This window comes from Acipenser ruthenus, chromosome 3 (assembly GCF_902713425.1).
Source record: "Acipenser ruthenus chromosome 3, fAciRut3.2 maternal haplotype, whole genome shotgun sequence".
Classification (NCBI taxonomy): domain Eukaryota; kingdom Metazoa; phylum Chordata; class Actinopteri; order Acipenseriformes; family Acipenseridae; genus Acipenser; species Acipenser ruthenus.
Genome location: NC_081191.1, coordinates 103,928,256 through 104,000,344, shown reverse-complemented (window position 1 = coordinate 104,000,344; position 72,089 = coordinate 103,928,256). Strand labels below are relative to the sequence as shown.

Genomic DNA, 72,089 nt, shown 5'->3' with positions numbered 1-72,089 from the left:
CCCTGTATAAAATGGGAAAACCCGATGGGGGCACGATGGACGAAATTGAAATGGTGGAAATGACAAATGACTGCTTCCTAACGCAAATAAAAATATTCAGCGGAAAAAGGCACTTTACAGAGCGTTTAAAAGGGACCAAAAACAAAGTACACAGAAAGAGTACTTGGAACTGCAAACGCCAGTCAAAAAGGAAGTTAGAAAGGCCAAGAGAGAGATAGAAATCAATATTGCTAAGGGGGCTAAAACCAATTCCAAAATATTTTTCCAATATTATAACAGCAAGAGAACATTCAAAGAGGAGGTTAAATGTCTAAGAGACACGAATGGCAAAATCATAGACGAAGAAAAAAAAGCAAATATATAAAATGATTACTTTTCACAAAGGAGGATACGGACAACATGCCCCTCATGTCGACCTGTTCCTATCCAGTTTTAAATAACTTTAGCATAACAGAGGCAGAAGTGTTAAAGGGACTAGGAGCTCTTAAAATAAATCCCCTGGGCCGGATGAGATCCTCCCAATAGTACTCAAAGAAATGAAAGAAGTTATTTACAAACCGCTAACCAAGATCATGCAACATGATCTCTTGACACAGGGGTTGTACCGACAGACTGGAGAATTGCAAATGTAATACCGAGCCACAAAAAGGGAGACAAAACCGAACCAGGTAACTACAGACCAATAAGCCTGACTTCTATTATATGTAAACTTATGGAAACTATAATAAGGTCCAAAATGGGAAATTACCTATATGGTAACAGTATCCTGGGAGACAGTCAGCATGGTTTTAGGAAAGGGAGACCATGTCTAACTAACCTGCTTGATTTTTTTGAGGATGCAACATCGACAATGGATAGTTGCAAAGCATAGGACATGGTTTATTTAGATTTCCAGAAAGCTTTTGACAAAGTCCTGCATAAAAGATTAATTCTCAAACTGAATGTAGTAGGGATTCAAGGAAATGCCTGCACATGGATTAGGGAGTGGTTAACATGTAGAAAACAGAAAGTACTGATTAGAGGATAAACCTCAAAATGGAGCGAGGTAACCAGTGGTGTACCACAGGGATCAGTATTAGGTCCTCTGCTATTCCTAATCTACATTAATGATTTAGATTCTGGAATAGTAAGAAAACTTGTTAAATCTGCAGATGACACAACAATAGGAGGAGTGGCAAACTCTGTTGCAGCAGCAAAGGTCATTCAAAATTATCTATACAGCATTCAGAACTGGGCAGACACATGGCAAATGACATTTAATAGAGAAAAGTGTAAGGTACTGCACACAGGCAATAAAAATGTGCATTACAAATATCATATGGGAGATACTGAAATTGAAGAAGGAATCTATGAAAGAGACTTAGGAGTTTATGTTGACTCAGAATTGTCTTCATCTAGACAATGTGGGGAAGCTATAAAAAAAGGCCAACAAGATGCTTGGATATATTGTGAGAAGTGTTATAATTTCAATCAAGGGAAGTAATGTTAAAACTTTACAATGCATTAATAAGACCTCATCTAGAATATTGTGTTCAGTTCTTGTCACCTCGTTACAAAAAGGATATTGCTGCTTTAGAAAGAGTGCAAAGAAGTGCGACCAGAATTATCCTGGGTTCGTTTGTTCCTTCCTTCCTTCCTTCCTTCCTTCCTTCCTTCCTTGTCCAAAATGTCCACGGTCCAGTTCCAATGTGTTCCCCCATGCGTTTTCCTTCCTTTTCTTTTGGTTCCAGTTATATAGGGGAACTAATCAAGAGGTGCTGATGACTTGCACCTTTTGGGTACATAATACACATACATGTAACCCATTATTGGGGTCTCCCTTTGGGTATAAAAATCAATAAAACACACAGTGTAAAAAAATACAATAAATAGTGCAACTAAACCAGTATACAATACAACCACCAGTTAATAAAACAATTAAAACTTTGGTCATTTGTGACATAATCACTGTGTATCCTTCTTCTAAGGAGGATTTTTTCAACTTTATCTGTCTTTACTTTTGTTGTAGTTTACAAGTTTTGTCTTGTAAACTACTGTAGCAAATCTACTTTTACGCTGTAAGTAACCCTAGAGCACCCTGTTAATGATTTGCATGAGAAAGAGTTTTTCTCTTCTCTTGCTTGAATTCTTTCAATTTGCCCTGGCAATCACCACCAGATGCTGTGGTGTACATAAAGTCTGACCCCCACAAACACATCATTATTGTGACCTTCTATTGAATGTGGAGGTTCAGCCCTTTTATTCTACAGGGCCATCCAAGCATTCACAAACAGATTGGTTGAAGCAGAAAAACATCTTAGCTTTTCGGAGGCATGCTTTTGAAAACATTCACAGGCTGAGGGAAAACAGTAGCTTTATACCAGTGACATCTGCTACTGTTTGCCGAGCACTGTCTGATAGAACCTTTCATGTCATAAAACCCTATCCCCCTGTTTGAAGTTTTTTTTGTTGTTCTGTATTGAATATACTCTATTGCCTTCAGATTCAGGGCTTTCATAAGCAGAATGTCATTTCTTATAGTATTCAGGGTTTATTGCTTGAACCAACTAATTGCTGCTGGCTAGTTTGTATGTTGGAGGGGCAGGGTGTTTTGTCACATAGCATATGTTCCCCAAAGAAGAGGTGAGATTTAGAATGTAATTAATTATATATATATATGTATATATATATATATATATATATATATATATTAGTCCCAGCAACAGACAGATCTATGAAATCTATTTATTTTGTTTTGAACTTTTCAAGGTAGATTAATATACCACTGAAGTTTATACTAAAGCTGCAGTCATTTTCTACATTTCCTTTTTCAGGGGTTCCACATTAAAAAACAAATCCTATCAGCTTTCTGTATTTTGTTTTATTGTTAATGTATATTACCAATGTGTTAATATCCAGACTTGTTGCACTATTTGATCTCCATTTAGTCAAACTATATTGTAAGCACCCTTTTGTAAAATTAAAACTTAATGTATATCACTTCTGAGACTGCAGCTTGGCCTATTCACCAAGGGTTTACTGCTGTGGTCAGCTGGTGCTGAACCAAGTCTAATAAATATTAAAAGTAGCCCTGGATCACCCTGTTCATGATTATTAGAGTAGAAAAACGTCTAATACAGAAGTGTCTTCTGTATTTGAACTTCTTCTGACTAAAAAGACACTTTGTATAAATGATTGTCTAATCGTATAACGTACGTTTAGTTTTACTGAATATACTGTATTATCAACAATAATGTAAGTGACAGGTGGCCAGGAGAGTATTCTATATAACTTTATGTAATTCCACATGTCACTGTCATGTCATCAATGGCCTCAAGCATGGAGGGGAGAAATCCTCAAGAGAATCAGGTCTAAAAGGATGCCCTCTCTCACGGAAAACTAATGTATTAGAAAATGATTCAGTATCATCAGCATATACACAGTAGATGCGCACTGGAACTTCACCACATCATATGTGAATTAAATTTAAAATCAATCTGTGCAAGTTCCAGCTTTTTCATTTGCTGTATTGAAAGCTTAGTTCACATCTATTGAAAAGCAAATACTAAACAAAGACATAATTGGTCCAACTTAATTTTATTATCCACCAAAACCAGCAAATCAATACTTTGCACAGACAAAAACAACCAGTCTTGTACCTGCAACTGCCTAGTCATCCAATCACAGCCTGTCAGCCAAACTGGAGCTCAGACATCTTTCAACAACAACAAACCGAGACACGAAATACCTGCAACTGCCTAGTCATCCAATCACAGCCTGTCAGCCAAACTGGAGCTCAGACATCTTTCAACAGCAACAAACCGAGACACGGAATACCTGCAACTGCCTAGTCATCCAATCACAGCCTGTCAGCCAAACTGGAGCTCCGCCTCTTTCAACAACGACAAACCGAGACACGGAATACCTGCAACTGCCTAGTCATCCAATCACAGCCTGTCAGCCAAACTGGAGCTCAGACATCTTTCAACAACAACAAACCGAGACACGGAATACCTGCAACTGCCTAGTCATCCAATCACAGCCTGTCAGCCAAACTGGAGCTCAGACATCTTTCAACAACAACAAATCGAAGCACGGACAGTTTAATAATATTCCTCTGTTCAGATATCTGGCACTGTCCAGGTAAACTATAAGCAGCTCTGACAAGTAAAAAAGTTTATTTATTAAAGGTATTTGTTTCTTTTCTCTAATTATGTATGTGATCCTTTACGAAAATGTTTGGAACTTTTCTCAGTGGAAGGGTACCAAATTAATTATTACATACGGTAAATGTAGGGTAGAAAGTGTTTTTTTAAAGAAAATAATGAGAAAAACTGTTTTCTAATTGCAATAGTGCCCGTCGATGAAGGCTCTACCGGGTGGTAGCTGACTTTCGTTAGAGCACTCGCCTTCTGCTCGGAACACATAACCAGTCGTGGTCAACTGCTATACAGTAGAGCCTTCATCGATGGGCACTACCGCTTAAGCAACATCCACCAATAATTAACATTATGCTATGATAAGGAACTTGATATTTATTTGGTTGGAGACCAGCTTAATGCAGGAATTGGAATCCAAGAACAGTACCATTAGTACTTAAATAACAGAAGATGACTGGGTAACGTTCTGCAAAAGGTTGCATAAATTAAGTAATGATTAGTAGAGTTTGCAGGTACAGTGATTTTGCAAATGTTATTCTGAGTTTCAAATATAGATTAAAAACAGATAAGTGTGTATCATTGGTTTGAGTAAACCTTGAGAATTTGAAGGAAAGTACAGATGCATTAGTGAGGCAGCAGGAGGCCGTCTGGGGCAAGAGTTCCTATCCTTCTTGATTAACATTTAACTTATCTATGAATTCAATAGTTTTACTTTAATTTTCAAAATCAGGTCATGTACATGTTGGCATATTCTTATAATGAAAACATTACTTTGTACTGGGTCCAATAGGTGCCATTATACATAGGATACATTTTATTATTAAAATCATATTCCCTGAACTGACTTGATATATTTAAAATAAAGCATTCAAGGATTTTGCTTACTGTATGTAAATCCACTTCATACATATCCCACTTATTGCAGCAGTCATACCAGAATTGAGGTGGTCTCTCACAGTTCAATAGAATTATGCATACATTCTGCACCAAACCGGCAAGTCAGTTTGACCATAATTTCTGTTGATGCAGATAAACAGTCATCTGCATGTGGTTGTTTGATTACCGACTGATGGACCCATTTAGCTGTCTTTTTGACATTGTTCAGCCTTATTAAATGTGATACATGCAGAGAGCTGTCTCCTTTAGGGACGGTACATTCAGAGACATTCAGTTTTTTTTTTTTTATAGCAGAAATGTTCAGAAGGTTTTTTTTTTTTCAGATGACATTGCTTTATAACGTATGACTTCAAGTGAACCCTCAAGTGTCGGGAGATTTATATGTGTTTACTTTCTAAAATGTTTGATAATAGACTTTTTAAAGGATTTAAAACAAGAAAATGAAGATAGGACATGAGAACATGATACTTACATTAGTGTTTATTGATGTGTGTTGTGTTAGTTGTGTGAACGCTATAAAAATCTACTTTTAAATACATGCTAAAGCTGTCATTCAGTGCGTTTACATGAGCATAAGAATTCCGATATCAAAAGTCATGTAAACACAGTTTTCGGAAAATGTATCGGAATATTCCGAGTCAGTTTTCAGAAAACAGCACCAAAAATTTCCGATTCAATTCCGAAAACGAACCAAATGTATATCATGTAAACGCACTTTTCAGAAAAATTATTCCGATAGTGTACTGCACACGTGCAAACTTTGACATAAAATAATAATAATCATCTGTATTCAGTCTGCATGCATCCATTTATCTAGTTAGGGATAAAGTAATACATTTGTTAAAGTCTGTATGTATTTGTTAATACTGAAGCAGCAAATGTTTTCCAGCTTTAAAATGACGTGAGAATTTAAAATAATGTCTGCAAAAGAAACTGGTAATATAGAACAGGATGAGCTGTTGGAAAGGCTGATTGCACATTGTGGGGAATCTGAATAGAGGTATAGGATAGTAATCTTTGAATTTTGAGACCTGACACTTCGATAAAGCACTATATTGGATTGGTCTCCGTTCTGTCGCAGAAATGTCCGGTCTGTTCAAATCGTACTTAGGCTACTACAGTACTTTGCATGCGAAAATATCCTGCGTTTTCCTGAAAACTTCAATCCATGTATACAGTTGAATTATAATTAGACTTTCTATCGTTAATCATGTAAACACAGAAAAGTGACGTTTTAAGAAAATCAGTTTTCTGATTCAGTTTTCCGAAAACATTAGTTTTACGAAAACGCATTGTCATGTAAACATACTGATTGTAAACTTGTTTTCGTAAAATAAGACTTATTTTGAAAACTTATGGAATGTTGGAGAGTGGCTCAGCCAATCAGGATGCAGGATTGCTGCTTTACCTCAATGCACCTTAATGCACAATCAAGGATGTTGAATTATGCAATTAAGAGATATCTCTGACAAAAGAAGAATTATCAACAAAATTGGTTGAGCATCTCATAGGGCTCCACCTTTCTCCTGCACGATAGCATTTATTTCAATCAAATTTTGAGCAGAAACACTTTATCTGCATATGGGTACTCCTCCTTTTTCAGGGAGAAACACTTAATTTGCATTTGCTGACATCCACTTTTTCAGGTGCGTGACAGGACTGCAATTAATACAGAAGTAAACCTGCCGCAGACCTTCAATAACCCCTTTGTTAATGCTGACTGGAAGTGTCTGAGTGCTCTACCTGTGATTTAATACAAGACATGATATCAAATCAGAGCTCAGTGGCTATTACTTCAGGGGGACATTAAAAACACTGTCTTTGTGCTTGTTGTCAGAAGATAATCTGTGTAATACAGGATGGAAGTATTGTATAACAATTAAGTGGCTCCATAATCATGATTGTATATGGTCCTCTCTCAATATACTGTAGCAAACAAAGCTGAAATAGGGCACCCAATGCAGGTAGATTTTAAGTGTCACACACAAGTCCTGGCAAAGCACATTCACTTACCTTGCTGCAACTGTACCAGCATTGATAGGAGCCTTGAAGTGAATGAAGTTTGTGATGAACAGGGGCCAAAGAAATATGTTTGCTCATATCAAATAATGGGAATATATGGCTGGATCTGTGTAAATATCATTGTGTATTGTTCAAATATGTGCCCTTAGCTCTTGTATGTACAGGTAACAAAAGGATATCATCTTTTTTTTTAATGGAAGGAAATGTTAATCTGAGAGCAGAATTTATTGTAGTTCTATTGACCCTGACAATAAATCTATCGAGATGTCAGCTCCCCATTTTTCAGAACAGCTTTTTCATGGAATATTGTGTTTTTGCTTGTCCAGATCAGGTACAGTATCAAGGGCCAGGTGTACACATGCTGTAGATTACTTATTTTAGTGCCATCATTTCAGCTGACCCACTTGCAGGTGAAGAGTTGTTTGATATTTAAGGTGTTTTTTTTTCATCAAAACTGTCGTGTGAAAAGAATTGTGCATGTTTTAATTTTGAAGATGACTCCCTTCTCACTTGCTTGCACACACAAGTTCTTTCAAAAGTAAATGCCAACAAATTCTCCATTACTGTACACAGTGGTAAACCACAGATATCTCATTTTAAAGGGATACTTGTCAGTATATCTAATCTAAATGTAAAACTTAACTACTTTTGAAATCATATTGTAACATGCCTGCAGGTGGAGGCTGAATGAATTCCATTGTCTACAAAACTAGAGTTGGCACATCAGCCTGTCCTTTTTTACTTTGACATGGGTTTACAACAAACTTCTAAGTGCCAACTGATATTGCAGAGACGTTCCCATTTTCTTTACCTAATCATGGCCATCCGGATTTACAGCAGATGTACTTATCATCGCTGCTTTATTTTTTTTATCTCCAAGGATGGTTAAAGGTAATTGTTTGTTAAAAGTTTCCATTAAGATTCCCTCATAGCTGTGGTAATGTATGGGGTAGAATAGCTGAAGGGAGATCTAAAGGCCCCCGTATCGCTAGGAGTGTATACCCCATGTACCACTGCAGGTGCAGTGGAGACAGAGGGACAGAAAACTACATCTCCCAGAAGACAATGGTTTAATGAGGCCACTTGGGTATAACAAATGAGTTATTTATACAGCTGGTTACAGTTAACTAATAAGGGTATAAAAGACCAGTTCAAACAGTCCTTGGTTGGTGGTGTTTCCATGGGGTGTGGTTGTAAACACTGCTGAAGGAAACCAAAGTGTATTGGTAGCTAAACTGGATATACAAAGGTAAAACTAAAAATAGCCTTTTGGTTTAAGAAAGACGGGAACAGGAATTAGCTCTTTCCTTTTATAGTCAGGGACTAAATGAGAGAAATCAGAGAGAGCTAGGTTTTTGTTTGAATTTTGTACTGTGTTCTTTTGTTTGCATTTAAAGGGCCAATCGCCATATTGCCGTGTTTTGGACTTTGCAAAAGTTGTGTGTGGGTGGGTGGGTGGGGGGGGTCACCATGACTGAGAGTGTGAACCTGTGTAGTGGGCTAAGCTCCCTCAGCCTGCTGTTGTCGGAAGCTGTTGATCTTGGCTTTATGTTGCTGTAACCAGTTATCAAAGGATGGACAACTGGACAACAAAAGAGGGCACGGACAACATGCCCCACATGTCGACCTGTTCCTATCCAGTTTTAAATAACTTTAGCATAACAGAGGCAGAAGTTTTAATGGGACTAGGAACTCTTAAAATAAACAAATCCCCTGGGCTGGATGAGATCCTCCCAATAGCACTCAAATAAATTAAAGAAGTTATTTACAAACTGCTAACCAAGATCATGCAACAGTCTCTTGACACAGGGGTTGTACCGACAGACTGGAAGATTGCAAATGTAATACCGATCCACAAAAAGGGAGACAAAACAGAACCAGGTAACTACAGACCAGTAAGCCTGACTTCTATTATATGTAAACTTATGGAAACTATAATAAGATCCAAAATGGAAAATTACCTATATGATAACAATATCCTGGGAGACAGTCAGCATGGTTTTAGGAAAGGGAGATCGTGTCTAACTAACCAGCTTGACTTTTTTGAGGATGCAACATTGAAAATGGATAACTGCAAAGCATACGACATGGTTTATTTAGATTTCCAGAAAGCTTTTGACAAAGTCCCGCATAAAAGATTAATTCTCAAACTGAACGCAGTAGGGATTCAAGGAAATGCATGCACATGGATTAGGGAGTGGTTAACATGTAGAAAACATAAAGTACTGATAAGAGGAGAAACCTCAAAATGGAGCGAGGTAACCAGTGGTGTACCACAGGGATCAGTATTAGGTCCTCTGCTATTCCTAATCTACATTAATGATTTAGATTCTGGTATAGTAAGCAAACTGTTAAATTTGCAGATGACACAAAAATAGGAGGAGTGGCAAACACTGTTGCAGCAGCAAAGGTCATTCAAAATTATCTAGACAGCATTCAAAACTGACCAAATGACATTTAATAGAGAAAAGTGTAAGGTACTGCACACAGGCAATAAAAATGTGCATTATAAATATCATATGGGAGATACTGAAATTGAAGAAGGAATCTATGAAAAAGACCTAGGAGTTTATGTTGACTCAGAATTGTCTTCATCTAGACAATGTGGGGAAGGTATAAAAAAGGCCAACAAGATGCTCACCTTGTTACAAAAAGGATATTGGTGCTCTAGAAAGAGTGCAAAGAAGAGCAACCAGAATTATCCCGGGTTTAAAAGGCATGTCGTATGCAGATAGTCTAAAATAATTGAATCTTTTCAGTCTTGAACAAAGAAGACTACGCGGTGACCAGATTCAAGCATTCAGAATCCTAAAAGGTATAGACAATGTCGACCCAGGGGACTTTTTTGACCTGAAAAAAGAAACAAGGACCAGGGGTCACAAATGGAGATTAGATAAAGGGGCATTCAGAACAGAAAACAGGAGGCACTCCCCAGTAATGTTGTTGAAGCCGACACCCTGGGATCCTTCAAGAAGCTGCTTGATGAGATTCTGGGATCAATAAGCTACTAACAACCAAACGAGCAAGTGGCAGGGTCTCCCAGAGTCTCTAGTCAGGTTGTAAAGCTGGTGGGTGCTGCCTAATAGAGCTGAATTTCCTTGAGCTACGTGCCTTGGGTTTCTTCTACACACCCAGTAGATGGCGTCTTGTCAAGATTGCTACAATACTTGAGGACTGTAAGATAAGTCTTTATTGATTTAGCAGCATGGAGAGTTTGACTTGTGCAATGCCATATTGTATAGATATCTGCCATGGCATGGTGTGGTTGACCTCCTTGCTTTTTAAGGGCCACATCCAGTGCAAAATGTATCTCAACAGCTGTCATAATTTATTGAAGAATATGTAAAAGGTCTACCTGGCAAATGCCTTGACAACTTTTTTGATTGTTCGTGGTGTTATTTCTGCTACATTTAATGTTTGTTCCTTTTAATTTTTTGGAGTAGTGTATTATTTTAGAACGACAATCAGACTGCATCTTCTGACTGGAATGTAACCTAATTCACGGTACATCTCTAATTCCAGGTAATGACAAATCCAATCGTGTAGACAGGATCTATACTAATTCAGGGGCCTGGCGTGACATTGGGAAAAGGGAGATGACTACTATACCATCTGGAAATTAAATTATATACCAAGCATCAAAAGAAACATCACTATTAGAACACATTTATTTTAAACAAAAAGGTATATAAATGATGGACATTGAAATGTTTTTGGTTTCTTTTTAACCACTCGATCATTCATCCTTGACCATGACACGCTTGAGTGACTATAACTGAAGCATATGCACTTAATCATCTAATTAGTGAGACAGTTTATTGGACACTGGATATGGGGTGATTTCAGCTGTTGAATTGCAAGCTTGAATAAAAGCAATAAAGAAAAACACTAATATGCCACGTCTGTCAAGAGAGTAGTGCCTTCAAGCAATCGGCATGTTGGAGGCTGGACTAGGGCAGCGTACTGTGGCTCGCCATCGGGAGCTCACAGACAGCAATTTCAAACCTGATGAGACGGTATAACCAACCACACTCTGTGATGTCAATTGTTAAGAAGGCTGTGTGGTCCAGTGGTTAAAGAAATGGGCTTGTAACCACGAGGTCCCCGGTTCAAATCCCACCTCAGCCACTAACTCATTGTGTGATCCTGAGCAAGTCACTTGTAATTGTAAGTAATTGTAAGTGACTCTGCAGCTGATGCATAGTTCACACACCCTAGTCTCTTCGAACATTTTTTGAAACTGTACTCTTTCTGTCGGGAGGTTTCACCTAAAGTACCCTTTTACAATTTTCGCTTAAACCACAGTTGCAATACAAAGCAGAATAATCTGATTAACACATTTGTTTTTTCCCGTTTTATTTAATATATAATTAAATTTTTCACAACAGTCTGGGACTGACATACTGCTGGTTTAGACAGAATATGAAACAGTAGACTTAATTCTTAACACTGAATTACATGTCTGGATAGACAGAATTAAGACACAGATTTAAGAATATCTTTGGAAACACTGGTATTTGCTTTCTATTCAGCAAAATAATTATAAATACAAAATAGTCTGCACTGTAAATGTTTATCACATTACCATTTGCTTCTCATCTCAGCATAACTGTGTGCCATTTAAAATGTTTACAATATCAAAAACATGAACCTCAAGATGAAACTATAATAACTAACATTGATAAAAAAAATGTATTAAAGCCACAAAGGGACTCTGTATAACTTTCTACAACTTTCTGCTTTGCACTTTGACTTTGTTTTCTTCCTTCACTTTTCTTTTGCAAGTAAGAAATGTATCCATTTCAAACACCGAAAACAAATTCAACCAGTCGCTATTGCTGTTATTAAAATGCAGCCATGCCTAATAAATAAAACAAAAACCTTTAAAGTATGATTATTGTGATTATTATTTATGTTTACTGGAGCATTTATACTCCTATAAAAATGCAGAAACATTGTGCTTCACTGATACAAGTTAAAACTGTAAAGTTCATGAGCACCACAGAGTGCTCTGCATAGGCACATTTGCCAGACGACTGCTTCACCCACCAATAATCAAAGTGGAAATCCACTCAATCGAAATGACACATGCATACAGGTGGAAAGTGCGGACGTGATAGATTCTGTGTTTTTTTTTGTTTTTTCTCATCTGTGGTTCACTTTGAGCTGCTTAACAAAAACAAAATAATGCTCAGTGGTTTAGAGATAATATATAATACCGTTAAAAAAAAATTCAAGATCATTATTTTTATTTTGTTGTGCATTTCTCAGTCATCCTGCGTACCCCCTATGACCCTTAGAAGTACCCCCAGGAGTACACGTACCCCCGGTTGAAAACCTCTGATCTATATGATTAACATATTTAAGTCTTTTACTTAAAAAAAAAAAAATTCTTCTGACAAGTTACCAGTATTTGATTCATTCCATTAAGCTATTTAATACATAAAACTGCATTGTCTACCACTTTGCTTATGTTTTCCTCTGCCTCTTTTCATCGGTCTTATAACAGGTCATAAATAGGAAAGCTCTCATATTTCCTTTGCAGTTTAGTGTGTTTAAATAATTATTCGATTCTACATTCCCCAGAACCCATCAAAGGGAAAATATGACAAAAATATGACAAATATGTTCGTGTTAAATAAAATGTAATCATTAAAAAAAATATATATACAGACGTGCTCAAATTTGTTGGTACCCTTACAGCTCATTGAAATAATGCTTCATTCCTCCTGAAAAGTGATGAAATTAAAAGCTATTTTATCATATATACTTGCATGCCTTTGGTAAGTCATAGAATAAAGCAAAGAAGCTGTGAAAAGAGATGAATTATTGCTTTTTCTACAAAGATATTCTAAAATGGCCTGGACACATTTGTTGGTACCCCTTAGAAAAGATAATAAATAATTGGATTATAGTGATATTTCAAACTAATTCGTTTTTTAATTAGTATCACACATGTCTCCAATCTTGTAATCAGTCATTCAGCCTATTTAAATGGATAAAAGTAGTCACTGTGCTGTTTGGTATCATTGTGTGCACCACGCTGAACATGGACCAGAGAAAGCAAAGGAGAGAGTTGTCTGAGGAGATCAGAAAGAAAATAATAGACAAGTATGGTAAAGGTAAAGGCTACAAGACCATCTTCAAGCAGCTTGATGTTCCTGTGACAACAGTTGCAAATGTTATTAAGAAGTTTAAGGTCCATGGAACTGTAGCCAACCTCCCTGGGAGCGGCCGCAAGAGGAAAATCGACCCCAGATTAAACAGAAGGATAGTGCGAATGGTAGAAAAAGAACCAAGGATAACTGCCAAAGAGATACAAGCTGAACTCCAAGGTGAACTCCAAGGTACATCAGTTTCTGATCGCACCATCCGTCGCTTTTTGAGCGAAAGTGGGCTCCATGGAAGAAGACCCAGGAAGACTCCACTTTTGACAGAAAAACATAAAAAAGCCAGACTGGAATTTGCTAAAATGCATATTGACGAGCCACAATCCTTCTGGGAGAATGTTCTTTGGACAGATGAGTCAAAACTGCAGCTTTTTGGCAAGTCACATCAGCTCTATGTTCACTGACGAAAAAATGAAGCTTTCAAAGAAAAGAACACCATACCTACAGTGAAACATGGAGGAGGCTCGGTTATGTTTTGGGGCTGCTTTGCTGCGCCTGGCACAGGGTGCCTTGAATCTGTGCAGGGCACAATAAAATCTCAAGACTATCAAAACATTCTGGAGCGAAACGTACTGCCCAGTGTCAGAAAGCTCTGTCTCAGTCGCAGGTCATGGGTCCTCCAACAGGATAATGACCCAAAACACACAGCTAAAAGCACCCAAGAATGGATAAGAACAAAACATTGGACTATTCTGAAGTGGCCTTCTATGAGTCCTGATCTAAATCCTATCGAACATCTATGGAAAGAGCTGAAACTTGCAGTCTGAAGAAGGCACCCATCAAACCTGAGACAGCTGGAGCAGTTTGCTCAGGAAGAGTGGGCCAAACTACCTGTTAACAGGTGCAGAAGTCTCATTGAGAGCTACAGAAAACGTTTGATTGCAGTGATTGCCTCTAAAGGTTGTGCAACAAAATATTCGGTTAGGGGTCCCATCATTTTTGTCCTTGCCATTTTCATTTGTTTTATTATTTACAATATTATGTTGAATAAAAAATCAAAAGCAAAGTCTGATTTCTATTAAATAAGGAATAAACAATGGTGGATGCCAATTACTTTTGTCAGTTTCAAGTTATTTCAGAGAAAATTGTGCATTCTTCGTTTTTTGTGGAAGGGTACCAACAAATTTGAGCACGTCTGTATATGGTACTACCCCAACTGTGACAAATAGATCTTAGCCAATTACTTAGTTAATTTTGGTTCTTCACAAATCATCATAGAAACTATAATTACCTTCTAGTCCCGATACTAAATTAGTATAATAAATATTAAGATAATTCATTTTAAATCAGTGTAATTATGTATTTACCAAGCACATGAAACATTTACATATCAGTTTCCTGTCAGTGTATATAGCCACTGCCTCCTTAAACAGAAATACATTGATAAATCAATTGCTGTAGAGCACAGGAAATTCATCTCTTTCATGTAACTTTAGAGATGGTCCTAAATTAATAATTTGTCCCTCCTAACTAATCTCAAAATGGATGGCATGCCCTATTCACTTGCAATTTGTTTTTCATAAGATGGACTGCCTCCTTGCTACCCCGACTTGTTTTCAATAAGTACTGTATTGTTCTCATGCGGAACAAAACATCTATTTGTACTTCTATGCCCAGGCTGTCTGCATCATAATGAAGGCCCTGAATAACCATCAGTAGCCTAATGTCATTTGGAACAAAGGTCCCTGTGTTTGTTCCTTCTTACTCAGAGATCCAGAAAAAGAGAGATTTAGGGGTGTGGAGGCATACCATATAGTCAGCTTTCAGAAACAACATTGTATTGCCTAACATTGGGGATCATTTCTCAGCTCCACGATCTTATGAACCTTTTGGTTTTTATTCCTGGTACCAAAGAGAACCTGTTCAGATTAAGGTAAGGAATTTATTCTTATTGGAAACCAATCATTCGATCATTTTCAAGGATTGTTAATTAGCTATGATTCCTTGTTGCCTAGTAAGATTCTTTTTATTTGATTTATGTTGAGTATTTTTTATGGTTATTATTTATTTACTTTTTATGTGTGCAAACATGTGGGCCTTTTCAAAGTAAGTACCTAATCAATATTGCCATCCACGACATTCAGGAGTTGGTATTACTATAAGAAAGGATAGCTACAAATGACATCCCACATGAGGTATCTCAGAATTAAATAGATCTGTCTATAAGGCTTTCAAACACTTAAAAGTAAGAACAAAAAATAAGCAGATTTTATTTTTAAGTAAAGGTAAATACAAAGAAAATCTTTTTTATTGGACTCAGACTACTTTGATATTCCATTTGATTATTTAGTTTCAAGGTGATAGTGCTAGATAATAAAGAGACACAAATAACAATAACATGTCAATGCCAAGTAGTAACAAAGACTAAGCACATTTTCTGCCAATGTACTAACCTTCATAGAGCATCAGCTGCTGATGCAACTCTATTGATTATCTTTGTACACACTGCTTAACCAAGGTTCAGCTAGAAACTACTGGAAAAACACAGCTCCAGTAAAGAGCCCACCCTGGAAATGGTCAGACATGCCCAATGAATGATGACATAGTAAGTTGTTCAATTATGTGTGTAATGTAATACTACACTGTACTGTACAAACCTGGGTAACCCATAGCTTCCACAGAATTCCGTTCAAATATGGAACATTTGTAGAGCAAACAAATAGAGATTTCATGGCATACAAGGTAGGCTGTTAAACATACATGCCATATGATATTAAATAATGTATTGCAAAGTATGTGTTAAAAAATACCTTAAGCAAAATGAAATGGGTTTACAAATAGACTAGAACCTAAAGCTGATATTCATAAGCTAATAGATGCTTCTAGAAAAAAAAAAAATATATATATATATATATATATATATATATATATATATATATATATATATATATATTGTGACCCAGAGACTCGCCACACAGGCTCACTTGGGTTCTTTTCCCTTCCCAGTCACGACTCAACACACAGAATTTGAAAGAATACGCGCTGATGCTCGCTTTTAATTATACTGGCATAAAATGAAACTAAACAAACACAATTTTCAGACAACACAAAAAGGCTTTTCACTTTACCTTTTTTTCATTACGGTTGAAAACACCATCAACCGAGCCCTCCACACAGCAGCCCTGAAAGGACTGGCTGCTCTCTTTATATACCCTGCACCTGGCTCTAATTTACAACAATAGCCAGGTGCAGGTCATAATTAACTAATGAAACAATTATGTTTTTGGCAGGGAGGATATTTACCCCCTCCCTGCCGTGTTACTGTTGGATCTTGGGATTTCTCGCTTTTCGAAAGATATATGTTAGTCATGGCGGAAAACTCAAAGAAGCGCAAACATCTCTTGATTTCTAAGAGTTTGTCTCATGATTTCTGCAGAGGTGTGGTTAGCAATACTGTAGGAGGAAAATAGATTAAACTTTTATCCTAACATCCTTACACTACCAGGCAATAGCCTCCATCTGTCATGTGATTGGTTCATCACATCACTGTCAGTCCTACCCCTTTTCAAAGGAACACCTTCCATCTTCACTCCTCACAACAAGAGAAAATGGGTGAACACCGATTCTGTGACTTAACAAATTAATTACAAGACATACTACAAAAGAAAGATGCTCACCAAACACTAAAATGGTGATGTAAACGATGTAAACAAATATGACGGGCGCATTTTCTGTTATTTATTGTGTTATTTATGTATTTAATTATGCTGTATCAGCTATATTTAAACAAAATATATAAAAGTCGTATTTACTATCCAACCTTGCCTCACATATTTTCTTGACTGATTCATATATTAAATATGTACTGCAGACTCAGCCATAGTGGAAAATTAAACTAATGTTACCTCCAGGGTGCATTATAACCCCCTGACAGTAACAACAGACTTCCCTCGGGTCAATAATTTTCCACTATAGCTCACCTCTCCAGTCCATATATATATATATATATATATATATATATATATATATATATATATATAGATAGATAGATAGATAGATAGATAGATATACATATATATATATATATATATATATATATATATATATATATATATTGTGAGATAGAGGGTTGTGAGAGACAGCAGGGAGGGGGTTAATACCTCCCTGCAAAAGAAGTGCACATTTTGTTTAATTGTTTTATTGTTTTGTTAATTTGTTTATTGATTAATTATCACCCGCACCGGGGTATTTAAGACGTGCAGATTGTCTGCACAGGGCTGCTGAATGGAAGGAGGCAGAAAGGAGTGCTCTGCTTCCTGGCAGTCCCGAGAAAAAGGTATAGTGCAAACCCGTGTGGTTAAGTTCGTGTGGAACAGGGAAACGGCTTAGCCGTCCTGTGGTAGTTAGGTTCCTGCGTGTGTAGTTAGTGCTCAGAAGAGCTAGGTGTTTATTTTGTGAACTTTGTTTTACTTTTGTGTTTATTAAAAATATAGCGCGACTGCGCTTAAAAACTCCATTTCTCGTGTGTTGGGTCGTATTTTTAAAGGGGCAACGAACCCGAGTGGGTGAGTCCGTTTACAATATATATATATATATATATAGATAGATAGATAGATAGATAGATGGTAAATAAATAAATAATTGCAGTTGCACTCATGCTATTTAGATTTGTAGCCAAGCTTCCTCTTTGCCATGGATTTTTCAGTCATTTAGATAATGGAATTTACTCCACAGGAAGAGCCCCCCTCTCATTTCACTCTTATTGACTTGAGTCACAAAAATGTGCATTATCACCAAAATATAGTATTGAAGGAGAAAAAGGAGTGCCCAAAAGTGGAAATGTTTCTCATAGTTTATTTAACTGAACTTCTCATGTCTTCAGAAGAATGTGAGCCTGTGGCAGTCTGGCTCGCAGTGGTGTGGTGGATGGCGTCACGGACCAGGAAGTAACTGACTCCAAACAGTGGATGGGCGGGTGAAGCTGAGTGCAGTAGCACTCAGCGTATTTATTAACAAACAAAATATTAAACAAACCAACAAAACACAAAACAAAAGGGCACGAGGGCCAAACGAATGAACAAACAAACAAGTAAGTGATGTGCTGGGTAATCCAGCACGTTTTAGCAATTGTTTTCCAAATGTGGCTTTCTCTCTCCTCTCTCCGCTCTCCCGTACTCTCCTCTACACTCTCAACCCCAAATGCAGAGAGCTGCAGGTTTATATACTCTGGCCGAGGGATTTAACTAGTTGGTAATTATCTTATTATCCCCCGGCCAGAGTCTGCACGCGTTTGGTAAGGATGCATGACTGTCAGCTATTTAAATAATCAGTAGCTGATCAGCCATGCATCCTCACGGGGTTTTTAAATAATAATAAAAGACGCGGCGCTTTTACCCGCGCCGCAAACAAAAATACAAATAATAATAAATAGGGGCGGGACACTCCGCCACACATGCCCCCCCTTGTGCGCAGCACACATGGCCCCAACGGCCACCTCCCCCCTCAGTCTTAAAGTCCCGGAAGAGGGGGAAGCAAGTTACTTCTGGGGGGTGGCCATGGTGGAATCTCTGGCACCCCCCCATTCTTCGTGGCCGGCAGCTCCCTCTTCCGGGGCTCCCGCCACACTCTATCCTGCCGCGAAAGTGCGGCTGGGGGAGCTGGTCTCCTGACCTCTCCCCCCTTCTTCATTTCTGGCAGTTCCCCTCCGTGGGGCTCCGACCACATGATCTCCAGCCGCGAAAGTGCGGCTGGGGGAGCTGGTCTCCTGACCTCCCCCCCTTTCTTCATTTCTGGCAGCTCCCTTTCATGGAGCTCCGGCCATCGTGTAGCGACCCCAGGCGAAGCAGGATCCCTGGCGACCCCAGGTGAAGCCGGACCCTCGACGACCCCAGGCGAAGCAGGATCCCTGGCGACCCCAGGCAAAGCAGGATCCCCGGCGACCCTAGGCGAAGCCGGACCCTCGACGACCCCAGGCGAAGCAGGATCCCTGGCGACCCCAGGCGACGGCAGCAGCAGCGGACCCTCGGAAGGCGACGGCAGCAGCGGCGGACCCTCGGAAGGCGACGGCAGCAGCGGCGGACCCTCGGAAGGCGACGGCAGCAGCGGCGGACCCTCGGAAGGCGACGGCAGCAGCGGCGGACCCTCGGAAGGCGACGGCAGCAGCGGCGGACCCTCGGAAGGCGACGGCAGCAGCGGCGGACCCTCGGAAGGCGACGGCAGCAGCGGCGGACCCTCGGAAGGCGACGGCAGCCGCAGCGGACCCTCGGGAGGCGAACTCGGGAGGGGAGCCCCTGGCCATGGAGGCGGCAGCGGGAGCTCCACTTCTCCCTCGTACCCTGTGTCCTGTAGAGAACAAAAGGCAGCCCCAGGCGATGCAGAACAGCCATCCCCAGGCCATGGCAATGGTGGGAGGGGAAAGCAGTCCTCCCACAGCGGCTGAGACGGAACCAGCAGGTATTTACCCTCTGCTGGTGGAGCTGGGAGTGGCAAGCAGTCCTCCCACGGCGGCTGAGGCGGAACCAGCAGGTATTCACCCTCTGCTGGTGGAGGTGGGAGGGGCAAGCAGTCCTCCCACGACGGTTGAGGCAGAACCAGCAGGCATTCACCCTCTGCTGGTGGAGGTGGGGGCAAGCAGTCCTCCCACGACGGTGGAGGCGGAACCAGCAGGCATTCACCCTCTGCTGGTGGAGGTGGGAGGGGCAAGCAGTCCTCCCACGACGGTGGATGTGGAACCAGCAGGCATTCACCCTCTGCTGGTGGAGGTGGCGGAGGCAGAGGCAGCTCTTGCTGCTCTGCTCCTGGTGATGGTGGAGACAGAAGCAGCTCCTGCTGCTCTGCTCCTGGTGGTGGTGGAGGCAGAGGCGATGGGGCGGATGCTGGCCACTCAGAGGGAGGCTGTGGCGGTTCTGGCTCCCTCTGCTGTGGCGGCTGGGCTGGTGTGTGCTGTGCTCCCTTCAGCAGCATAAATAGAGGCTGCTGGGGAACACCAGCATCCTGCCCTTCTCCCCCCCAGAAAAATTCAGGGGGTTGAGCCTGTAACTCCTCCCCTTCTGGCTCTTGGGACTGCAGCTTGGGTCCTAAGGCTGTGGAAGCGCAGACTTCCACCTCTTGGGCTATGGACGCACCGACTCCCCCCTCTTTGGGCTGTGGACGCACCGACTCCTCCCTCTTGGGCTGTGGACGCACCGACTCCTCCCTCTTGGGCTGTGGATGCACCGACTCCCCCCTCTTGGGCGTAGGACGTTCGGGCTCCTCCCACTCGGGCGTAGGACGTTCGGGCTCCTCCCACTCGGGCGTAGGACGTTCGGGCTCCTCCCACTCAGGCGTAGGACGTTCGGGCTCCTCCCACTCGGGCGTAGGACGTTCGGGCTCCTCCCACTCGGGCGTAGGACGTTCGGGCTCCTCCCACTCGGGCGTAGGACGTTTGGGCTCCTCCCCAGGCTGTGGAGGCGAAACCAGCAGGCATTCTCCCTCTGCTGGTGGAGACGGTAGCGATGGCTCCTCTCCCTCTGATGCTGGAGACGGTAGCGATGGCTCCTCTCCCTCTGATGCTGGAGATGGCAGCGATGGCTCCTCTCCCTCTGATGCTGGAGACGGTAGCGATGGCTCCTCTCCCTCTGATGCTGGAGACGGTAGCGATGGCTCCTCTCCCTCTGATGCTGGAGACGGCAGCGATGGCTCCTCTCCCTCTGGCGCTGGAGACGGCAGCGATGGCTCCTCTCCCTCTGACGCTGGAGACGGCAGCGATGGCTCCTCTCCCTCTGCTGGTGGAGACGGTAGCGATGGCTCCTCTCCCTTTTGTGCTGGAGATGGCAGCAGCAGGGTCTCTCCCATATCCGCAGCCAGGTAGTTGAACACCATGGCTGCGATGTCTGGGAGGGAAGCTGGGTGGTGTTGCTGTTCCCAGGCCTCCCAGCGCTCCCCATCTCTTGCCCACAGGAGGTTGATCACTGCAGGGAGGGCTTCCTCATAATCCCTCCCCGGCTCCACCAGCCAGTCACAGAGTGCATTCGTCCTCTTTGGAGGATGCAGGTCCTCCCTTACTGGACGCTCTGGCTCCTCTTTCTCCTGCCATGGAGGGGGTTGGTCGGGTGCTATGTGACCCACCTCCCCAACAGCGAAGCACCACTCCTCACCTTTCAAGCAGGTGGGGCAGACGTCCAGCATGGTTGAGCTACAGTGGGACCTGCGACCGGCCCCACGCTGCTGTAGCTGCTGCTTCCTCCGTCCGCTTCTTCCCATATTTATTTATTTTTTTTTTTTTTTTCTTCCCCAAAAAACACACAAAAAACACTTTGAAAAAAAAAAAAAAAAAAAAAAAAAAAAACGAGCTTTTCTTTCCTGGTCCGGCTATTGGAGGCGTTTGTTTTGTCCCACGCAGGACACCATATGTGGCAGTCTGGCTCGCAGTGGTGTGGTGGATGACGTCACGGACCAGGAAGTAACTGACTCCAAACAGTGGATGGGCGGGTGAAGCTGAGTGCAGTAGCACTCAGCGTATTTATTAACAAACAAAATATTAAACAAACCAACAAAACACAAAACAAAAGGGCACGAGGGCCAAACGAATGAACAAACAAACAAGTAAGTGATGTGCTGGGTAATCCAGCACGTTTTAGCAATTGTTTTCCAAATGTGGCTTTCTCTCTCCTCTCTCCGCTCTCCCGTACTCTCCTCTACACTCTCAACCCCAAATGCAGAGAGCTGCAGGTTTATATACTCTGGCCGAGGGATTTAACTAGTTGGTAATTATCTTATTATCCCCCGGCCAGAGTCTGCACGCGTTTGGTAAGGATGCATGACTGTCAGCTATTTAAATAATCAGTAGCTGATCAGCCATGCATCCTCACGGGGTTTTTAAATAATAATAAAAGACGCGGCGCTTTTACCCGCGCCGCAAACAAAAATACAAATAATAATAAATAGGGGCGGGACACTCCGCCACAGAGCCGTGATCCTGTTTCATTCCTGTATGCAATTAAACAATACAACTTTTATATTGTATATAGTTTGAGTGTTATACAATCGATCTGGTTAAATGTGGTTAAATAGAACTTGGGGAGACTAAGAAAAAAAAGACTACAATTATCTAAATAGCTTTTAAACCAATACAATTTCTTAATTATATGCTGAAATAGCTAACTGTCCTGTTGGCTTTTTTTTTTTAGTAGAAGAATAATTTTATGCATTAATTTGATTATTTGATTAACAATCATATTTTCAACAGGTGTTAATTGTGCAATTTACACGTTAGCTAATTTAAATTGTTAGCACTATAAATACCCTCTTCACTTATCTCTCAGTTGCGTTTTGATTTCATCGTACATGCACGCATCATGGTCTGCATTCTGGATTATTCCGTTTCGACGGATGATGATCTGTTTGCTGTTTCCCCGGAGCCGAGATCCACGCAACCAGTTCAACCAGCCCTTCCCGGGCCAACTCCACGACAACTTCGGTCGGCGGTATTACCACTCCAAACTTCTCTGCCCAGATGTCTGCTTCTCCTGTCTGCTGTAGCTCCCGCCTGGCCACTCATTCCTCCGCAACTCCTGAAATCAGAGACTGGACGATCTCCCGGCTCCAGCTTTATCTTCGTAGCAACAACATCCCATTCAAATCTACAGCACGTAAGGAGAATTTGTTTACTTTATTTCATCCTTCCCGTCGCAGCGCTATGACGTCAGCACTGATCGTTGCTTTACCCAGTGTTGCCAAGTCTCACGACAAAACAAGCCCAACCCATGTCAGTATGGGTGTTTTTACAAATTCCAACCCGCGACTCAAGAAGCTAGCCCAATTTCCGTGTACTATAAGCGGACTTGAAACACCTCGCCCGCACCGACTGCATCTCCACGAAGCGCGTCTACTACCGGAAAAATCCGAAAGCAGGACCATCGCACCTGTCAATCAAAGGCTCATTTAGCAGTTCCTGAGCATTCTGGCTCCAACTAACCTTTCAGGTTACCTCCCCTCACTGCAGGCGTCCAGCAGGCCCCTGCAATAACCTCTTTGGCCACTATGGGCGTCCAGCAGGCCCCCATAGTGCTCCCTTCACCTCCAACTATAACCTTTCTGGTTCCCTTCCCTCAATGCAGGCGTCCAGCAGGCCCCTGCAATAACCTCTTTGGCCACTATGGGCGTCCAGCAGGCCCCCATAGTGCTCCCTTCACCTCCAACTATAACCTTTCTGGTTCCATTCCCTCTGTGCAGGCGTCCAGCAGGCCCCTGCAATAACCTCTTTGGCCACTATGGGCGTCCAGCAGGCCCCCATAGTGCTCCCTTCACCTCCAACTATAACCTTTCTGGTTCCCTTCCCTCACTGCAGGCGTCCAGCAGGCCCCTGCAGTGACCTCTTTGGCCACTATGGGCATCCAGCAGGCCCTCATAGTGATCCTTTCTCTGTGAAATGCTTTTCTTTCTGCTCATCGGCAGTTTTGAGCATTTGTATCCAGAGATTGTTTTGCCAGATTTGTAATAACTTCATTGAAGGAACCTGTGCTATTCCGCCTGTAACTTCCTTCATTTCTGCTCACCGTAACTCCATCACACCCAGCAACAACAGTCCCTCACGAAGATTGCTCCCTGCAATATGCAAATCGACCACGCCATATTCTTAATCAAAATTGCTGGGAAACGCATGACTGGCTAAAGCCAATATATCAAACATATTTAAAATCATGCCCATTGAGCCTGTCCTCAGGGGATTGTATTTTTTATATTTCCACTTTTCTGTCCGGTCCCCCTCCTACGAAACGCAATCTTCTGTCCCTCCTAGGCCATTTAAACTACATGGGAGCATGGGAGGATTTGCAAACAAGAGGATGCCATTCAGCCCATCTTGCTCGTTTGGTTGTTAGTAGCTTATTGATCTCAGAGTATCATCAATAAGCTTCTTGAAGGATCCCAGGGTGTCGGCTTCAACATTACTAAGTTGGTTCCACACCCTCACAATTCTCTGTGTAAAAAAAAGTGCCTCCTATTTTCTGTTCTGAATGCCCCTTTGTCTAATTTCCATTTGTGACCCCTGGTCCTGGTTCAAAAAGTCTCCTGGGTTGACTTTGTCAATACCTTTTAGGATTTTGAATGCTTGAATCAGATCACCGCGTAGTCTTTGTTCAAGTCTGAATAGCTTCTTTTCTTTTGGCCTGTCTGCATACGACATGTCTTTTAAATCCGGGACAATTCTGGTCGCTGTTCTTTGCACTCTTTCTGGAGCACCAATATCCTTTTTTTTTAATGAAGTGTCCAGAACTGAACACAGTATTCTAGGTGAGGTCTTACTAATGCATTGTACATTTTTAACATTACTTCCCTTGATTTTAAATTCAAAACTTTTCACAATATATCCGAGCATCTTGTTGGCTTTTTTACAGCTTCCCCACATTGTCTAGGTGAAGACATATCTGAGTCAACATAAACTCCTAGGTTTTTTTCAAAGATTCCTTCAATTTCAGTATCTGCCATATGATATTTATAATGCACATTTTTCTTGCCTGTGTGCAGTACTTTACACTTCTCTATTAAATGTCATTTGCCATGTGCTTGCCCAGTTCTGAATGCTGTTTAGATCATTTTGAATGACCTTCGCTGCTGCGACAGTGTTTGCCACTCCTCCTATTTTTGTGTTGTGTGCAAATTTAACAAGTCTGCTTACTATGCCATAATCTAAATCATTATGTAGATTAGGAATAGCAGAGGACCTAATACTGATCCCTGTAGTACACCACTGGTTACCTCGCTCCATTTTGATGTCTCCTCTAATCAGTAATTACAGTTGGGAGCGGCTGCTCCCGCGTTCCCCACCCCCCATCACTGCAGGCCCCTGCAGTGACCTCGCTGGCCACTATGGGCGTCCAGCAGGCCCCCATAGTGCTCCCTTCACCTCCAACTATAACCTTTCTGGTTACCTCCCCTCACTGCAGGCGTCCAGCAGGCCCCTGCAGTGACCTCGCTGGCCACTATGGGCGTCCAGCAGGCCCCCATAGTGCTCCCTTCTCTGTCAAACGGTTTTCTACCAGCTGCGAGCTTCAACAGGGCCCCACAGCCCCCTTCTATTCCTTACCTCCGCGGTCTTCCAAATGTAACCTTTTAGGTTACCCTCCCTTCACTGCAGGCAGTCAGCAGGCCCCTGCAGTGACCTCCCATGGGCGTCCAGCACGACCCCATAGTGGTCTCTTCTCTGTGAGATGCTTTTCTTCTTTCAGCTTATCGACAGTTTATTCAAACACTTTCAAAACCGTTCCCATTTCTTTGAATATCAGTCAGGGCCGCAATACTGCATACTCTGGAGGCCTTCTGTTTTCTACATGTTAACTACTCCCTAATAAACGTGCATGCATTTCCTCGAATCCCTACTGCGTTCAGTTTGTGAAATTAATCTTTTATGTGGGACTTTGTCAAAAGCTTTCTGGAAATTTAAATAAACCATGTCATATGCTTTGCAATTTGTATGCAATATGGATAAATCCTCGAGGCAGAGCTTTTATCTCCTACCTTCTCTCTATTTGATCCTTTCTGTCGATTTCCCTCAATGATGTCATACTCATGGTATGGTTCCTTTTTTTTCGCAAGGAACTCCGCCTGTGGGAGCTCCTACTAAAAGAAAGGAATGGCAGTACTTTCTTTTACGACAACTGTCTCCTGCTGCACAAAGACATTCAACCGTTCAAAGATGCAGCTCCCTCTCTTGGCTTTGGAGGATACTACAAGGGAAAATTGGTTTTCTGCTCCATGGCCCAACGAATTCAGCATTATTCCTATAACCGATCACTCCTCGTCATTGCGCAAAATGTGTCCATTTGCTGTAGCCGCACTCCTTTTGGGGGTCTTCCTGGGCTCAAAATCCATTCTTCTCCACTCACATAATTCACCTACAGTCTAAATCTTTAACAAGATCGTTCATTCTCCCACCATATAATGAGAATATTCAGAAGGATTACCTGTTTATCTGTTACTCATCAGTTCATTTTCAGAGCTCAACACATTCTCAGGCACCTGAATATAATCGATTCTCTTTCTTGTTTCCAAACGCAGAGATTCAGAGCATTGGCTTCCGAAGACGACCTCCTGCAAACTCAGATTCCTCATTTTTCAGACCTGACATTCATGTGAGCCACCTGCTGCATTCCCTGATTTCTGCAGGCTCAAGAAACAACTCTTCTCAGCATCACTCCCCGCTCACTGCAAATGTACTGGTCATCCTGGAATTGCTTTAAAATTTCACTTTGCATTCAACATTCCTTTCCATCATTTTCAGTGCCCGTAGCGTCATCCTATTTTATGTCCCTTAAGAACAGAGCTATAAGATTTGAATTTCCGGCATCAAGTTTTTCTACAAACTCAACTCAATTTCAGTGTCCCAGCTCTACACTCTGCAACTCACAAATTTCACTAATCCTGAAAGGGCTTCAACAATCAGAATCTCTTTCTCCTCCTGCTTGCCTACCTATTGCCATCAACGTACTCTCTTGGTGCCTCTCATCTGCTCCAGCTACTCCTACCTGTTTTAGATAAAACCTTACAGCTCTTTCTCTTAGCCTTCTTGGGTTCCCATAGGTGCTGGGGGTCTACATCGCTCTCAAATTCAACCCCCAGATTCACCCCTTAATCTCTGACCTAGCAATCCCCTCATCTGATACCCTTTCCTTCCTGCTCAAAAGAAGTAAAACGGACCAGGAAGATTAGAGAAAGCTTTTCAATTTTGTTTATAAATTAAACTCCCATGTTGGCCCATATGACCCCTTTCTCTCTTGTCCATCTCCATCTTTCTCAGGGCGCATCACCCTCAGGCCCGCTGTTTATTAATGAAAACTGAACAATCGTCACCCAACATTTGTTCTTCTTTCACCTTTTCACCTGATTTATTTCCAGGTCCGGATTCGCAGCTGAGCAGTTTTCCGGTCCTTCCTTCAGAATCGTAGCAGCTTTTTCCCCACTGAGTTCCAGACTCTCTTATCAAACGGTTAGGTTGTTGATCCTCCAGTGCTTACCAAGTTTACATTATAACAAATATTATGGAGCCTAAAAATGCTTTTACAGAAATGTGCTCTTAAGTGTTAGTAGCCTGCCTGGAGGAAGGGCAATCGAATCAGCCATGGATTCCCAGAGGTTTATTTCCCAAAAATGGGTTTTGTTTTCCTCTCCTGCGTGCTGATGATCATTTGTTAAAGGTTGGCTAAACCTTCAAGTGGGCTATATTCAATTCTAATTGTGGCATTGAGACCGGCTTGTTCTTTTTGGGGGTCTCAGCCTCGTCCAGTTGGCCAGGCAGCGAACCCTCAAACCAAGTTAGGTTTGATGCCAAATGAATGTGTATATACAGCATACTTTTCTGTTAAATCGCATACTCCGCATTCTCTACAATAAATGTTTGTACTAAAACATTTTGTGATTGGTGTTTGTCCCAAACTACTGAAATGAAATTTATAATTAAAGTTCGGGAGGAGGGTCATACACCAATCTCCGCATCACCAAATTGAATCATTCAATTTACACGTTAGCTAATTTAAATTGTTAGCACTATAAATACCCTCTTCACTTATCTCTCAGTTGCGTTTTGATTTCATCGTAACCCACCACCTCCCCATCTCCACCTTTCTTAATAACAGTTTTTATGTTTTATCAAATGGGGGTCTCAGCCTCGTCCAGTTGGCCAGGCAGCGAATCCTCAAACCAAGTTAGGTTTGATGCCAAATGAATGTGTATATACAGCATACTTTTCTGTTAAATCGCATACTCCGCATTCTCTACAATAAATATTTGTACTAAAACATTTTGTGATTGGTGTTTGTCCCGAACTACTGAAAGTGGTGTTATTTTGTTAATTACATGCAGGATGACTTTACAAGGTAAAAATAATGATGCTGCTTGAAATAGTGGTTGTGTTGATTTATTTCAGTTGATCTGGAGTCAACATTATCCCAATCATAGCTGTGTTGTTCTGACCTAGTAAAGACTGATTTTCTCATTCTGTTATGCACGGACACCACAGAAGACTCTAGCTTTGAATCCACTGAAAAGCTCTGCTCACAAAAGGATAATTTGTGCCATCAGTTAAATTGACAGTTGAAAACAGGGCCTTTCAGCCCATATTTTCCCTTGTCTGTTTTATAAAACATGTAATTGCTGAGGACATGGAATCAGATGAACCAGTTAAATTCATTGACGGACACTGTGTGGTACAGCTGTAAGTAGCATTTATTTCCTTCACTGGGTTGCACTTGGCCTTTGTAAGCCAGTCATTACCCTACTAAGAGAGGTAGGAAATAGAGGAGAAAATGCATTAACTATTCGTTCTTAAAATCATTCTGTAGGACCACCAACACATCTTACATTCTTTAGGCATTTCATAACTTCAGCTACGAATAGATTGTATCAAGACAAAATTCAGACTTTAATAAATTCCGATCATTGCTTCACATTTTTTTCCCCTGGCAAACAGAAGGGTTACTTTGATTTTCTTTTTTCAGTCCGGAAAGGAAATAACTCGAGCTTATCACTGAAAAAAATACATGTGATATATGTAACTACAGTTCTAAAAACGAAATAAAAGACCCGTTTGTTATTATTTTTGTTAAGGAACTGTGCTTTTCTTTCAAGCAATATGTTTAATAAATTACAGGTTGTACAATAGAGTAACTGATCCATTTCTTTACTGTGTAAATTCTCTGTGAGTTGCAGCATCAGCTGTATACAGTCTAATGTGACTTTCCATCTCTGACATGCAGGTAGACTGTATTAGTAGATTCTGATACAAAACACGTTCCTCGTTTTCAAGCAAAAAAAGTGGTTCTCTTTATTTATAAACTTATGATTTTATGTAGCCTACACCTTATGCTAGAAAAAATGTGCATCAAATTTCTTTAAGTGTATACATGCGTTTGTTCAGTGCCAAAATCATATGCACACTTTTTTATTAACTACCTGTAGTATGCTAATTACATTTATGCATGTGAAAAATAAAAATATATATTTACATGTGTTTTACAGACCAGTGGCATACTGTTCCTGTACTGCACTTCAGACACTCAGCAAGCATTGCTGTCAACTAATTGTGCCACAAAGGTACTCTTGTGGTACCAATATTACAGTTTGATTCAGTTATTAAGAACGTGAAAGAGTACAGGTACTGTTTAAAATCTATGTACAGTATTAATATATCGGATTACAGGCAAATCAATTTGAAACAAAGCTAGGCGTGTATGATATAAGTGCCGTGAAGATCTGTACAAAATGAAGTCAGTTATTCTGTTCACCATGTAGCATGTGATTGGCAGAGACAGACAGATTGCCCTTCCTCTTGTTATAAATATTTTAATATTGCATAATGGCAACTTACTGCAGAAGTATAATATATACAATAGTAAAAAACTTTTTTTTTTTCTTGATAGCAGTATGCTTGTCATTTTAATAGAGGTTGCAATTCTGTATGGTAGTTGCATAAATCACAGGATTGAACGAGAATACAATCCATGCTTCTTTTTTCTGTGTTGATTTCCGGTTGCTGAGCAACAATTGCTATTTTTATTTTTGTTTTACTCTAAGGTGGGAGTAATACGTGAGAGGTGTTTGTGTTGGTCCCGCCCAGTCCTCCAAGATTCTGAGGCTGAGAATGTGTTTGCTTTGCAACAGCAGGGTGATGCTCTATGGCTTTCTGTTCAAACTGCATCCAAAAAGCACTGCAATGCATCAGAGTAAGGGAAAACTTGTATGCATGATGGTAAACTTTTTTTTTTTTTGTGAAACTATCAGACCTATAAATATTCCCTGTCACAATCGTAATAAAGGTTATTTCCAAACTTATAAATTAAGCATTTAGAATGTATTTCTCTGGCCATAGCTCTGGCCATAGCTCTTTCCCCTATTTTTTAACTAAAGGTCAAGTACAATCTTGACAAATGTACATAGAATCTAGACCAGAGGTGTCCAAAGTTGTCCCTCCCAGTCCAACCCTGTCCTAAATGGTTTAATTGAACCAATCAAACCTCCATCTAGACTCTGAAGTAGGCAATTACCGGTACATGATTTTACTTGTTAAACCTGGAGTGGAATGGCCTTCCGGAACCATGATTGTACACCCCTGATCTACAGCTAGAGGAATAAATAATTTAGTTTCAGGAAACTATTAACTGAGTAACACCGATTTTAACCAAAGTCTAATTTGGTGCCCCGGGGTTTTTTACTGTTTATACAGTATTTATACTTCTAAGAATGTTTGACATTTAACACTGCATTAAAATGTAGTTTTCTTAATCCACATAATTTACACTATTTTTTTTTATTCTTCAGGAGTAAGAAGAGATGCAAGAATTAAAGGCGTCATTGTTAACATCTGACAGCATTTGGGAGCATAAGTACATTATCAGTCTTTCCCTTTGACATTGAGAAATATTTTAATATCTCTGTGGCAACTGTGTTCCTTTCAGTATATTGGCTGGAACCAGATATTAACAAAATAAAAACAGAACAATGAACTGTTACACTTGGCTACCCATGCTAATTGCTTTCTCCATGCTGGGGCATTGCTTCCCAAAAGAAACTAATGCAAGACAACATCTGCAAATCAAAAAGCCCACACAACAAGAACAGCATGTATCTCACCGACGTATAAGACGTGGATGGAAATGGAACCAATTATTTGTTCCTGAAGAGGACCCAGGACCACTTTGTGTTGGCCAGGTATTTTCTGCTGCAGAGATGATAAGAGGCTTATGGGCCAATTTGATCGACATATACCCCGGTAAAAGTCACAGTTGGAACATTTTACAGCACAGGGCAAATACCTGGGACTGTATCCATCACACAAAGTATTTGTTGCAATACCCGGATTACCCCTAATAAGGGGTTGATGTAATCCAGTGAGGATCTCCAGTGCTGTCCATCTAGGCTTTATCCCAATGGAGTACAGTCTACCCCTTAGTGATCAGTGATCATTTATTTTATTTGACATGTTTTGCTACACTGTATACTGATATATTTTAACCAAAGAAACACAATCAATATCAAAATAATTGTGCTTAGCTGTTTTCCTCTCTGAAGGTTCTCCTTTGCATTGCTTAAAAATATGGCCTGTGCTGTGCTATCAAGTGGTGAGCCACAAAGCACACATTCACCTCTTATTGTTCCCAACATTTAATATGTTATATATCTTTATGTTGCTTAGCTTGTCATCTACAATGTTTTTCATGTATCCTTACTTAATGTAGCGCTAGATTATCAAAGCTATTTACTCCAAATCATCATTAACATTGCTTTTGTCTGAAAGGAAAAAAAAACAAAAATAATGATAAAGAATTTGAAATGTAGTCGCTTAAGTTGTTTACTTAAAATTTGGAAACTTTATTGGGTGCATATTTACGATCTGGCGTTTAGAGTAAATATCTTTGACAATAAAGCCTTTAATGTTTACATTTTTGTTTCACATAGCTCAAATCTGATGATGACAAAGGAAACTTTTCCATAAAGTATATACTGTTAGGAGAGGGAGCAGGAGAAGTTTTTAGAATTGATGAAGATACAGGCTTTATCTATACTATGAAGAAACTGGATCGAGAAGAGAAAGCATTCTACACAATGCGTGCCCAGGCCATAAACAGGTTGACCATGCAGCCAGTGGAACCAGAATCTGAATTCATTATTAAAGTTCAGGACATCAATGACAATAAACCGCAATTCCAAAATGGACCCTATGTTGCCAGCATCCCTGAAATGTGTGAAGTTGGTAAGTGTAATAATAATAATAATAATAATAATAATAATAATAATAATAATAATAATAATAAGGAATAATCTACACCCAACTCAGCATAACAAGGTTGTAATTCTATTCTAGAAATTGTAAAACTAGCAGTGTTTATTTAAAGAAATTGAAAAGGGATGTCATTTCTTTCTATGTATGTCACTTGTTTTTCTAAGAATACTTGCTGCTCTTCTACAAATGTATCCCAGTCTTCTGTGGACAACATTTTAAATATGCAGGCCATTCTTGTTTGTTTTGGTATTGATAGTGTTCATGTACTGGTGTCTCACACAACCCATGTATAATAAGACTGTAAAACACTGAAGTTTATCTGAATAATAATAATAATAATAATAATAATAATAATAATAATAATAATAATAATAATAATAATTATTATTATTATTAAAATTATTACAAATCATCATCAAATTATTACAAAGGAATCCCTGTACAATAGTATAGTATAATTTGTATATATGGTAGGTTTTTCAGTAGTGTTGGCACTGAACATACATACAAAACTGTATTTTACTATTAAACAGTTTCATTATATGTTTTTTGTTGTTGTTGTTTGAAAGCGTACTCATGAGTTCGAACTTTGTGAATGTTGGTATTTTTGTGAGTTACAATTGATAATTAAGCATTAATGCCCAATAGAGAAGTCTATACCTGATAGGTGACTGCTTCAGTTGCTTTGGCTGCTTCAAATTTATGTCACAGTTTAAATGGAGTTTCTAGTCTATGACTTTAGAGGGCAAAATGACCTATTTTTGGAGGTTTATATTATACCAGTAGTTTATACATATACACACATACTGTAATATCCCGTACACTTTAGCAGTTTGTAATCAGACAAGTGTGTTGCTCTGTTGTACTAGCATGTGCATTAATGAGTTCAACCAGATGAGACACACATTGGGTTTTCATAATTATTTACTTTTGTAGATGTTAATACATGATTACGCTAATGTTACTGGTATAACTTGTCTTACTATTCCACACAGAAACTTCCGTCATACAAGTGACAGCCACAGATGCTGACGATCCCACCCATGGGAACAGTGCAAGATTAATCTATAGCATTCTACAGGGACAGCCTTACTTCTCTGTAGAACCAAAGACAGGTACGTGCACAGAAATGCGCTTTTAATTACAAATCTAAAGTATTTCAAATGGTTTAAAGAAAAGAAAAAAACACATGCAGAAGCAGCAATGCTTTCATTATTGACTATGAGGTTAAATGTAGTCGCACACAAGGTCAGAGATTCAATAAAGGAATGTAAAATTATTTTTAAAAAAGAAAATGACATTCTCCTGAAGAATTACATTCTTAAAAAGAAAGAAAGGTATTTACAATAGTGACACTATTTTTTTAATACACTGCATGATAAACTCATAGATTGGGAACATAACAGGTGTTTGTTTCTCATTTTGTAAAACTAAAGTATCATTTTGTCTTTTGATATAATATAAATGAACGAAAGACTTTGAAAATATGGCTTATTGAGTCATTAAATGTTATAAAACAAAGAGATGCCTAAATAGTCGGTATTCAAGTCCTGTTTAAATGGTGCTACAATTCATAGCAAGCCAGAAAATCCTGCTTCTGTCAAAAAGTCAGGTTTGCTAAGGGACCTCACCTTCAAGGCTGACATGGATAAATATGTTGTTCTCTTTCAGAGAAACTGTAATGATTTTTCAGATGATAAAGAACAACTACCTTGTAACAATTACCTTGTAAACTTGGTTTACAATCCCTTTATATTTTTGCCTATTGTATAACTTCATGACTATTCTATATTTTCTCCTTTTATTACATTCAGCACCATATAACATTTAAAACACCCCTACAAAGTAAAAAAAAAATAGATTTTATTATGCACTGTAACACGGCGAGGAGCCTTGCACATGTATTTATTTATTTATAGAACGGGGTACCCTTCCGCCCCTGTGCAATTTATTATTTTGTATTTGTTTTGTATTATTATTATTATTATTATTATTATTATTATTATTATTATTATTATTATTATTATTATTATTATGTTTTATTTATTTATAAATATGACGGCGGAGCAAGAGAGAAGTTTTAAGGTAAAATTAAAATATATACAGGATCAGTGAAAGTAATTTGCTCAGCTTGACCTGGGTTTTGTGTTTGTGATTTGTTTCTGTTTATCTTTTTATTTTGCTCGGTGAGCAGTGTTTTTTGGTTAAAATATTTTATTTATTTTTGTTTGTTAAAAATAAATGGCGCTGCAGCGTGTTTTTGCGCTGCAGTACTTGTTTGGTTTCCTCCCTGCTTCTGGCCTGACGTCTCCACTTGACCATCCTGTCACATGCACATTATTACATTTTAAATTCATTTTAAAGTAGCCAAGTCATCTGAGGCAATATTGCTGTACCATTGTACAGGAGACATGCAGTCTATGTTATTCCTTGGAGGTCATATTTCTCTGCAGCATCCAATTGGTTGAGAATTAAATTTTAACTTGCAAAGAAAAACATTGCCTCTTGAAAATAATTTATTAAATCCACTTTTTTTCTTATTTTAATACAAAAATATATTTTATGTTGAACTTTAATATTGCTAAATTATTGTGCCTTCACTTGAAATGACCGGTGATTACTACAGGGGTGCACAAAACTCATGTTCCAACTATTCTATAGGAGGCTATGTGGGTCCAGTGGTTAAAGAAAAGAGCTTGTAACCAGGAGGTCCCCGGTTCAAATCCCACCTCAGCCACTGACTCGTTGTGTGACCCTGAGCAAGTCACTTAACCTCCTTGTGCTCCGTCTTTCGGGTGAGACGTAATTGTAAGTGACTCTGCAGCTGATGCATAGTTCACACACCCTAGTCTCTGTAAGTCACCTTGGATAAAGGCGTCTGCTAAATAAACAAATAATAATAATAATAATAATTCTGGAACCAAAAGGTATTTCGGAAGTTAATTTTGCTCATTATAGAAAGGCCTTGGATTCAAAATGGCTGATCCTATTTTTTCATGCCCAGCACCGCTCTTACTTCAGACAGGTAAGAACGAGGTCAGAAAATTAGTTATTTTCCATCAATCGGTTCACTGTATACTAAGAACAAAGTCAGAAGGAGGGACTCAATCTCTTACAAAGGGTCATAAAAGATAAGCTTGCAACATTGCGCAGAGCTGAGCGCCTACGGAAACGCTACAAAAAGAAGGAGTGTGCGAGAGCTAACTTTTATAAAGACCCATTCAAATTTGTAAAGAAGTTATTCACCAGTGAGAAGAATGGCACACTAAAAGCATCTGAGGTTGAGCTGGAGAGATATTTGGAGGAAACACATACAGAGTATGTAGGCAGGAGCCTTTGTCAATTCCGTCAGACATCCCACCTATCAATCCACCAGAATACCAAATGGAGGACTGTGCACCTGAGTGGAAAGAAATAGAGCAAGCTGTGAAAAAAGCATGGGCTTCATCATCTCCAGGGCCTAATGGAGTTCCGTACAGAGTGTACAAGAGTGCTTCAGGAGTTCTACGAATTCTGTGGAAATTGATGAAAGTGGCATGGGAAAAACAGGTTGTACCAAGAGCATGGCGCCGAGCAGGTGGAGTCTTTATACCTAAAGAATAAGATTCTACAAGCATCAGTCAGTTTCGTCCCATTTCCCTATTAAACGTAGAAGGCAAGATTTTCTTCAGCATTATTGCTCAGAGATTGTCAGCTTACCTATTAAAGAACTGCTTCATTGACACTTCAATACAAAAAGCGGGCATTCCAGGTTCCCCAGGTTGCTTAGAACACATCAATGTGATCTGGCAACAAATTCAATCAGCTAAAAAGGAGAGGAAGGAGCTCCATGTGACATTCCTGGATTTGGCTAATGCATATGGTTCAGTGCCAGTGGATGAGGTGTATAAAGGCCATTTCCCAGGCCAAGCAGGGAGAATGGATGAGATGGGCGAGTGTGGAACAACGCAAGATTGGCTGGCAAGACCTATGGTCAATGGAACAGAGCAGGATCACTTTCCTCATCAGGTCAACATATGATGTTCTCCCATCACCACAGAACCTAAACCTCTGGGTAGGAGAGGATCCCTCATGTCCTTTGTGTTCATCACCTGCAACATTAAGGCACATTTTGACAGGATGTAAGGTGGCTCTTAGCCAAGGATGGTTTACTTGGCGCCATGACCAGGTGCTGCGATGTTTGGCCTTAGCATTGGAAGACAAGCGTAACATGACCAATAAGTTGTCACCTGTTCCATCAAAACATTACACACAAAAGACAACATTCCTCCGCCCAGGAGAGCAACCACCAAGAAAAGCAGTTAAAACCAATCCTCGCCCAGGACAAGTGGAAGCTGCTAGAGACTGGAAAATGCTGGCAGATGTTGGTCAACGGCTTATTTTTCCACCTGAGATTGCCACCACTAACCTTCGACCAGATATTGTCTTGTGGTCTGGATCAGCACGCCTTGTTCACCTGGTAGAGTTAACAGTGCCATGGGAGGATGCTGTAGATGAGGCGTGTTAGAGGAAGAAACTGCGGTATGCTCAACTAGCCACTGAAGCGGAACAGCGAGGATGGAGAGTTCGGGTTTACCCAGTGGAATTGGGTTGTCGAGGATTTGTGGCACACTCTACAACCCGGTTTCTCAGAGACGTCGGATTCAGTGGCCAAGAGTTGCGTCGCACAGTGAAGAACTTATCTGAAGCAGCAGAGAGGAGCAGCAACTGGCTGTGGTTGAGACGGAAAGATTCTGGCTGGGGATCTCAAGCACAATAGAAAGAAAGAAACGCTGATGTACAGGTAAGTAAGCTGGGCTGAGTTGAGTGGGGGACGGAGGGGGGTGATGCTGGGACGCCAGAATCACCGTCGAGGCCTCTTGAGGTGTCGTGGGCTAGTCGACGAAACACTGAGGATGGAAGGTGCCCACTTGAAAACCCCAGAGATGTACCCTACTTAGCTCAATCCAGACGGTTGTCATGCTGATGCGCTGGGGAGGCCGCACTGTGGTTGATCCCCGGAGCCAGCATCGCAGCCGTTGTGTGTGCTGATGCGCCAGGGAGGCAAAATAAGCTGTTCCCTGGAGCCAGCATTACACTTCAGCCATTAACACCAGACAGAAGGATATCTACATCATCATATGGAAGGAAACGTAAATGGATGGAGACACATATGGATCACATTAGTTTACTGTAAAGCTACGTCTTAGTTGGTGCTTATCTTGGCGAGAGCCGAGTTCAAATCAGCATGAAGTTTTAACATCTACTCTCGTGTAATGGAAATCATAAAGTCATTAAATACAGTCTGCACTATATTCTCTTATTTCAAACTTAAACTTAAGTTCCTCTGTTTTTTATTGTAGAAAAACCTTTATATAAATGAAACATTTATATTCTTTATGTAGAAAATGTAGATGCCGGCGCTACAAAAGTGTTCAGGAACAATTTTTAAAATCCAGGGTGCCTCATTCTGTTTATTTATATTCTTTAGTTTAATTGATATTGTAATGTCCACAAGACTTTTTGTATAGCTGAAGACAGAAACTGAACTAATTCTTGAATTGATTCATTTAAATGCTTTTTGGTTTTAAAATGTAATTTTCTCCAGTCGTGTAACACATGAAACACGGGAGTGCAGAAATAAAGGAGATATGTTACATTATATGTAAAAGCCCCGGGAGCAGTCACATTGACGGCCACACAGAAAACAATTTTGATTGTGATTATACAGAACGGTATTCTACTTTATTATTTTTATTTACCAGTCCGCAATGTGTTTACTGTAATTAGATTAGTTTTGGTCAGTCAGTTAGCATCAGGACTAGTGAAAATAAATACCAGAGACCGTGGAGTTTTACAGCACAACAATATATGGAGTTGATGTTTTGGATCAGATGGCACAGAAGTATTCAGTGAAAGCTGGCTCCCGACGGTGGCCTGTTCAGGTGTTTTACAATGTGTTGGACCTAGCAGCTATCAACTCCTGGGTACTTTACAAAGAATGCACGTAGAATTTACCAAGGTGAGAATATATTTACAGTTAGCACAGGAACTGTCTAAAAAAGGGTTACTTTTTTGTTTTTGCTAAATTGCAATAGCTACCCTCTGTGTTTAATTCTTTAAAAATGATGGCTCAATTTTCAAGCTAATTAAATGCGATGCCTGCTTCTGCCAAGGTTAAAGGCTTCTGCAGCAGCAGCTCTTAAATAAGGGAAACCTCAGCTCATTGGTCAGTGTGATCTCAAGCCAGTGCGCTCTCTTTACACAGAATTACACAGACTCTATAATACTTATTTTTTACTGTTATACTGGACTTTTCAAAAGAATATATATATACACACACACACATCATATGTCAAGCAGATCAGCTCTTCTGTTATAATAAACTTTTAATATGTTCTTTCAACAATAATTATTTTACTTGTATAAAAGTTTAAATTATTTTATAACATGTATTTCTGATTCAGATACTTCAATATAGCAATCTCTTATTGTAATTTTATTTTACTTCATTGATATACACAGAAGGCAAGAGGTTAATTTTTGATTAGACACCTGCTTGGCAGCAAATGCAACCTTGAATATTAAAACATAGGACTGCTCACACATTTACTTAATGTTATTATATTAGGTTTCTTATTTATTTAAATACTTGTGTTTTTTCTTACTATAATCAAACCTAGTTTGATTGCTTCTGGCGTATTGACTCTGTTCCATAGAGTTTGCCATTCTGCTTTCGCTGGATCAGAATGTTTTCAGGCTCTGAGTCTAATTAAAAAAGATGCTTTTGCCTGATAAGGGAGATTTGGAACTTTCAGCTGGTCGGCCTGACCTTCAGTGCAATGAACTTCTTCACACAGGCCTTACACAGATCTGCTAATAATATGTTCTATTGGTTTTATATGCTTTAAAACACATTACAGTAATTACAATATGTGTTGCAGTTTCACAAATGTTCAATTTGTATCCCAAAGATCGTCTCGCTTGTATAATCTTGATAGCTGGGCTCCCAATATACATTCTCATTCCCATCATCACTGGAAAAACCGCAAATAAATTAAGGTTTCTATCTCTGCCACATACACCTTTCACTCAAAACAGGTGCTCACACCTTGTACAAGAGAAGACAGGTTTTAGAATCACTCAGTGATTAACATACACAGTTGAAGTGGCGACCGCATTGAATAGATTGCAAATCTTCAAGATGTATTTATTTATTATAATTTATTTACTAGCTATTTTTGGTATTATTAGGATGGGGGGGGTGGGGGGGTGTACAGTACATAGTAAAGTATCAGATAAGTATAATGAGATCAATCAGAGAAACCAACAAATCTGAAAGACACACTATTTAAACGATAGTGCCCATTAATGAAGGCTCTACCGTGTGGTAGTTGACTGGGGTAATGTGTCCCAAGCTGAAGGTGAGGGAGTTAACCAAAGTCAAGGTCAACTACCACATGGCAGAGCCTTCATTATTTTCTTAAAATCAACACTTTCAAATCTAGATTTACCTTGAACTTCTAATGATTAGTCAGGTAACCTTCCTGAGATGGGATGTGGTTCTCAAACTTTTTTGTTCGCAACCATCTGATTATTTTTTTTTTATCTCGGCAGACCACACAATAAACAGTATAGCTTTAATATTAAGAATAACCGTAGACTTACCTTTCCTTGTTTTAATGCGACGGGTGGGCCTGTTACTGTGAGCAAAGTTATTTTAAAATTGAGGTTCTAAAGAACGTTTCTAGTTTACTTTTCATAACACAGATTTATTTTTCATAACACAAAGATTTTATGCTTCAGTGCGTAATTCGGCTCAATTTTGTTGTCAGCCTCTGTGCTGGTCTCAATTGCTCTGTAAACAGTGCTGACATAAACTGCAATGATAGCCTGTTAGTGACCAAGCATTTAGAAATCCCAATAATATATTTTTGTAATGCGTAGACAGTGAACTTTGTCTTTGCCTCCTTTTCTATATCTTTTCATTATCAACAAAAATACACAATTGGTAATTTGTCAGCTCTGTTTACGGAGCGACTGAGACAAGCATGGAAGCTTCATTCAATTTAATTAACTACAATACATGGAAACATTGAAAACCTCCAGTTTAATGTTTACAACAAATAGAACCTTGTATGAGGGACTATTTTTTCTCCAAAGTGGAATGATATTTATAAGCGGGATAACACACTCCAGAGTTTGTGCGTTTTGTTGCATTAACATACGGCTTTGTTTAGTTGAAGACACTCAGCACGCCCTGTTGTGTGTTATCCCTTACTTTACAAGCTGCTGTGTTGAGTGTATGTGAGCGCAATACATGAAAGCTCCCTAGTAAAGAATGACAGAGAGTTTAGACCTTTTTTTAACTTGGAGATATTCTCCATGTATCCATTTTCTTCCTGCTTCTGTAGCTGAGTTTTTAAGGTCTCTAATTTTGGGTTTGCAATGGGATCTATAAACTATACTGCTGCTTTCTTTCCAAAATTATGTAAACTTTTCACGGACCATCTGAAGGGAGCCGGCGGACCACAGATTGAGAACCACTGCTCTAAAACCACAGATGCAAATGAGCCCAGCTCTTTTGCCTTGTGGTTAAGATGCTTGCTTGTGGTGTGCAGGGTCACCGGTTCGTGCCCAGTCTACACCCTGTTACACTGGTGCCATGACCCTGATCTGATAGATTAGCTGCAGCCTATTGCTGAGGTTAAAGGGAGGAAGAGTGTAACAAGCAGTGTTGTGTGATACACTGCTGTTACGGATTCTGTCCAGTCCTCTGCAGTGAGATAAGGTTAAAGGCTCTAAAACCACAGATGCAAACAAGGCTGACTCTTTTGCATTGTGGTTTAGACGCTGTTGTGATGCACAGGGTAGCTGGTCTGCGCCCAGGCTCTGCCCTGTTACATAAGCTTTCTACTATAATACGTGGCAAGGTTATATATACTGGTAGGTGTTTTGTACAACAATGATTTATGCATTTTCTAAAGGTTTTTAAAACATGTGTGTTGTGGTCATTATGGCCATTCATTACGAATTATATTAATTTGAACCTTAGATGCCAGATTGTTTGACCATTTTTACATGCAGTCACTGAAGTTCTGGGTAATATAGGCAATGTATTAAATAATGGGTACAATATATATTTCTCAAGTCTCTTCCTTTAAATGAATAATCAAATGAACTGCAAATGAGTCTACTGCAATACAAAATATCTATTTGTTTACTCCTAAATTACAACAAACATTGCTAAGGCAATGCAACGCTACATTCACGTCAAGTTAAGCACATTCCATACATTGCTTGTTATTTTATATTACTAGTTGTCCCACGTGTTTACACAATGTTATGCATCAAAAACTAGAAAAGTTCTGGACAGTGAATGAATGCATATGCATTTTTTGACTTTTCTAGGTATTATTTTTACTTCCTTACCTGATATGGACAGAGAGGCAAAGGAGCAACATTTGGTGATCATACAGGTGAAAGATATGGTAGGACAGCAGGGAGGGTTCTCTGCAACAACAACTGTGACGGTCAACTTGGCTGATATCAATGACAACGGTCCAAAATTCCAACAGAGTGAGTAGAACATATTTGTTGAATCACCAAAAGCAAAAATGGTACTGTGGTACAGAAAAAACACAACTGTGGTAATACATTTGGTATACTTTCAGACTCATGTTAGTGATGTATTTATTCATTATTTACTTGCAAATGATTGAAGATAACTGTACCAGGTACCTGCTGCTTTGTGGTTATCAAGTGTTGAAGAGAATAAATAAATAAGCAGGTGCCAGCATGTAGTAAAAGCTAGTTGGAGAAAAACTACCTGCTGCCTCTGCCTCCGCCACCTCCACCGCTTCCACCAGCAGGAGCAGAGCAGCGGGAGCTGCCTCTGCCTCCGCCACCTCCACCGCGAGGAGCACAGCAGCGAGAGCTGCCTCTGCCTCCACCACCTCCACCGCGAGGAGCACAGCAGCGAGAGCTGCCTCTGCCTCCGCCACCTCCACCGCGAGGAGCACAGCAGCGAGAGCTGCCTCTGCCTCCGCCACCTCCACCGCGAGGAGTACAGCAGCGAGAGCTGCCTTCATTATAAATATCTTCTGTATCAGTAATTTAAAGCGAGGCTGGTATTTGTCCTGTAAAACTTTCTAGAGTTACAATTGAATACTGCATATGTGTTTGCAGAGCTATACCACTTTTCAGTTCCTGAGTCTGCAGCGATTGGTACAGTGATTGGTCGGATCATGGCTGATGACAGTGATATAGGAGAGAACGCAGAAATGAATTACACCATTGAGGAAATAGACAGTTCAGATGTGTTTGACATTACGACTGACCCTGACACTCAGGAAGGGATACTTATACTAAATAAGGTGAGAGAAACCACCATTTTTAAAATTATTATTATTATAGTATTGTTAAATGATGTAGTGGATTAAAAACATCCACGTAACTTGTTTGAAACACATTAATGCTCATATTATTAAACCTGGAACTTTAGTATGGCAGTGAAATATCAGAGTTATCTTAACTAATGCGTTATTCTTGTTGGATTCCCTTTTTTCTGTTTCTTCAAGTAAATCTGGTACATCAGAGTATCCATTAACCTCTTCCCCTTCAACACCCCTAGTAGATGAAAACAATGCCACATTTGTTTCTACCACATATTTCTTACTGATATACCTTATTAGTACAAGCAATAGTATGACTTATTTTAAATATTTGTGTATCCTGAAATAACTAAATAGAATATCTGCTCTAAAACGACATGTATGTAGTATAAAACCCTATGATTGGAAGTGATTGTATGTTTAATGTCTGTACTGTACTTCACTAAACCGCTTGCTAAGATACAATGCTTTATACTAATACAATAATGTACCATCATTTTCAGACTATAATGCATAACCTATGTATTGCACACAACCCACGCATTGTGCGCATAACTGAGCAATTTAATATAACCCCTCTTGGTAACACTTTATTTTAAGCACTACATATTAGGCATTTATTATGTACATATTTGTGACTAATTAGACTAATTAATTAGGTACTTATTATGCTTATTCTCAAATATGCCTTACTAACAGGTTACTGGACATTAACAAAGGATTTGCATGCCTTACATTGAAGTGAAGACTGCTCTTGGCCATACTAGGTCCTACTAGCTGCTTTTATATGATTAATACTGTGGTCCTAAACCAGCAAAACAAAGTGGACCATGCATGGATAACACTCTATCCCAGAGGTGGACTTTGTTTCCAATAAAGGGCTTATTAGGAGGATGTTGGCCTCTAGTAAAGAGTTTTGCAGCCCCTATTCTGAAGTAAAGGTTTATTTTACATTACTTAAGAACTTATTAGCAACATATGTCATTAATACAGTTTTGATCTAACAAAGAATGCACAAAGAAGCAATTATCACCAGGTCATCTTTAATCAGTTGTGCAACCTGTACACTGAAGTGAAGACTCCAGGCACCCCGTGATGCTCTTACTCACATTAATGAACCTGGCAAAAAAAAAATACCAATAAGTTGAAGTAAAAAAGAAACAGACAAAATCCATTTAATTAGGAATTTATTTGGTTTATTTTGAAAGAACTGTTAAAAATTGCTATATAATTATTTTCCCAGTAAAACACACAATCTTAAATTGGAAATATTGTTTTCCAAAAAAGGTCAGATACAGTCTGCATTCCTAAACAGATACAGCACCACCTGCTGCAGTGTATAATGTATCTTTTTTTTTTTTTTACTACGTCCATCAGCAATCTCTTGTAAAGGGATAACATTTGCAATAACATTGGACATTTAAACAAAGTACTATTTTTTTTTTCTTCCGTATTCAGTATTATTAGCATTATAGAAATGTGGATTTTTAATGTGATTTCTAACATGATTTTCAGCTTTAACATCACAAATTAACATTAACGGTTAGGACCCTGTGAAAATCGTTTTATTATTTTCTGATTAGAGTTTTTACCGTTTAAAAAAAATATGTAATTAGGTTGATTTCATTGAACTTATGTACACTGCAGAAGCAGCAAACAACAAAAAACAGTAAATCTACAGGCTTATATATTTTTTTTCCATTTTTTGTGTGCATTGGATTAAGAGTTGTGTTTTATTGAATTGTAATGAAAAATAATATTGTTAACTTTAAAAACTGGTTTATAAGTAAAAAACATTATTTTTTTCTTTTTCCACTCAAAAAAAAAAAAAAATTCTCTGTATTAGTTATCATCAGTTATTACGGTACACCAATATGGAATATGCAGTTAACAGATTCATGCATCAAGCCACTATTACAAAGGTGCAATAAATAAATTAAAAAAAAGAAACGTTGGTGATTGTCGTAAAATACTGGATTATTGTATTAATATAAAGTATTTACATTTTAACACAAACTGCAGTACGGACAGATCATCTTGACATTCACATGAACATGGAGTAGGTCATTAAAATGTTGTTATTTTGGATATAAATAACTTTAATGAGAGCACAACAATATATATTTACACATCTCAAATCTTTTCATAACAAAGATAAACTTGAACAAATGTTACAGTGCCTACTGATACCAAGTATTGCAGTCTGACCCAGATTTAGTTTTGTAAAGTTTGCTGCCCTGTCTCCATAACTCTCTTCCTCAGATCTCTTTCTTTGCTGTCAGCTGACAATACACACACAGATGGAGGGCGGGCGCGAACCCAGGACCCTTGCATTAAAGCATAGCGCCGATACCACTGTACAAAAGAGCCAGTTCCAGGTTCTCGCCCACCCTCCGCCTGCGTGTGGATTGCCTCGCCCTGTGTGATGCGCCTGCCTGCGTTAACTGAGATCGCTACATTGGTGTCAGAAGTGGACGCAGGTACCCCGGCACGCACTCATCGGACTGTAGCCTGGTGAGCAAGTCCGGGACGGACTTGAGGCTGGCAGGGGAGAGTGTAGTGTGCACGGGGGGAGACAGCAGCAGGGCTGGTAGGTGACGTAATCACACACGAAGACATAAGCCCGATATACGCTCTGTGCAAAGGAGCCGGCTCTTTTGTACAGTGGTATCAGCGCTATACTTTAGTGTGAGAGGTCCTAGGTTCGTGCCTGCCCTCTGCCTGTGTGTGGATTGCCTCGCCCTGTGTGATGCGCCTGCCTGGGTTAACCGAGGTTGCTACAATATGTAGGATCAATCGTACTTTAAACTGTGTTTACGTATACAGGAGTCCCTCGCTAATACAGACACCGATATGCTGCACATTCGGATATGCCAGACACAACGTATATCTCCCAATAATATCTAATTAAGTGTACCGCTAGATACACTAATTACTAAAATGAAGTACATGATTAAAGGAGGGCACGTACTCTACAGAGTTTAAACTAACTGTGCTTGAGAGGTTGGAAAAGGGCAAGAATCTTTCAGAAACACTGATGGACTCGAGTGGTTAGGAATGCAAGATTCTGAATTTGTCGAGTTGCTTTTGCAAAGAAAGTCTGACATGTCAAAAGAAAAAAAATGTAGGCAGTAGAACACACAATTTTTTCAGCCCAATGATTCATATATTTTAAATAAATTGAGCACTATAAATGTTTGTTTGTGCGATTTTGTTTTTTAAACCAAACAACCTATCTGTCTGCCAACATGTCTGACTACTGTACTATATTATCAATGTATCAATTATGCAGAAACTCTACATGTGATATAAACTCAGACAATCCCAATATAAAATATTTTGGTTTTAGTTGTGTTTTTTCAACACAAATAAAGGTTTGGGTGTTACTTCAGCTTTTACTGACAACTGTAAAACAAATGGATTAATGTTCTCGGAGTAAACTTTGCTGAAGTACACTGCATGCCTTGTACTGCATATGAGTTCATCCTACAGTATATATACAATGCTTCTACATTTTTTAAAAGGGCACGCATAATAGTCTGAAAATTGTGGTATTGCTTTTTGATATCTTTTAAGAAATCTGATTCAACTAATGATTTATTGCACGTCTGGAAACACAGCATGCATTTTAATACAAATCTGCTTTTCACTCTTTTACAGCACTTGGATTATGAGAGTAAAAGACGGTTCAGCATTAGAGCAGTCGCCATCAACAAACACATTGATCCTCGGATTGTCAATCTTAACCAATTCAAAGACTTGACTGATATAAAGATCACTGTAGAAGATGTTGACGAGCCTCCAGTTTTCACTGCTCTTGAGTATTTGTTGGAGATACTTGAAAACTCAAGCACCGGAACATTTGTTGGTGCAGTCACAGCAAGAGACCAAGATGTAGCAAATAATCCCATTAGGTATCTTTCTTTTTATTCTCATTGAGGCCATTCTTATATATTTCTATCTGATGCTCATCTCAGTGAGCTTCAGGTCAATATCCTTCATATTGCTTTGTGAAATATTTGCCTTAAGGGAATAGACGTGTTTCCTTTTAGACTCCATTAGAGCCCGAGGGCCTCGTTTATGAAAGGGCACTAAATGTAGCTGTGACATGCATATCAAGTAGTGAGCCTAACGTGCACCATAAATCTAAATTTACTGTCCCATTTACTAACAGAGAACACATTAATTTACATGCACACTATTTGGCTAATTTACATGCTATAGTGTGCACACTACATATATTGTGAGCGATAATTTAATGTGTACGATAATGTACAAGACTTGCCCGTAACCACTGTGATATAAAAAGCCCCAACAGTCCAGGTGTAATTTTTGGTCAGTGGCTTATTGTGAAAGGTGGAGGTGACTGAAAATGAGCGATCAACAGACACAGCCCCCCTCAGGGGACAGGCAGAGGCAATGCAAACTAAAACTGCACGCAGAGGAGTTAGACATTCTAGTGGAGGAAGTTGTTTTAAATTATAATACCTTTGGTCCAATGTTTTAATTTTACCACTCTATTATTTGTACCAATGTAATGAACTGTAAAAAAAAATTCTAAGAAATTACAACATTCATTCACATTTATTCACGCTTAATATAACATTTACAGGTAATTTTCACTGAAAATTGAAAACGTTAATGGAATGCCTCCATGATGCCAGATACATTCCAGCCCTAGGTTTAAATAGTGCTCCTATCAGTGGTTAAAGCCTGGATTCCAAACAAACTAATTATCGCTCACTTTAAGGTACACACTACAGTTATCACCCTTTAGTAAATACGGTGTGAATAAAGCTCATCTCATTATTCAGAGCAAGGTGCCTCATTTAAATACATCATCATGCATTACCATACAAATCACATATTCATTCTGATTACCATAGTGTGGCACAATAAAATCAGTGTGTGCCATAATATGCCCACTATGCCACACGATAATTAAAACAATTACAATAGTAAATATGGAAATCATGACCGTGCTGCACACTAATTGCAATTATGTTGCACCATAATGTTTAGTGCCCTTTTGTAAATGAGGCCCTTAGTGCTCTCTAGATGCCTTGCAACTTAGTTCATTCAACTAGTTACTGTGTTAGTTTGTCAGTTTCTAATTTCTAAATGTTTCTTAACCTTTATTATTAAGCTGCTTGTTTGACACAATTGTCTCCAAATACATTACTCGCACTGGCACACAATACAAAGTGCTTAAATGTCTAAAGGCTAGAGCTGGCAAGTGCCACACAAGATTAAACACACACCCTAAATCCTGTGCGTGGGTAAGCCCAGCGAGATGTTGTACTGAAAAATTCAAGAAAATAAAAAAATCTAGAAATTAAAATAAAGAGCATTTTAAACATATAATATGGGGCCACAATTAAAGGGATATTTATATCAGTATATTACATTCTAAGCTGTTTAATAATCAAATATGTGTGTTTATATTACTGCATAAACTTTATATACCATACCTGTAAATATGAATTATTCTAGCATAAATATAACATGTTTATAATTTCAGCAATATAATTATATTGTATGATTATGATGAGAAAACTTTGTGATTATTCTGTACAATTATTGTGATTATTCTATACAATTAATTTGCAAAACACTAAAATGTAAGATATATTTTGAAATAATAAATAGTATCCTTTGCTGTCAAACCTACAGGTATCATATCGATCAAAACACTGATTTAAAAAGAATGTTTAAAATAGCTGCACACAATGGAACAATCATGATTGCAAAACCTTTGGACCGAGAGACAGCATCTTGGCACAATTTAACTGTTTCAGCATCTGAAGAAAGTAAGTATAAACTGAAATTTGTATCAAAAGTGAACATTCCCTCACTGATACAAATAGTTATTTTGAACTGACAATGCTAATATACTGTACACGGAAAATTATATCCTTACGGTTTCTCAAAGGCTATAGAGTCAAAGTAAACCAATGAAGCATTATGCTGGTTTGACTTCACCTATGCTGAGTATAAAGTAGATAGAGGGAATATGTGGATTGTTTAATTAAATTGGGGCTTACTTTAAAATAAAACCTATAATAATGCAGTTTATAGTATAATGTTTTTGTAAAAAATATAAAAATATATATATATATTTTTTTTTTACAGAAAAGAATGGGTTTATATCCAGAGTACCAGTATTTATACGAGTTCTAGACATTAATGACAATGCACCAGAATTTTCAAAACGCTACAGACCTTATGTATGTGAAACTGCAAAACCAGGACAGGTAGGTTTTTTTTTTTGCAATATAAATGACTATTATTGATGATTAAAGAACAATAATATTACCAAATAAATAATATCAAAATATGAATATACTGCAGCTGGTTCTGTTGTACTCTGTGGTGGTTCCGTGGGCAGGAGCAAGCGCTTTTCAACGCACCATTCCTCCCCATCACCACCTCTGCAACTGCATCTCCCTCTCAAGGCACGCAAAGCTCCCCACCCCACCGTGGAGGCTTGGCCTCACCTCCTCAGCGAGATGAAAGGGGACCGCCAGCCAAATCTATACAAACCTCTCAAGCACAATCCTATCTGACCTTTCGCACACATTGCCCCCGTTCAGTGAACTGGGAATTGTAGGGTCTTTATCAAGGATTTATTCATTTTTTAATTATTGTTTTTTTTTTTTTTACAGCTAATTCAAACAATCAGTGCAACAGATAAAGATGATCCAGTGGAAGGCCATCACTTCTATTTTACACTGGCAACTAAAATCAGCATGAACACTAATTTCACTGTAAGAGATAACCAAGGTAAGAAAGATGGGCAGTTTATATAAAGGTAGAACTTCAATTCAAAGTCAAGTTTGTACTACTTGAGTTACAAAACTTACAATTTGGAAATACACATCAAAAATAGTTTATTTTATCCTTGCCTGCAGCATCAGTACAGTCCCTAGATAATGATCTTCATCTATCAGTTAAATGGATAAAACACTAAGGCTTAATGTGTTATATTATTCTTTGATTTCTGTATGTGTAAATGTATAATATGTACGTGTCATTTATTTAATGCTGTTTAATATTTTAGATAACACTGCTGGAGTTCTCACAAGAAAAATTGCGTTTAGCAGGCAGGAACAGGTTTTTTTTCACCTACCAATTGTCATTACGGACAATGGAGACCCAGCGCTCAGCAGTACCAACACCCTTACCATCAGAGTGTGCGACTGTTATCCGGATGGCAGCTGTAGCTCTGGTGGGGTTGAAGCCTTCGCTCTTTATGTTGGTATCAGCCCCGGTGCCCTGATTGCCATCTTGTCATGTTTCCTAATAACACTAGGTAAGTTAACACTATGCTCATCTCTGTAATTCAGCAAACCCCAGGTATAAGAAAACTGTACAATTACTTTTACTAGCAACTGGAGGAGAATGGACCTGTGACAATTCGGTTTAAGGGAAATAGTTTTGAACAAAGCGTGCTGAGATCTACTTTAAACATGGGATTATCATATACAAATTCTGGTAATGATATTTTTGTATTCCTTGCCAAATTTAAATTTCAAATTAGCAAGTGTTTTTCATAATAGTCCCCATTAACGTTAAGTTTGAAGTTATGCCTACCAAATTGAGCAAAATCATCTTATAAAATGGTTAGTTTAACTGCACTGTTGCTTAAAATGCTGGTGTGTCTTTGCCTCCCATGCTTTGTTAACCAAGCTCGTATTAATCATGTAATACTGTGCAGCTTTTAACGTCTCTATGCCAAAACATCCCACATCAAGAAGCACTTTTTTTTTTACTGTAAACATACAATACCCGTCATAAGTCAACAACACTTCCTATAAAAACTACGACTTTTGCCAAAAGCATAAATTTATATATATATATATAGTTTTGTAATTAAACAATAATTCACTCAATTAATATTGTTACAAAGTTATTGTACTGTGGCAGAGTAGGGGGAGGATGTGGGCAGGCAGAGGCTTGCACACTAAGAAAAGTGTGTTTTGTTGCTGCCTCTCCACAGCCACAGGTGAATGTAATGGTTTAATTGGTGTGGGGATTGTGTAAGAGTTGAACTGTGTGATTGTTTGATTGAAAAGTGTGGAATGATTGGTTGTCAATAACCCCCAGTCACACCCTGTAAAGAGAACAAAGGAATGAATGTTTGGGGTAAATGCTATAAATAAACAAAAAATCATGGCAAATGGGAACACAATCCTGAGGGAAGGTCTTATTATGATATAGTCAAAGGTTAGATTAGGGAGTGGAACATTTAGAGGGGAATTGAACAGGGCGGAAGAAACTGTAAATGAATAGATTGAGAATTGGACATATGGCGTAGAGTCAGCATCTTTTTAGAATAGGGAAACATGTAGATGGATTATGGGGAGATTGTCAAAGGTTGGAAACTACAACATTATTTTGGGATGCAGTAAATTAAAACAACAAAGAGAGGTGTTAGTAAATCAGTTTAATGCATTAGAGGTGGATAATAAAGTAATACATAGTGTATTGAAGGAGGGAAAAGGAAAACAAAAAGGGAAAGAAACATAATACAATATATTCAGACTACTGGAAAATGGGGATGTATCTAGATGATATTATAGAAGGGCGCTCATCATCTGCTATTAAATGGCATGTGCTTCCTTAAATTTGGCAAACTTCCTTTAATCAGCAGAAAAAGAATATTTGGGGTGGGTTGTGTAGGAGAAGGAGGAGGAGAAGGAGAGCGAAACAGAGTAAAAGCGAAAGGTACCGTGATAGCTGTGCTTGGGTGCTGAGTTTTGTGTGTAGTGCTTTGTTCAAACTATTATTTTGTTCCTGTTTGTTTTGTGTTATTAAAAGTGTGCAGGAAGTGCTGAACTGCAGTTTCTGTGTCTGGGTTGCTATTTCTGCTGCCAGTCATGTTACCATCTGTACATTAACAGGTTGAGTGGGCTTAATCTATTGATGTGTGTTTTTAGGGTAACCTTTTGTTTCAGAATGAACTGCAGTAAAGTGCCAACATCATACAACAACCTTGCCAGCTTCATGGCTAAAACTGAGAAATAGTTTAAGCATTGAAAAACAAGCAGAAAGTTATAAAGCTAAAAAAAATTAGGGGTACATTTTTCTGCACGAGCAATGCGCAGAGCAAACGCTAATACTAATACTATAGGAGGCTGTGTGGTCCAGTGGTTAAAGAAAAGGGCTTGTAACCAGAAGGTCCCCGGTTCAAATCCCACCTCAGCCACTGACTCATTGTGTGACCTTGAGCAAGTCACTTAACCCCCTTGTGCTCCGTCTTTCGGGTGAGATGTAATTGTAAGTGACTCTGCAGCTGATGCATAGTTCACACACCCGAGTCTCTGTAAGTCGCCATGGATAAAGGCGTCTGATAAATAAACAAATAATAATAATAATAATATATAAAGCACTCGGAATAGAACCCTGAAGAACACGTATGTCACATTGCATACTTTCAACTGATCAAGCCCATTCAATCCACTATACAGTGCCCAGTAGATTATTCTACAATTATGCTGTAATAGTATGTATGAAGTGAATTATTGTTATTACTGAAATAATTACAAAACTCTATTTATAGAGTTTGGCAACAATTGTTCTCTTAATGCAGGTGTTTACTGCAAAGGGGTTTTCTGAAATTCCTGAACCAAATGTAACCTTTTAAAGAAAAGGCAACCATGGTGTAATTTACTAGCACATGAGACACAATTCAAACGGTCACCAGGCCTCACCATTTATTACCCCCATAATTTGTTATTAAATAGAGAGATGTATTAATATTAGGTTAGTAAGTGATGTGTTATTGGTATACATTTTTTATTTAACGTAGATCAAATTCAAAGCTTAACATTTTGATAAAGTTCAAACCTTAACATTTTCTATTGCAGTCCTTGTATTACTTATACTGGCAGTAAGGCGCTATAAGAAGGGGAAGGTGAATTCTGAGAAATGGGAAGAAGTCACAGAGAATGTTGTGAGGTATGAGGATGACGGTGTGGAACAGGACACGAAGGCATTTGACGTAGTAACTTTAAGATCTCACAGTAAAAGGAAAGAACCAACACCAAGGAATGATATGACTGCACTTATCCGAATGTCTTTAAGACAGTCTCTTAGAATTGGACCTGATGATGATGTTTTCAGGGAGTTTATTTTGGAAAGACTGCATGAGGCTGATACAGATCCTTGTGCTCCACCCTATAACTCCTTACAGACCTATGCATTTGAGGGAGATGGATCAGTGGCTGGGTCTCTCAGCTCCCTGGAATCAGACAGCACAGACACAGATCAAAACTATGAATACCTGAGTGACTGGGGACCACGTTTCAAAAGACTGTCATCCATGTATGAAAATGGTGTAAAAGACAGAGATTTTTAGGCTGGAAAGTGACTAAGACCTAAACCTAAACAAAACAAGCAAAGCTCTATATTAGTCATGTAGTCAATTCAAGCCTAAAACACCAACTCCGATGTTGCTGGCGTGTCTTCCTCAGGAAATGCATGTGTAAAACACTAACCTTCATTAGATCTTTAAACCAGTATTCCCTGAATTTAGTTAATCAGCTAAATAATTCATGTATCTGTTTTCCTAAACTATTTCAATTACCAAGATCAAATATTTAAACTTGGTGGTCTTATTGCTGCAGCACCCACTTGCTTTTTCTAACATGTACAGTTTACTAACTACATCTATTACAGTTGCACTACATGTAATCCGATTTTAAAATGGTGCTGGCATTATGATATGTTTCTGTTTTGGTTTGTAAAGCATTAAGAGTGGCACCAATTTTTTTCAAAGCCTATGTTATTTGCAGCCTTTTTTGTGTGAAACTATGCAAAACTAATAAGAAGCAATGTGCAGTCCTTCAATTAACCTCTTAAATGGTTTCTAATTACATGAACAAGATTAATGTGGAAATAACAATGATGTTTTAGTGTTACGCGATTCTGTAATATTACGACAGTGTACTGTACATTCATAATAAGCTATAGATAAACATTACTATCAGGCTGATCTGAGAATTACTGACTACAATATTGTTTTACTATACAACCACTGTATGCTTAATAGAATCAACAGCTTTTATGAGGTGCAACACTTTGTGATAAAGCACAGTATGTCATGCTTTGTGATTTATACCCTATGCTTGATAGCATCACATTACTTTTTTGCACAGCTTTCATCCTAATCAGTAAAATGCACACTTTGTGGCAAGTTCTTGTGTGTTAAACTCATAAATCTTATTTACTGGTTGATACACTTATTTATTTTATTTTATTTATGTTGGGAAATGTTATATTATTAAAGGAAAAACATTTTGGTTTAATGTTTGTCTTTTCTATCCACATTTGTTTACTCTGTGTGTGAGTGTGTGTGTGTATGTGTGTGTGTGTATATATATATATATATATATATATATATATATATATATGTAGGGGTGTGTGTGTCTGAGTACAAACAAGTATTCGTAATCTGTGTTGTGTGAGTGAGCAGGTCAGGCAGACGGAAAGTTCGGCTCAGAAAAACTCTTTTCAGATATAATATACTTGAAAAAAGCGATTTCTTAACAATTTTTCTATTTATTAAAATACAATATACTTAAAAAAAATAGTAATAATAATTTTTAGTTGATAGCTGTGTAGGCTGATAGCAGGCTTGTAACCAGAAGGTCCCTGGTTCAAATCCTAGCTCAGCCACTGACTCATTGTGTGACCCTGAGCAAGTCACTTAACCTCCTTGTGCTCCGTCTTTCGGGTGAGAAGTTGTTGTAAGTGACTCTGCAGCTGATGCATAGTTCACACACCCTAGTCTTATACTTGTAAAGAGCTTTGCGATGGTGGTTCACTATGAAAGGCGCTATATAAAAATAAAGATTATTATAATTATAGCAGGTAATCAGGACCTTTTAAGGCTAATCCTGCAGTTTGTGCTCGACCGTGGAATTAGTTGTATTTTCATTTTTCAAAGATGAAAAAATACCACTGAATATTTATTTAAAGGTGTTTTGTGTGTTGGATTTCAGACTTTGTTGTGTTTTTTGGGATCTTCTCTGTCTCGTAAAACAACCATTTTGTGTGTGTCTTTGTGTGATTTTATTTGTCTTTAAATTCAGTCTCCCTGTCCTTGCTTTAGTAAAACCACAGTAATCTAATTATTTTCAAGGTGACAGTTTCTCATCAGAAATACATTTTGGAAAATGTTTTTTTTGTGCATTTTTGAGGTTGCAGATTCAATAAGCAAACATTAGCCTAAACTAATCTGATTCTCAGGGCACAGGGCTACATCAGTGCTTCCCCATGATTGTCAAAAGTACATTCTCAGGAATTTCAAAACATCTGATAAATAACTGAAATCTCAGCAATAAACTGAGCTCTCCGTTTACATCAAGCAATAAACCCTTAGCTTACAGTCCTTAAGATCACAGCATCAAATCCCACTGTTGAAAAATATTTTAATCCAACATACTTCTTTTATAATAATTATAGTAGTTATGGTCTTTCTTTGAAAATTAATTGATTTGAAGTTGAGAATCGTACATGTTTTATCGGACACACTTTTTATGAAGTTCATGTTACAGTGTAGTGATTCTGCAGTAAATCTGCAGTAGACATGAATGCCTACGAGTGATTGGAAAGTTTCTGTAATATCATTATAAAATCATACAAAGTCGTTTTAAACAGCCTTTTTAATGCAATACATGTTTAATTATTAGTACGTTCTTATGATGCGTGCTCTATGAAATATTAGCATAGCCACACCTTAATTACATAGCAGGCCTAACAGCCCATAATTACCTTCATAGATTTTACAGGGGTAAAAAAAATCTGAAAACTGATTGTTTAATTTAATATGTTTCTTGTAATGTCAGGATAGTGACCCTTTAAATATACTTTATTAAAACTACAAGAGTTATTTTAAACACATACTAATAAATCACCCTGTCAAGCATCACAAAACATTTTGAAAAAAAGCATGTCTGCACCTTTAAGACAAGTCAGGGATTTTGGAATGAAACATGTTTGTGTTTTTGTCGCAGTTATATTATTCTTGTTGTCCCTACAATCTCACAAAGTGACTGGTACAGCATGCTGTTTATCACGTCAACAGTTACACATGCCTTTCTTCAGTTAAGTAACCTGCCACAGTTTGGATTTCTGGTTAAGTCATTGAAGAAACATATTTTCAAATTCCAGGTGTGGATGAGCTCCTGTGATTTATAACCCAGGAAGAGGATGAAAAGGGAGATGCATATTGGTAACCTTCAATCATTGTTTTGTGAGTTTATAGATTCTAACAAAATAGTAACCTACCAAAGAAAAATACACATTATGTCTTATGTGTCTTGCTATAGAAAAATTATGATGGAGAACATTTTACATTTCCAAATGTGTAAGATACTGTTGAAAATAAAAAAGAGTCTGACTGATTGCTCGACCTGTGTGTATGTGGGTGTGTGTGTGTGTGTGTGTGTGTATATATATATATATATATATATAGTGGTAATGTGGCGGGCAGTCAAGACTGACTAGCGGCAGGAACAGCAACACCCACAGACAGAGTTATCGTTCAGTGCCTTGGCGCACTTTTATTCTCACAAAATAAAACAAAACACAGGAACAAAGTAAATATTTGAACCAAAATCCTATAAACAGAACAAACCAAAAGCCTGTCTTCACTTGAAGATACTAACTCCACTGTATTGAAGTCCCTAACTCACACAGGACAGCTAAGCTGTTTCCCTGTCTCAAATCCAGTTTATCAATTATTTTAATCCCTCTGTACTTACATTCTCCACATTCAGCACTCCTACCACCTCCCTTCTTACACTAAGAACAAAAGGACAGTTTATATAGTACAGATAATTGCAAACACTCAGTCAATTTACACCCTATCTACCCAATTAGACAGGTGTTTTTCCCTTTTCTGGCTGAATACCATCAGCCCTAAAGGCTTCTGGGAAATGTAGTTTCCCCAGCCACTTCGGCCATGACGCCTATCATGAACTACAAGTTTTTCACCTTAACAGGGGAACATAGATCTTGTCAGCCTCAGACTGACATACTTATTAGCCCTCACTTCCCCACAAATATATATATATATATATATATATATATATATATATATATATATATATATATCAGTGAGTTATAGGAAAATAATTTCATCCAGGGTTTCTGTGACGTCATAAATTACGAGACCGAAGGTCAAATAATTTATAAACTGTCACAGAAATCCGAGATGGAATTGTTTCCCTGTAACTCACTGAAGAGGCACATCTATTATTTTTTATAATACATGGATACCCTTGTGATGCTAATATTAAAGAAGATGAGGTTCAGCATTAGAGTTCAGGGTTTATTTTTTTTGTTATTTATTTTTTTTAAAGTGCTGTACAGATGTTCTATGTTGTTATCCATTTAGTTTCTCTGAGATACGAATGTGCCAGTTTTACATATTTTTTTTTTCTTTTTAACATATTCTCATTTTATTGATCATTGAACATTTCTGTACTGTGGGTGTTGTCGAGTGATTGAAAACAAGACATTTTGTGTTTGAATTGAAAGTGATGGTCTCAGAGTCAAATGGGTCAAAGTTCAAGTATATTTTCCTCTAGAGGAATTATCACTTTTTGACGTCACTACTGTGGTATTGTCACTTTCTTTTCGAATGGCTCAGGATGCAAATATACCCTTCATTCATGTATATATATATATATATATATATATATATATATATATATATATATATATATATATATATATATATATATATATATTATTAATTATAATGTGTGGTTGCAATTTATAATTTGTTCAAAATACTACAGCTGGTTATAGTCTGCAGATTTTACAGTTACGTTCTTAAAGGTTATATCATTATGCAGTGTTCCCTGTTGGCACTGTATGCTAATGCAGTCGTTCTTAAAGGGTACCTAAGTAAAGTGTTAATGACCTGGGTATTCATATAACCGAGTTATGTCAAAGGAGTAACTCTGTAAAGCCCATATTCGAAATACCCCTAACCTCTCCTTATACCGTCTAAGACGTATGCTACAAGTATGCTAGAATTCTGGTGGGATCTGGATTTTTGCTTATAAGGTTGCAAATGGACTAGTCCTGTCAATCTGTCTGAGTTACTATAAATAAAAAAAACAACTTGCACTTGCAACCTGCACAGTGTTTTAAAAGTAATTACAATCTAATACTCCATTAAAAAATATAAGAAACACAATTCTGTTGTCCCTATTTGTTTCACTTGAAGTATAGTATCTGTATGTATCTATACTGCAAATCTATGCCGATTGCACCACCTGACAGAATATTACTTCGGAAATCAGCATAGCTTGGTCAGTATCAAACTACCATGAAGATGAATACTGCCTTCATTAAAGGTTGTTTATGTTTTCCTTTTTTATATATATATATATATTTTTTATTTATTTAATTTAATGTATTTTTATTTTATTTTATTACTATAACTTGCAGTGGTACATTAATGCTAAATGCTAACCCAATTAAAATAAAATGAAAGAAAAGCAATTATTGTCATCACTGACTTTACCCAATGCATCTCTTCAGCAATCATTCAACATTTGATTTCAGCAAAATTAATGTGCCTGTATTTTCAATGATATGCTTTACACAAAATAAATACCAACATGTTTATTATTTACAGGACTGCAGTTTTTCTGCTTTCTTCCTTTTTAAAATATTATTTTAATACAGTATGTAGACTTCTGTGTTTCTCACTTTATGGGATTTGCCCACAGCATATTGATACAAAAATAACCTCAGTATGTTTGCTGTTAATTTAAGTACAGTACTGTATTTATTCATTTGATTGCTCCTTTGCAATTCTTAGTTGTGTACTACAAGATTAATATAATGCATTTGAAACAGAGGACAAATATGTATTGAGTTGTCACCATAGCCCCAAACCTACTTCAAGAGGAGTCTGAATATTTAAGAATATTTCTAAATAGCGTTTTATTTCCTAAAATGACATAATATTTAACTTTGGTTTTAAAGTAAGTGTAACCATACACCATGTATCGAGCTACAAATGATGATATTTAAGGATTTTATTAAATAATGTCTGATTGTTTTGGTAACCTTTGAAGAGCTCTCTGGACATTCCTGCTATAGCCCCCCACAATATTAATAACTTAGAATAATCATTTGATTATTTGACTAGATAAACAAAAGCAAAGCCGAAACACATTGTGAAGATGTTAGTTCATTTGTTTATAGCTTGGGACACATTTTGCTAGTGCTTTGTGCATGGGGTTGCTTGGGACACATTTTGCCAGTGCTTTGTGCATGGGGTTGCTTGGGACACATTTTGCCAGTGCTTTGTGCATGAGGTTGCTTGGGACACATTTTGCCAGTGCTTTGTGCATGGGGTTGCTTGGGACACATTTTGCCAGTGCTTTGTGCATGAGGTTGCTTGGGACACATTTTGCCAGTGCTTTGTGCATGGGGTTGCTTGGGACACATTTTGCCAGTGCTTTGTGCATGAGGTTGCTTGGGACACATTTTGCCAGTGCTTTGTGCATGGGGTTGCTTGGGACACATTTTGCCAGTGCTTTGTGCATGAGGTTGCTTGGGACACATTTTGCCAGTGCTTTGTGCATGAGGTTGCTTGGGACACATTTTGCCAGTGCTTTGTGCATGAGGTTGCTTGGGACACATTTTGCCAGTGCTTTGTGCATGAGGTTGCTTGGGACACTTTAATTAATCACTTGTCAGAGTACAGGGGGACAATATGTGGATTTCACAAATTCTGCGAACAGCTGCGTTATTTGTCATCATTATATTGTAACACATCCCTTATTGATACCAGACATAAATAAATAAATAAATAAATAAATAAATAAATAAAATAAAACAAATAAAAAAACACATTATGGGCTCTATGTACTAATACTACTTACATGTTCGTGAATACTGCAAATTCGTAGCCTCCATCCTTCGTAGAATTTTTGCGTTCCATGTACTAAACAACTCTTTTTTTTTTGTGAACAACCACCATAATATCACCGGAAGTTTGAACAGCATAAATCACTGCTCATTATACTGGAGAGATCAGCATTTGCATCTCATTATAAATAGATTTGTAACGCCGAAATTCAAGATTTACAACTTCCTGGCAAAGATAAATGAACACAAAGAAGTAGTAAGCAAATATAATAGGATTGAGCGATTGCTTCTGCAGACTCCAACCTTGATACAACTATGCCACTGGCCAAAAAGAAAAGGAAAGCACATTCCAACATCTGAGGGTTGAGCGAAACACAATTGTGTCAACAGCTGCAATTGCAGAGCTTGCAATAGTTGACCCATCAAAATATAAACAAATTGCATCTTTTGGTCCATGGAAGGAGAAACTCTTACAGTTTGCCAAGAGGTGTTTGGAGGTGATGGATGATGAGACAAAGGAGAGGGTTGAAAAAATGAAGCTAGAGGGAAAGCTGCTTCCACTTAAGAAAAAATAAATAAAACAATAAGGAAACTAAAAGTCTCTTAAAGAAGGGACACCTTTTTTATATAGAACTTTTTTTTCTCACGGTATTATTATTATTATTATTATTATTATTATTATTACAAAAATGGAATTGCAGGATTAAAAAATAAATAAATAAATAAATCCCTAACTCCTGGGACTGGGAAGTGTCTGGAATTGGATTCCCTACTCCAGACCTATTGAGTGTGTTCATATCATACAGCGAGTGCCCATCAAAAAGCTGTCTAGCAGCTGATTCACATGAACAGACGACTGCACTGAACACTAACATGGAAGCATTTTGCTAAAAGTCATTTTTGACTGCATGATACAAATGTCACCTTGTTACTTTCATCAAATTTAGCTTTTGGAAATATTCACTTCAAAACAATGTGCTTATTCTAGCTGGATTCGATACTGCACAAGACACACATAGCATTTCAAAAGCCCAGCTCACGTGTTAGAAAATAACATTCAAGTTAAATAAATAAAAAAAACACACACACATATTCAATGTGTTATTCAATATTCACACAGTCCCTCATGCTACCTGATTTTTTTTTTTTTTTAAATGCCTGTATTTTTAAATTTTAAATTGCTTTTATGCAAAATGCCCCGTTTGTTTGCTCTCTACACTTCTGCATTTGTTGGAAGAAATGCACAACTTTTGTTGAGAATTGCTTTCTGATTTTGTTTTAATTAGGTTCAGTTTTTCAAAAGCATAACCTGTTTTTGGACTCGTGTTGCCATACTTATTGGTCTGGATTTTGAAATCATTTTACATAGCATTTTTAGTTTTAACTTAATTTAATTTAATTAATTAGTTTAACAGCAGTTTTCCATGAACAGTAATTGGCTGAACTCTAGCCCCTCCTCCTTCCCTGTGTGCCTTCTGAGCCAGCAAATCGAGGCTTGTTTATTTTTTTTAATGACCCTCTTAAATTTTTTTGTAACTTGAAGTCCTATTTGTGCATTGTCTATTAATCAGGGTGTAGTTTTACTGAAATCTGTGATAAAAAGCAGGCACGTCCATCACATTGGTAGGTAAGCATTTTTTAAAAATATATATTTCAGTTGACATCAGTAAGTACTTAAGCCTAGTATTAGAAAATACATTTTTTTCTGTTTTCATAGGTATATTATGACCTCAGATGGGGGTATGCGGTAGACTAGATTTTTATGGAAAAGGGTACGGGGCCTAAAAAGTTTGAAAATCACAGGATTAGGGTATGCTAGAGCTCATTTGGTAGCGTTTTATAAATCATAATAATTTGTCTATTAACGCGTTATAGACAGAGTATAAATATAGAGTGGGGTGGGGGGGTGGAACACATTGTTACTGCAGAAAGCATGCATAGCAGCCTGGAAGCATTGCAATTCCACTGGTGTCCTTTAAATCCATCAGCAGCCCTGTGGGCCAGAAGAGGATGTTGGCCACCAAGCAATTCAAAGACATATCTATACCGTATTTACAAACACATATAGATGTACATATAACATACATAATAACTTATTTAAAAGACAAGAAAACAAAAAAAAAATGATTTTAAGGACGCCTGTATTTATTTACATTAATTGTAAGGATATTTATACCTGCACATAATCAAATACACATACTACCTGTACTTATAGTAGCTCTCCATTGATCTCTTTCATATTTCAAGATATGAATAATCTACTAGCATGCAAAGTGAAATGATCAGTTAACTACTGACAATTGATTAATTTGCATTATACAGATTTATTGGTGTAACTATAAACATTTTTCATACAGTAAAGGCTTATGATCAGTTAAGTATGCATAAATAAAATAAATGTACAATTTTCATTAACCTCACTTTATTACCATTTGGTGTAGTCATAGATTGATGACTGAGCCCTCACTTCAAACACGTCGGCCATGTCATTGGTACAGGCTCATTTATAAAACCCTAATCGGGAAATCACCCCTCTATTTAAGCAAATTGTTCACTATATTGGTCTCCTATTACAACCTTCGATTCAGCAATTTGATTAGTTTAATTGTCCCTCGTGTTTTTACTGCTCTTGGGCATAACTCATTCCAATATGCAGCTGCTCACGACTGGAATGAGTTACAATCAAGGCTTAAACTCCCTGGTTTTATCTCAGAGGGTGCTTTCTTTTCTAGACTTGAAGCTCTTTTCTCTCTTTCGTGTGCTTGTCAAAGCAGACACGGATTTTATTAGGTTTTTGTTTGTTTTTTATTGATTTCGTGTTGCTGTAATGTTCCTAACTGTCTATGTGTTATTGTCTGTTGTATTTATGTTGCCTCTTGTCCAGGTCGGCATTTTAAATGAGAACTTGTTCTCAATGTCTATACCTGGTTAAATAAAGGTTTGAATGAATGAATTGATACCTATAAATAAAATCATTGGCATCGCTATTCAGTATTTATGTAAACAATGATATAAATAGTGTCTTTATTCATACAAGATATCTTTATAAGACCATGTTGAGTAACAATAAACTCATTTCATTTCATTTCTGTTTTCTGCGTAATAAACTATTTTTGTTGAGAAACATTACCTACAAGATCTTATTGACTTCTTTGATGTAATATCACCTACAATCACTATGGCTGGAACCCCATCACAAAATATAGATAATGAAATATGAATCCGCTAACAGGTAAATAAGAACAAAAAGGAGATGGGAAAATTGAAAAACAGGAACTCCTTGCACCCCTCCTATTACAATGATGTACAATTGGCACCACTTTATCGGGACGCCTCGGGAGAAGTAAAAATATCCCAAATAATCGGCTGTCCCAATGGAACGCGAAGCAACATTAGTCACACTTTTTGGTTTCTAAATGAAAAGAAAAAGAATAAAATCACATCACATTATGATTAAATTTTAAATACATAATTTAAAATACGAGTCAATTGTTGTTGTTTTTTTTATCCCTAAACAAAATTAAACGCTGTTTTTTATTTCTACATGAAATTAAAAAGAATGAAATCACATCTTATCACAGGGTGAGGCACCTGCGATGTTGACACCAACTTTCTTTGCAACCTCCTTCTTGAAGAGTTCAACCTGGTTACGCAATTTACGTGAGTCACAGGGTAATCACGTACTCACTGCACTGTGCCACGCAAACCTGTCTTGCTCTGAAAAACGATCTCTGTTCATCAATACTGTATCCCAATTAAATATTGGGCTTGAAACACGGTAAATAATGTCCATAACGGGTCACAAGCGAGCCATGAAGAAACACATACAAAGTTGCATATGCTTACTGAAAGCGACAGCTAACCAACCAAACTCAAACAGTCCTTTATCCACACTGGAAATGACCTGGGGCAAAAAAAGCATACTCTGCACAAACATCTGCACTGTCCTCTTTCAATAGCATTACAGCAATCACATTTTCAGCAGCTATTCTTCATAACTAATCCAATATTCTCCAGTAGAATTGTATTCTATTAAAAATACACATGGGATCAATAGTTTTTAATATTTGTAAAATAATAAATATATTATCTCACACACACACACACAGTGTGCCGCTTAGCTTTATAAAAGAGTGGAAGGACACACCAATGAAAATCGTTATCAAGTTTGTAAATGCCTAATTAGTATGCTTGTAATTAACAGTGCTAAATTACGTTTTATAAATGAATTATGGTAAGCCACGATGTTGTGGTGAAATATCACTGCAGTGTGAGGTTAAGATGCACTCTGCCTATGTTGTTGTGCCTCATAACGCCCACAGCCGTTGTGATATTTCAGCAACACCCTGTTTTTAATTATATAACCCAGCTTAAGAAAAAAAAAAATTATATATATATATATATATATATATATATATATATATATATATATATATATATACACAACACAGGTAATGAGCTATATTTTATGCTCAAATATATGGGGCAACCATATTCTTTTATTCTAATACATTTGCCTGGTAGAGGACACAAGTGTATCTTGCTCCCATGCACAGTGAGGCAGATGGTTCGGGAGGCAAAGGGAAATCCAAGGGCCACAGTTGGAGAATTACAGAACTTGGTTGCATCTCGGGGTCACCAAGTCTCCAAATCTACAATTAGACGCCACCTCCATGCCAAAAGGCTATTTGGAAGGGTTGCCAGAAAAAAAGCCTTTATTGAGAGCAACCAACAAACATAAGCGCCTGGAGTTTGCTAAACGGCATTGGCACTTTGATTGAAACCGGGTGCGACGAAATGAGACGAAAATAGAGCTCTTTGGCCACGCACACCAGCGGTGGGTTTGGCGTCGAAAGAAGGATGCGTGTGCAGAAAAGAACCTCACACCTACTGTAAAATATGGTGATGGATCTTTGATGTTATGGGGCTGTTTTGCTTCCACTGGTCCTGGGGCCCTTGTTAAGATCAGGAACTCTACCCAGTACCAGAACATTTTAGCCAAAAACCTGGTTGCCTCTGCCAGGAGGCTGAAACTTGGCTGCAAGTGGATCTTCCAGCAAGACAATGACCCCAAGCACACATCAAAATCCACAAAGAAATGGTTAATTGACCACAAAATCAATATTTTGCAATGGCCATCTCAGTCTCCGGACTTGAAGCCCATTGAAAACCTATGGTTTGAGTTGAAGAGGGCAGTCCATAAGCGCAGACCGAAGGATATGAAGGATCTGGAAAGATTCTGTATGGAGAAATGGTCTAAGATCCCTCCCAATGAAAAAGACTCAGTGCCGTTATCCTTGCAAGGGGAGGGTGCCAATAATTGTGACACTTCATTTTTTTTGGAAATAAATTTATAATTTGAGAAATGTGTAATTTTGGTTCATTCCTTTGAATCATTAATAAAGTCAAATATATTCCACATGTTGGAAAATCGAGCATCCATGGAAATGATTCTTATATGTTGTGGCAATGTGGGTTGCAGTATGCAAGTGTAAACATGATGCAGTGTTCAAGATAATGACAAACAACACAGTACTGGTGAACTGTGTACTGCTCTGTCTCTGTCACCCCCCTGGACCTCTCTGATCACTATTTCATCTCTTTTTCTCTGTCTCTCCCCCCTCTCCCTGCTCCTCCTACCCCCACTGTCACCTCTCGTCGTAACCTCCGATCTCTCTCCCCCTCTGTCCTTGCCTCCACTGCTCTCTCTCACCTCCCTCCTATCGACTCCTTTTCACAACTCTCCGTAGACTCTGCTACCTCCACCCTCTTCTGCTCACTCACCTCCTCCCTCGACTCCCTCTGTCCCCTCACCTCCCGACCTGCTCGCCCCTCCCCTCCCCATCCCTGGCTCTCCTCTGCACTCCGCTCGGCAAGAATCACACTGCGATCTGCTGAAAAGAAATGGAAGAGAACTAAACTCCCTGCTGCCCTAGACCTTTACCGCACTCTCCTCTCCTCCTTCTCCTCTACTCTCTCCTCTGCTAAATGTGCTTATTTCCAATCTGTAACCCAAGCCTCCACTAACAACCCACGTAAACTATTCTCTACCTTCTCCTCCCTCCTAAACCCTCCCCCCTCCTCCTCCCTCCTCTATCTCCCCTGATGACTTTGCCTCCTTCTTCTCTTCTAAAATCTCAGATATCCGCAAACTCTTTAACACCCTCCCTCCCCCGCACCCCCTCCTGCTCCAACCCCTACACCCACTACATCCCCTACTAACTCGCCCTCCTTCTCCACCTTCTTGCCCCTCTCAGACTCTGACCTCTCCTCCCTGCTCCAGGGTCACAAACCCACCACGTGTGCCTTGGACCCCCTCCCCACTCACCTCTTTCAAGCTGCTGCTCCTGCTCTACTCCCCTTCATCTCCTCCCTCCTCAACACCTCTCTACTTTCTGGTATCTTTCCCTCTGCCTTCAAAAAAGCCTCTATCACTCCCCTCCTCAAAAAACCTACCCTCGACCCCACCTCCCTCCAGAGCTACCGTCCTGTCTCCCTCCTACCCTTCCTCTCCAAAACCCTCGAGTGGACTGTACACCGCCAGCTCTCTGCTTTCCTGTCCAACCACTCTCTGCTTGACCCTCTCCAATCTGGCTTCCGCTCTGCTCAATCCACTGAAACCGCCCTCCTGTCTGTCACCAACTCACTTAAGTGTGCCCGAGCTGCCTCTCTCTCCTCTGTCCTAATTCTCCTCGACCTCTCTGCTGCCTTTGACACTGTTGATCACTCTATTCTACTATCATCTCTTGCTGACCTGGGGATCTCTGGCACTGCTCTGGCCTGGTTCTCCTCCTACCTCTCCAACCACACTTACCAGGTAACCTGGCGTTGAGCAATCTCCACACCTCACTCTCTCTTAACTGGAGTCCCCCAAGGGTCAGTCTTGGGTCCTCTCCTGTTCTCTCTCTACACCCGCTCCCTGGGCCCCCTCATCGCATCCTTCCCCACCTCTGACTCCACCATCTCCTCCCGTATCTCTACCTGTCTGTCTGCTGTTTCCTCCTGCTATCACCTCAAACTCAACCTCTCTAAATCTGACCTCCTTTTCTTTCCCTCCTCCTCCCCTCCTCTGATCTCTCTATCTCTGTTCCTCTGGAATCTACCACACTCTCTCCCTCTTCCTCCGCTAAGAACCTTGGAGTCACCCTGGACCCCTGCCTCTCTTATTCCCAGCACATCTCCACTCTGGCACGCACTTGCCGATTCTTCCTGAGCAACATCCGAAGAATCCGACCCTTCCTCACCAACTATGCTACCCAGCTCCTGGTCCAGGCCCTGGTACTCTCCCGCCTAGACTACTGCAACTCCCTCCTGGCTGGCCTCCCTGTGTCCGCCACCCGTCCGCTCCAGCTCATCCAGAACTCTGCTGACCGCCTGGTGTTCTCTCTGCCTCGCTTCGCCCACGCTACTCCACTACTCTGCTCGCTCCACTGGCTCCCGATCACCGCTCGCATCCAGTTCAAGACTCTTGTACTAGCCTACAGATGCCTTGACCAGACTGCACCCAGCTACCTCCAGACCCTCATCTCTCCCTACACCCCCACTTGACCTCTCCGCTCCGCCTGCACTAGAAGACTGGCTCTACCTCCGCTACGCTCCCCTGCCTCCCGAGCCCGCTCCTTCTCCACCCTTGCTCCGCAGTGGTGGAATGACCTTCCTACAGATGTCAGGACTACCCAGTCCCTGACCACATTCCGGCACCTCCTTAAGACTCACCTCTTCAAACAGCACCTGTAGAACTCCTCTGTTTGTATCCTGGGACACTATCACCCTTCATTTAAATGTGCCTTATTTTGCTCTTATCTGCCCCCTATTTTACTGCATTTAATCCTGTACTTCAGAATACTGTAATCTGCCAAGTGTTTAACCTGTAGTATTTTGTATTTAATCATATCCTGATGTAACTATCACTATTTAATCATATCCTGATATAACTCTCACTATTATCTGCTGTATTATTGAATTGTGGTTTGTCACACTTGAACAAAAGTTATTGTATTTCTTGCTCTTATTGTATTACTTGTATTGTAACACTTGAAATGTATTTGCTTACGATTGTAAGTCGCCCTGGATAAGGACGTCTGCTAAGACATAAATAATAATAATAATAATAATAATAATAATAATAATAATAATAATACACAAACACGAGTCCAAGTCCAGGGTGAGTGCTATTAGTGCTAGTGGTGCAAACACAATTGACCCATGAACAATAGTGCTGGTTATCCGGGTTTGTGCTGGCCCGTAGCGACAGCTCCGGATTGTGTTAGCCATCTAACAAATAACAAATACAGCAGTTAGACGAAACAAACAAACAAAACACTCATGGTTTTGTTTCACTTGTCCTTTAGCGGTTTGACCTTAACCATAACAAAGGAACAGATCACCTTGCTATGTCCCCTTATATACCGTCAGTTATGCCCCCTTGGTTAACGAGTGCAACCGTTTCTCCTCCAATAGAAAGCTTCCCTTCTGGGGCGATGACTTGGTGTTCCGTAGCTCCGCCCCCTTTTTAGATGGCCAACTTCCACCTAACCCTGGGAATGAATTGTCAGGCCATCCCATCCAGGGCACTCTGTTCCCTTTACACAGCACCCTCACAGGTCGGGAGGGAGATTTATCACCAGCAATAATTTTGTCTCTGTCACATACGTATATTAAAAATATCACCCATGATGAAACATGCAACATTTTCAAATATTCAGTTTAAACATAAATTACATCAATAACAGAAGTGCTTTGATAGATTGTCCTTCAAAACAATGAAGGGTAAGAATAAACTTTCAAATGGATTTTTTTTTTTCATTTAGAATCTATTTTACATTATTTTGCAGTTTCTCATAAATGCATAGTGGCAGATCTAATTTCATTTAATATATCCCCATGGTCCAGATTGTGTTCTGAATACTATTAAAAAAAAAAGACTTTGGACTGTTTTAATAATAAATACTAAATTATATTTAGTTGCTGTTAGTGCATGGCAATGCATTAATTAGCTAACACTAATTAAACTTATTTGGAGCTTTTAAACATTTTAAGAAAATGCAATAGTATGTCACAGACCATGCCAGGACTTATAAATCAAACATAGGGCATGCATGTATAGATATAGCCTCCCAAGATTCAGTAAATTGCTCATGATCCATAACATTAATGCCTGCTTTCAGGTACTCTAAAAGAGCTACAGCAGCCTGCAGAGTTTAAAGGTGTACACCAGGGCTTATGTTTCATGTGCATCTACCCAGGGATCACGGTTTCCTATTGTGATTAAGTTTACCACAAGTTATTGAGTGTATCATTACCTGGGGTCTGTCTGTCATCTGACCGTCTGCAGACATTTCAAGTCTCACACTCAGTTTCATGTCACCGCACTCTCTCACATATTAGAAAACGATTGAGTGCGAACAGCCAATCAGCTTCCAGATCTAGCGGGCTTCTATTTTGCATAGATGCCCACTGGGACGTTGAACTGCTTAACTGTGAATTAAATTTTAAATCAATCCGCGCATAAATACTGGCTTTTTCCCATTAACATTCTAATCAACAACTAATCTCATAACATGAAAAGCTACTTAAACATTCAGTACGTTTACATGACAAAGTGTTTTCGGAAAACTGAATCAGAAAACTTATTTTTTCTTAAAACGTCACTTTTCTGTGTTTACATGATTAACGATAGAATGTCTAATTAGAATTCAACTGTATACATGGATTGAAGTTTTCGGAAAACGCAGGATATTTTCGCATGCAAAGTACTGTAGTACCCTAAGTATGATTTGAACAGACCTGACATTTTTTCTGCGATAGAACGACCAATCCAATAACAAGTGCTTTATCGAAGTGTCAGGTCTTAAATTCAAAGATTACTATCCTATACCTCTATTCAGATCCCCCACAATGTGCAATCAGCCTTTCCAACAGCTCATCCTGTTCTATATTACCAGTTTCTTTTGCAGACGTTATTTTAAATTATCACGTAATTTTAAAGCTGGAAAACATGTGCTGCTTCAGTATGGGCTATTCAAAAAATACATACGGACAAATATTACTTTATCCCTAACTTATTATTATTATTATTAATTTCTTAGCAGACGTCCTTATCCAAGGCGACTTACAGTCGTAAACAAAAATACATTTCAAGTATCACAGCACAAGTATTAATACAATTGGGCAAAATAAAATATAATGACTTTGGTTCTAGCAAGTACAAGTATATGACAAAATACAATTCAACGGAGCAAATTGATCCATGCAGACTGACTACATATTATTATTATTTTCTCTGTTTTCTAAAACCACGTGTAGGAATGAAGGTCAAAGTTTGCATATATGCAGTACGCTATCAGAATAAGTTTTCCGAAAAGTGCATTTATATGATATAAATTTGGTTCGTTTTCGGAATTGAATCGGAAATTTCTAGGTGCTGTTTTCCAAAAACTGACCTAAGGAATATTCTGATACATTTTCCGAAAACTGTGTTTACATGACTTTTGATATCGGAATTAGTTTTCCGAAAAATATCAGAATTTTTATGCTCATGTAAACTCACTGATTGATACTTTCTGACGCTGGTCTAGAGACAAAGAAAATCATGTCTGTGACAGGACACCTTAATGAAGGTTCAATTCACAGCTACTGGACAGCAAATCAACAGAAAAGACACGACTGGTCCACAATTCTGTCATTAGCTGGATCCAAACAACATCCTCCCTCAACACCAGCCAGTCAAACTGCCAACCCTGTTTCAGATCTTTCTGCACCAGCCAATCCACTCCCTGCCAGCTTGAATGACGCCCCGCCTCCAACAACAAGTTTCGAGTACGACTCTACACTACACGGACTATTCAACAATTGTACAGTTAATTTATCTGGCAATGTCATATTTTTTTTTTTTTACACATTATTTTTACATACAATTACCCATGTATGAGTTGGATTTTTACTGGAGCAATCTAGGTAAAGTACTTTGCTCAAGGGTACAGCAGCAATGTCCTCCATCTGGGATTAAACCCACGACCCTCCGGTCAAGAGTCCAGAGCCCTAACCACTACTCCACACTGCTGCCCTGTAATGTCTATGTGACATTAATAATTTGTACAGTACATGTATCTTAAATATATCTTGAGAACTGAATTGAAGTATATGTGGTCCAATTATATGTACTGCAATTACAAGCAAATAACTGGTAAAATTAATGACTGTAATTTAATTACAGTAATTGATATCCATTTTCCTAACTTGTAATAGCTCATAATAGGATTGGGAAATATCTAAAGTAAGATGATGGAGTTTCAGCAGGTACACTGAGAACACGATTCTGTCTGGGTTTTGAATTAAGTCTATAAAACAATATGTAGAAACAGGGCTATATATTTCCATTGATTTCATGTTAAAAACAAGCTTGTGGAATGAATTATACTGCTTAAAAGCCATGGAACCACAGTGTGAAACCAGCATCTAGAAGAAACAGAATATGCAGGCAGGGTCTTTAGGTATACATGCAGTGCTACGTTGATCCTTGTTATGACACAATAATTAGCAGGGAAACTTTCAGTTCAAACTGTAGAGACAGTAGATTCAGTGGAAGGCAATAAAATAGCCTCCTGCTGTAGGTTGTTCCTTTAATCAAATTTTGTAGTTATCAATGTAATATCTTTCTGTCCCCTCGAAGGTTGGCGAAGCATAAATTCTAATGCATGTCTTTAATATTTCTACAGAGCGTGTGAGTATAACTTGCACTACAATATATAAACCAAGTTATAAGGAGTGAAACATAAATTATTTTTCCCATCAAATGATAATGTGAATAGCTTTTATTTTTTATCAGACTGTATCTCATTTTGGAATCAACATCTATATCTTAGTCAAATCTAGCAACTGAACTCCAGTTGCTAAGCAGATGCAAAACCTGATGTAACAAAGTAAATTGCTGATTCCAGCTGTTAAGGTTTAAGTTTAAAAGCATTCATGCAACCATTCGTGGATACCTTATCCTCAGTCAGTAACTCAGCAATTTGGATAAGCGGGTGTCCAATATCAAGCGAGAGAAGCAAGGTTCCACAGTTACAGTATTTTCCTCCATTCCTGCAGTGAACTCAGCTGCCGCCACAGCAGCTACCATCAATTACACCAACCCTGGTCCCTACAGTAGAGCCTCCAGTCTACAACCTTGCATCTGCAACAGCATATGGTTCCCATGCCTCAACCACTGCCTGCCGTCACTCAATATCCCAGCAGATTTGGCGCAGCACAATTGAAGGAAAGGACGTTAATCTGGTTTCTCTATTGATGGCTACATCCGAGTTTCTGGACCATAGAGTGGTGGATTGCAGAGATGTATCAGTGGTGGATTGCAGAGATGTATCAGTCACGCTGAAATCCAGAGACCCCAGGCAGACAGGAGGCTGTGTGGTCCAGTGGGTAAAGAAATGGGCTTGTAACCAGGAGGTCCTCGGTTCAAATCCCCCTCAGCCACTGACTCATTGTGTGACCCTGAGCAAGTCACTTAACCTCCTTGTGCTCCGTCTTTTGGGTGAGACGTAATTGTAAGTGACTCTGTAGCTGATGCACAGTTCACACACCCTAGTCTCTGTAAGTCGCCTTGGATAAAGGCGTCTGCTAAATAAACTAATAATTACTGTATTTGTCCTTGCCTTTGCTATATACAGAGATGTGCTATGTTCAGTAAACCCAAACCGCAGACAAAATCTATCAGATAAGGGACCATGTTTTTCGATTACCAAAAATAATTTTCAGCAAAAGCAGCAGCTATTTTAGAAACAGATAACCATATAATTGACTGGGCACAACCTGATTTAGACCTATTCAACAGGATTTTCAGCAGTCTCAGAGCCAATGCTTGCGGGGTCTGTGGTTCTACCAGCCTCTCAACTTC

General features: G+C 39.0%; 1 protein-coding gene across 8 annotated transcripts; it reads left to right on the top strand.

The window, feature by feature from the left end:
• Positions 1 to 14,943: 14,943 nt before the first annotated feature.
• On the top strand, positions 14,944 to 56,374 carry LOC117394606 (cadherin-7-like). Of its 8 annotated transcripts, none has more exons than XM_033992940.3 (14): positions 14,951 to 15,101; positions 15,687 to 15,773; positions 29,714 to 29,862; positions 30,458 to 30,847; positions 31,595 to 31,889; positions 32,915 to 33,034; positions 41,310 to 41,477; positions 42,087 to 42,274; positions 45,953 to 46,206; positions 47,966 to 48,102; positions 48,425 to 48,546; positions 48,958 to 49,075; positions 49,353 to 49,604; positions 52,162 to 53,601. In XM_033992940.3, exons 4-14 carry the CDS (start codon positions 30,638 to 30,640, stop codon positions 52,650 to 52,652), a joined length of 2,355 nt encoding a protein of 784 aa, XP_033848831.2. In that variant the 5' UTR covers positions 14,951 to 15,101; positions 15,687 to 15,773; positions 29,714 to 29,862; positions 30,458 to 30,637; the 3' UTR covers positions 52,653 to 53,601. The 8 variants fall into 8 exon arrangements, with proteins under 8 accessions (XP_058876379.1, XP_033848832.2, XP_033848831.2 ...); XM_033992939.3 differs by having other exon boundaries at positions 29,714 to 29,888; XM_033992943.3 differs by lacking the exon at positions 29,714 to 29,862.
• Positions 56,375 to 72,089: the final 15,715 nt, after the last annotated feature.

Coding starts and splice junctions, on each gene's coding strand:
- LOC117394606 (XM_033992941.3), top strand. CDS start 30,638: ATGAACTGTTACACTTGGCTACCCATGCTAATTGCTTTCTCCATGCTG. Junction 48,547..48,957: donor AAACTGCAAAACCAGGACAG/GTAGGTTTTTTT, acceptor TTTTTTTTACAG/CTAATTCAAACAATCAGTGC. Junction 49,605..52,161: donor ATGTTTCCTAATAACACTAG/GTAAGTTAACAC, acceptor TTTCTATTGCAG/TCCTTGTATTACTTATACTG.